This window comes from Castor canadensis, chromosome 7 (genome assembly GCF_047511655.1).
Source record: "Castor canadensis chromosome 7, mCasCan1.hap1v2, whole genome shotgun sequence".
NCBI classification, from domain to species: Eukaryota; Metazoa; Chordata; class Mammalia; order Rodentia; family Castoridae; genus Castor; species Castor canadensis.
This window is the reverse complement of record NC_133392.1, coordinates 27,436,745-27,505,479: the sequence shown is the minus strand read 5'-3', so window position 1 is coordinate 27,505,479 and position 68,735 is coordinate 27,436,745. Positions and strand designations below refer to the sequence as shown.

At 46.8% G+C, this 68,735-nt stretch overlaps 4 protein-coding genes and 1 non-coding gene across 15 annotated transcripts in view; 3 read left to right on the top strand and 2 right to left on the bottom strand.

Moving 5' to 3' along the window:
* Positions 1-5,731, top strand: part of Hps6 (HPS6 biogenesis of lysosomal organelles complex 2 subunit 3) — a 17,526-nt gene extending 11,795 nt beyond the window's left edge. The window contains exon 2 of the mRNA XM_074078453.1: positions 5,447-5,731. Coding sequence (XP_073934554.1) covers positions 5,447-5,598 — 152 coding nt within the window. The 3' untranslated portion in view covers positions 5,599-5,731. The remainder of the gene's footprint in view (positions 1-5,446) is intronic.
* A 63-nt stretch (positions 5,732-5,794) lies between these two features.
* Positions 5,795-5,902, bottom strand: LOC141425195 (U6 spliceosomal RNA). Its single transcript, XR_012450284.1, has one exon. It is a non-coding gene; the product is annotated as a U6 spliceosomal RNA (small nuclear RNA).
* Positions 5,903-11,377: 5,475 nt separating this feature from the next.
* Ldb1 (LIM domain binding 1) lies at positions 11,378-29,522 on the bottom strand. 4 transcript variants are annotated; one of them, XM_074078451.1, is made up of 11 exons: positions 29,091-29,522; positions 20,962-21,064; positions 20,794-20,838; positions 20,610-20,685; positions 20,404-20,506; positions 20,071-20,243; positions 19,455-19,577; positions 19,150-19,233; positions 18,934-19,057; positions 18,573-18,721; positions 11,378-15,288 (listed from the first exon to the last, which is right to left on the bottom strand). In XM_074078451.1, the coding sequence occupies exons 1-11, from the start codon at positions 29,113-29,115 to the stop codon at positions 15,229-15,231; spliced, it is 1,065 nt and encodes a 354-aa protein (XP_073934552.1). In that variant the 5' UTR covers positions 29,116-29,522; the 3' UTR covers positions 11,378-15,228. The 4 variants fall into 4 exon arrangements, with proteins under 4 accessions (XP_073934552.1, XP_020026817.2, XP_073934551.1 ...); XM_020171228.2 differs by lacking the exon at positions 11,378-15,288 and adding an exon at positions 16,136-17,868 and having other exon boundaries at positions 18,579-18,721; positions 29,091-29,521; XM_074078450.1 differs by lacking the exon at positions 11,378-15,288 and adding an exon at positions 16,136-17,868 and having other exon boundaries at positions 29,091-29,520.
* A 6,698-nt stretch (positions 29,523-36,220) lies between these two features.
* Positions 36,221-55,165, top strand: Pprc1 (PPARG related coactivator 1). 6 transcript variants are annotated; one of them, XM_020171223.2, is made up of 14 exons: positions 36,222-36,442; positions 41,621-41,809; positions 43,082-43,225; positions 43,333-43,434; positions 43,551-46,443; positions 46,831-46,884; positions 48,057-48,114; positions 48,889-48,956; positions 49,911-50,640; positions 51,898-52,038; positions 52,147-52,213; positions 52,330-52,451; positions 52,664-52,815; positions 53,099-55,165. In XM_020171223.2, exons 1-14 carry the CDS (start codon positions 36,293-36,295, stop codon positions 53,200-53,202), a joined length of 4,974 nt encoding a protein of 1,657 aa, XP_020026812.2. In that variant the 5' UTR covers positions 36,222-36,292; the 3' UTR covers positions 53,203-55,165. The 6 variants fall into 6 exon arrangements, with proteins under 6 accessions (XP_073934547.1, XP_020026812.2, XP_020026810.2 ...); XM_020171221.2 differs by having other exon boundaries at positions 48,886-48,956; XM_074078445.1 differs by lacking the exon at positions 36,222-36,442 and adding an exon at positions 38,864-41,109 and having other exon boundaries at positions 48,886-48,956.
* Positions 55,166-55,332: 167 nt separating this feature from the next.
* On the top strand, positions 55,333-65,951 carry Nolc1 (nucleolar and coiled-body phosphoprotein 1). 3 transcript variants are annotated; one of them, XM_020171264.2, is made up of 13 exons: positions 55,335-55,507; positions 58,445-58,500; positions 58,614-58,753; positions 58,861-58,988; positions 59,416-59,584; positions 61,117-61,256; positions 61,377-61,512; positions 61,900-62,028; positions 62,207-62,317; positions 62,431-63,060; positions 63,373-63,476; positions 63,635-63,727; positions 63,861-65,951. In XM_020171264.2, the coding sequence occupies exons 1-13, from the start codon at positions 55,388-55,390 to the stop codon at positions 64,017-64,019; spliced, it is 2,115 nt and encodes a 704-aa protein (XP_020026853.2). In that variant the 5' UTR covers positions 55,335-55,387; the 3' UTR covers positions 64,020-65,951. The 3 variants fall into 3 exon arrangements, with proteins under 3 accessions (XP_073934550.1, XP_020026853.2, XP_020026852.2); XM_020171263.2 differs by having other exon boundaries at positions 58,611-58,753; XM_074078449.1 differs by lacking the exon at positions 61,900-62,028 and having other exon boundaries at positions 55,333-55,507; positions 58,611-58,753.
* Positions 65,952-68,735: the final 2,784 nt, after the last annotated feature.

Sequence of the window (68,735 nt, the reverse complement as noted above, 5' to 3'; positions counted from 1 at the left end):
TTTTTGAGATAGGGTCTCAACTATTTGCCCTGGCTGGCTTTGAACCTCGATCCTCCTAATCTCGGCCTCCTGAGTAGCTAGAATTACAAGAGTGAGCCACAGTGTGTGGTATAGCCACAGGATTTTAACTTTGAACTTGAGGAAGGCAAGGCCAAAGGGCTAAGAGTATAGGAATTTATAAAGCAAAGAAGGCATATGTAAAAATGACATCATTCTGTTCTAAAAGTAGTATTCCTGGAGACTCACTGAATAAGAATTCTTGTTTAATTTTATTTTTTGGGAGGGGTGCTAGGGATTGAATCCAGGGCCTCATGCAAGTTAAGTATGTGCTCTACCACTGAGCTATATCTCAAAGCCCCAAAATTCATAAAATTGTAATCTCATCTTCACCACCTATTGGTTGTGTAACCTTGGGTATTTTTCTTAACCTCAGAGGTTTATTTCCTCAGCCATAAAAAAGGAGGGATAGCTGGGCACCAGTGACTCACATCTGTAATCCTAGCTACCCAGGAAGCAGAGATCAGGACGATTGTGTTTTGAGGGCAGCCCGGGCAAACAATTCTGGAGACCCTATCTCAAAAAAACCAACACACCTAAAAGGGCTTGGCTGGGTGCTGGTGGCTCACATCTGTAATCCTAGCTACTCAGGAGGCAGAGATCAGGAGGACTGAAGTTCGAAGCAAATAGTTCTAGAGACCCTATCTCAAAAATAACACAAAAAGGGCTGGTGGAGTGGCTCAAGTCGGAGAACATCTGTCTAGCATGTATGAGATGCTCAGTTCAAATTACAGTAGCAACAACAAAAAAAGACATAAGCTGGGCATGGCGGTATACACCTGTAATCCCAATACTTGGGAAACTGAGGCAGGAGGACTGAAAGTTCAAGGGGCAGTTGAGACTACATAGCAATACCCTGCCTCAAAAAAAACAAAACGACAACAAAAATCACAAAAGAAACAAAAACAAAACAACAAAAAAAGGAAAGACAATAGTATCTATCTTACAAGACAGTTTTTTTTTTTCAGCATTGGGGCTTGAACTCATGGCTCCACACTTGCTAGCAGCTGCTATTACCACTCAAGCCACTCCACCAGTCCTTTCTTGTGATGGTTTTTTTCCAGATAGGATCTCCTGAACTACTTGTTTAGAGCTGGCTTCAAACTGTGATCCTCCTAAACTCTGCCTCCTGAGTAGCTAGGATTTTACAGACATGAGCCATGAGCCACTGGCGTCCATCAACAAGACAGTTTTGAGGATAAAAAACAATACTGTGTAGAAAATTACTTGTAAGCTATAATTTTTTTTTTTTGTCTTTTTTCTTTTGGTCCTGGGATTGAACCCAGGGCCCTGAGTATGCTAGGCAAGCCCTCTACCACTGAGCTACATCCCAGCCCATAAGCTATACATTTTTTACATACTACTTGGCGGGTATCAATAGTTAGAAACTTTAGGGTTCTCTAAAGTCAGTTCTTGAACTGTGTCTTAAACAGGAAGAAACAGGCTTAAAGGTGGAATGACTATGGAAAGTCCACCAAAGGACAACAGAGATGATGTTAAGGCATAGATAAAAAGCTGAATATTGTCAAAATTTTTTAAATCGTCTACTTAAAATAGAGTGGACTTCTCAGTAAGTCCAACTCAGTTTTTCCTCCATTATTTGGACAAATGGCTGTTTCAATGTTTGAACACTAGGTTCAGAAGTTGATTTGCTTTTAGGACCCATTTGTGTGAATAAAATGCTTGAATCAGTAAACTCTCAATCAGTAAACTCAGTGTCCTTGAGATGCTCCCTCACCCCTGCAGGCTGTTTAGAATGGAATTTCTGATTGCTGAGTGCACATAGTGTACTGGCCCTAAGTTAAATGTGCCGACAATGCAGCTCTATTGTGGTTGAAGCAAAATACAAATCTAATAGCTGTGCCTCCTTCCCAAGCACTGGTTCTTCCAGTCAGAGGGTACTGACTGTTTCCATATGGGTCTTAAACTGGTTTTTACTGGGCCTGATTGGGATTGCCCACCCCAGCCACTCCTCAAACCCATTCTGGTAGAATTGTTTCCAGGTCCTCCCCTTCCACACCCTCCAATACTGAACCTTTTTTTTTTCTTTTGGTGGTACTGGAGTTTGAATTCAGGGCTTCATGCTTGCTAGGCGGGCACTCTTACTGCTTGAGCCACTCCACCAGTTCAGTACTGAACTCTTGATGATTACTAACACCCAATCACTTCACACAGGATCCTAGTATGGGCTTTTTTTGGAGGTACTGGAGTTTGAACTCAGGATGTCATGCTTGCTTGATCACTTGAGTCACTCAGCCAACCCTTTTTTTTGTGTGCATTAGGTATTTTTGTTTGTTTTTGGTTCTAGGGTTTGAACTCAGTGTTTGCTAGGCAGGTACTCTATCACTTCAGCCACTTGTGTGTTGGGTATTTTTGAGATAGGGTCTCACTTTTTGCCTGAGCTGGCCTCAAACCAGGATCTTGCAGATCTCTGCCTCCTGAGCAGATAGGATTACAGGTACAAGCTGGCCCCAGCATGAGCTTTTGATGTCTGTGAGGGACAATCCACATGCTGATCCCAAAGTCTGGAGGAGATAAAATGACAATTGACCACTAGAGAGCTTCACCCTCCCAGCCCCACTGCAGGCTATTTCTACCTTACTCAGCAGGTTGGATTGGATTTTTCTGATGGGCTCCCATCCATAGATAATGTATAAGAGGAGTAAGGGAAAGTCTGAGGGAAGGTTTCCTGCCCAGAAATGATCCCGAGGGAGAAGGGACAGAGAAATGAGATTGGGTAAACCCCAGTCTCATGTTTGTGATTGTGATGATGCTTGGAATCAAGACACTACCATGGGTGTGGCCCCAGGTGATCTGGCAGGGTGGGATTCTTAAGTTGATTAAGAACTGGGACTCACAGAGAAATTCCTAGGGTTGGAGGGACAGTTAAATCCTCTCTGTGCCTAGAATAGATTTAAAGAAAGAGTGAAGGCTGTACATGTTGTTCTTGAGGGAAGAGCTGCTGTAGGAAGTGGTCTAGACAGCTTCTCATTGCTTATGACATGTTCCAGCCCTTGGAGAGACTAGCTGGGGGTGGGAAGCTTAAGGTCATCAGACTGAAGAGAAAGGTAGAGTCAGGAAAGAAGAATGGAGTAGGAGACAGGTAGAGGTGTAAAAGGAGGGGATGGAGAGGTCACAGATGAGAGGAAAATGGAAGAGGGGTCAGGACCAGAGTTAGGAAGAGGCAAAGTGTGGGCAGGGGTTGGTTGAAGGAGTTGATGGTAATGAAAGGGGACAGTTCTAGAAAAGGTAGGCCAAAGATAGTTCAAGTGGGGAGCAAGTTGCACAAGGTATGGAGGGGTCCCAGGATATGGTGGGATCTGTCTAAGGAAACCAGAGGTGGCTCCTGAGGGATCAGAGATGGGGAGTGGGCACTGGGTAGGGTAAAGGCAACATACAAGAGACAGATGGGCTGGCATTGGTGGCTCATGCCTGTAATCCTAGCTACTTCATAGGCAGAGATTAGGAGAATCGTGGTGGTTCAAAGCCAGCACGGGCAAATAGTTCAAAAGACCCTATCTTGAAAATATCTTACACAAAAAAGGGCTAGTGGAGTGGCTTAAATGGTAGAGTGCCTGCCTAGCAAGCATGAGCTCCTGAGTTCAAACTCCAGTGCCACCAAAAACAAAAAAAGAAGATGGGATAGTCATGGCCAACAGGAGGAAGCAGGTGGGCAGATGGTGCTTGGAACTAGACTGATGGAACAAATAGCACCCAAAGAACCCACGTGGTGGCAGTTGAACAAGTTAAGACTGGACAGACTCACCAGACATGCTATGTAGCCAGCCTCATATTTCAATACCCTGGAGTGGGGCAAAGGGAATGTGGTGTTAGACTTCAGGTAAAGTTGGGTAGCTCCTCATATGTCCTACCTCTTGTATGTGCACGAGAGGGAAAGCAACTGGAGGCCAGACCCACAAACTTCTTATAGATAATCCATTGCTATCCTTATTTTTTTATACTATCAGCAAGTCTAGGGAAGAGGGAAGGCAGGATGAACTAATTAGCATCTACTGGGCAGAGTGGACAACTCCTCCCATTCCCCTGCCTCACATCAGTCAGAAAGCATCCTGATAAATTGAAATGGGACAGGAGAACTTTGATCAGGGTTCCTGGGTCTCTCTGCTTTACTGCTAGCCTGGTCTACTTAATTTGCAATTTTTTGCAAGTTAGATTCTTTTTTTTTTTTTCTTTTTTTGGAGGTAGTGGGGTTTGAACCCAGAGCCTCACACTTGTTAGACAAGAGATCTACCACTTGAGCCACTCCCCAGCCCTGCAAGTTAGTTTCTAACCCTACCTTATTCCCCAACTCCAATCCTCCCACACAACCCACCACAGGGTCCCATTCATTCCCACTCTTGTAGATTTCAACTCATCTGCTGGGACTTCCTCATGGATGGATGGCTGGGGGAAGGAGGCAGAGGAACTATTTTTGGTCTGACAAGTGACTAGGGACAGAGAAGTCCTAGCTTCTGATCTCATAAGGCTGCTGGATATATCACAATAGCTTGGGTGGTGTGGGGGGAAGAAGACTGGGATTTAAACTCAGGGTTTTGTGCTTCCAAAGCAGACACTCTATTGCTTGAGTCACAAACACCTCCAGTCCATTTTGCTCTGGTTATTTTGGAGATGGAGTCTCGAGAACTATTTGACTATCTGAGCTGGACTTAAACCTTGATCCTCCTGATCTCTGCCTCCTGAGTGTGAAGATTACAGGCATGAGCAACCAGAGTCCAGCCACAATAGCTAATTTTTACTGAAAGTTTATTCTGTGTCACTTTTTAAACTAACCCTATAAGATAAATGCTGTTATTATTCCCTATCATTAATGTTATTATTAGAGTTGAAGAAAGAGCTCAAAGAGGTTAATTTGCTCTTTTAGCCACCTACAGTAGTTGGGCCAGGATTCAAAACAGGGATGACTATTGAAGGAGCCCATACTCTGAATCACTGTGCTATGATTTCTCAGGAATACCCATTCAAGTTCATGTACTAAGGTCCTCACAGTTTCTTCAAACATCAGCATTGCTTTCTACCCTGCCCAACCACTTCCCACCCATAATTCAGTGACAACCATACTGCATCTAGTCTCTTCCTTCCCTCCCTAGTCTACCATAAATGCTCTAATTCAGGTCTTGTTACCTCTCAAAAGGATTCTTTCTCTTATTGTTAGTATTTGTTGTTTTGAGGAAATCTGAAACATGACAAGGAGGATAAACATCTACCTAGAGTCGAGTATCTTTTTTTTTTGACAGTGCTGGGGTTTGAACTCAGGGCCTTGCACTTCTAGGCAGAGAGTCTACCATTTGAGTCACATTCCCAGCCCTCAGCCCTTCTCAATTCTTTTAACCTCTTGGTAAGACTTTTCTGTCTTTCTCTCTCTCAATAGTGTTCTTTGTTTGTTTGTGGTGCGGGGATGGAACCCAGGACCTTACGCATGCCGGGCAAGTACTCTACCATTCATGCCTAACACAGATGAGTCTTAATCTAAATGACATTATGCTGACAGAGATCAAACACAAAAAGCCATGTATCGCATAGTTCCATTTCTTTATTTTCTTTTTTTAAAATATAGAATGCCAAAGGCAGCCCAGGCAAATAGTTCATGAAACCCAACCTTGAAAAACTCATCACAAAAAAAGGGCTGGTGGAGTGGCTCAAGGTGCAGGCCCTGAGTTTAAACACGAGTACCCCCAGCCCAAAATAAATAAATAAATAAACAAATAAATAAATAAATAAAAGCATGGAATGCTTCATGAACTTGCATGTCATTCTTGTGTAGGGGGCCATGCTACTTTTTTCTGTATTATTCCAATTTTAGTATATGTGCTGCCTAAGCAAGCACTTTTTTTTTTCAGTACTGGAACTTGAACTCAGAGCCTCGCACTTGCTAGGTAGGCACTCTACCACTTGAGCCACTCTGCCAGCCCATTTTTGTAATGGGTATTTTTGAGATAGGGTCTCATAAACTATTTACCTGTGTTGGCTTAAAAAACGTTGATCCTTCTGATCTCTGCCTCCTAAGCAGCTAAGATTACAGATATGAGCCACTGGCACCTGGCTCTGATTCCATTTCTATGAAATGTCTATAACAGGCAAACCCATAGAGACATAAAGAAGATTAGTGGCTACCTAGGGCTGAAAGAGCAGGTGACTGCTAATGAATAAAAGTTTTAGGGATGATGAAAATGTTTTAAAATCAATTGTGGTGATGGTTGTATGACATGATGAAGCCACTGAATTGGATTCCTTAAATGTATATTTATGTATGTATAGTATGTGAACTATATCTCATTTATATATATACATATGTACACACACACATATGTTTAAATCTACTAAGAAAAGATATTAGCCCAACACAGTGGCTCACACTTGTAATCCTAGCTACTCAGGAGGCAGAGATCAGAAGGATCACAGTTCGAAGCCAGCCTGAGCAAATAGTTTATACAAGACCCTATCTCAAAAAAAAAAATCATCACAAAAAAGGCCTGATGAAGTAAGTGGCTCAAGGTGTAGGCTCTGAGTTTAAGCCCCAGTAGTGCAAAATAAATAAAATTTAAAAATAATAAAAAATAAAATGCTGGGTGTGATGGTGTGCACCTATCATCCCAGTTAAGGGGAAAGCATAAATACAGGAGGACAATAGTCCAGGCCACTTGGGCATAAGTGTAAGAACTTATTTCTTTCTTTTTTGGCAGTGCTGGAGTTTTTGATCTCAGGGCCTCATGTCTGCTAAGCAGATATTCTACCACTTGAGCCATGCCCCTACTCCTTTTCATTTTAGTTATTTTAGGGATAAGGTCTCTCATTTTTTTGCCTGGGCTGGCCTCAGACTGTAATTCTCTTTATGTCTCTCACGTAGCTGGGGATGACAGGTGCTTGCTACGCTGCCCAACTTATTATTTGAGATGGGGTCTTGCTAACTTTTTGTCCGGGCATGGGCACCCTGGAATCTTGACTCTTCCATCCTCTGCTTCCCAAATAGCTGGGAGGTCACAAGAACGATTTGCCCAGGCTGGCTTCAAACCTTGATTCTCCCAATTTCAGCCTCCCAAATAGGATTATAGGTGGCAGCTACCAGAACTTCTTTTTTTTTTTAAATAAACTTACTTGGACAAATTGGTTATTTGAAAAGATTTTCATATTTGCTGCAGATATGTTCCCAGTGTTATATGCTTTAAATTTGTTTTGAAGTTTGATTTAGTTTTTATTCATATACACATAGACTCAAGTTGTAAATTTGTTTGTAATCAAATTGGTCATTATTTTCCTTTTTTATTTTGTTTTTTTGAGGCAGGGTCTCCCTGTGTAGCCCAGGCTGGTCTTGAACTCACTAAATAACTTAAGCTAACCTGGAACTCTCAGTCTTTCTGTCATTATTGGTGTGAGTCAGCTTTTTTTTGTTTTTTTGTTTTTTTTTTTTCTGTGTTTGAACTCAGGGCCTTGTGCTTGCTAGACAACTTGAGCCATACCTCCAGTACATTTTATTTATATGCATGTTATATATCCCTAGAAAAAGAAAACCAGGATTTTCCCCTTTGTAAGTTTTCGTTTTGCTTCTCCATGGCCCATGATGCCAGCTGAGGTTGAAAGTACACTGAAGCCACATTGACTGGAGAGGAGCAAATTGTTCTGCCATTTTTCAAGATTTTCAAGCTGCACATCAGATCTGGGGCTGATCACTCCACACTTTTTTTTTTTTTTTTTTTTTTTTGGTGGCACTGGGGTTCAAACTCAGGGCTTCACAAACTTTTACTGCTTGAGCCACTCCACCAGCCCCACTCCACACTTGTTTAACCTGCCTGTGAGGTTCACAAAAAATTTTCTCAGCTCTGTAATCAACAATGATTTCAAATTTGACAATGTAACCATGTTTCATCATCATAGTTAGAAACCAGACAATGGCTTTAGAGCATTGCCTAATAAGGACCTGGTGTTTAAAGAAAGGAAAGAAAAAAAGAAAAAAGAAAGGGACCTGGTGTTTGCCTCTCTTTTCAGCATTTTGATGCTCTTGAGAGAGTTAGTCAGGTCATTCATACATATCATTATGGCAGCATGGAAGACACTGGAGGGTCAGGGATGTAGCTCAGTGGCTAAGTGTTTGCCTAGCATGCATGAGGCCCTGAGTTCAATACCCAGTACTGCTAAAGAAAGAAAGGAAAGATGGCAGAAAGAGTTCTTTTTTAATTGAGATGAAATTATAAAACTTGCTGTTTACCTTTTTGATCTCTTCTTTGATATTTAAGTTTATAATTTTGTCATTCCCACACATACAAGTTTCATGAGTGATATTTAATTTTGTTTTCTTCTAATTTTATTTGCTGATTTTATTAATCCTTTAATTTTGTATTTGTTTTATTTTATGATAAAATAGGACATTTTGGTTTGGTTTGGTTTTCATTTTCTAAATTACTATTAGTTGGAAGCTGGTAGAGTTCTTGCCTTGTAAGAGCAAGGCCCTGGGGTTTATTCCCAGTATAAAAAAAAAAAAAAAAAACCCAGCAGTATGAGCCTCAGGACCTCCTAATTGGCCCCCATGACAAATCAATCTATGTGGTAAATCGTATCTGTCTAGCACTAGGGAGTCTTAGGCAGGAGGATAGAAAGTTTGAGGCAAGCCTAGGCTGCATAGTGAGATCTGTCTCAAAAACAAACACAACAAAAAAGCAAAATAAAAAAACATAACTAACTAGGTTGCATCTCTGTTCAAAAAAAAAATTTTTTTTTCCTTTTTTTTTTGTGGTACTGGGGCTTGAACTCAGGGTCTTCACCTTGAGCCACTGCACCAGCCCTTTTTGTGTTAAGTATTTTCGAGACAGAGTCTCTTGAACTATTTGCCCAGGCTGGCTTCAAACCTCGATCCTCCTGGTTTCTGCCTCCTAAGTAGCTAGAATTACAGGCATGAGCCACTGACTCCCAGCCAAAAAAAAATTTTTTTATGTGACTGGGGTTTGAACTCAGGACTTCACACTTGCAAAGCAGGCTCTTTACTGCTTGAGCCACACCTCCAGTCCCTGTTGGCCTGGTTATTTGGTGATGTGGATCTCTCAAACTATTTCCCCAGGCTGGTCTCAAACAACGATCCTCCTGACTTTAGCCTCTCAAGTAGCTAGGATTACCAGTGCCCAGCCTGCTGTTCCAAAACTTTTGGTGGCTTCCTACTCTCTGTGAACATTAAGTCTAAACTTCTTTTTTGTTTTTTAAATTTTTGTTTTATTCATATGTGCATACAATGTTTGGGTCATTTCTCCCCCCTTCCCCCCGCCCCCTCCCTTACCCCCCCCTTACCCCTCGCTACCCGGCAGAAACTATTTTGCCCTTATCTCTAATTTTGTTGAAGAGAGAGTATAAGCAATAATAGGAAGGAACAAGGGTTTTTGCTAGTTGAGATAAGGATAGCTATACAGGGAGTTGACTCGCATTGATTTCCTGCGTGTGTGTGTTACCTTCTAGGTTAATTCTTTTTGATCTAACCTTTTCTCTCGTTCCTGGTCCCCTTCTCCTATTGGCCTCAGTTGCTTTAAAGTATCTGCTTTAGTTTCTCTGCATTGAGGGCAACAAATGCTAGCTAATTTTTTAGGTGTCTTACCTATCCTCAAATCTCCCTTGTGTGCACTTGCTTTTATCTTGTGATCAAAGTTCAATCCCCTTGTTGTGTTTGCCCTTCATCTAATGTCTGCATATGAGGGAGAACATACAATTTTTGGTCTTTTGGGCCAGGCTAACCTCACTCAGAATGATGTTCTCCAATTCCATCAATTTATCTGCGAATGGTAACATTTCGTTCTTCTTCATAAGTGTAAACTTCTCTGGGTTACCATTCAAAACTTTCTACAATTTAGGAACCAACATTTTGCTGGTTCCTTCTCTCCCATCCAGCAAATTAACCCCCATTCTTGCCATCCCGGAGCCCCCATAGTGCACTCTTGGCTTCTGTAGAAGCCATTCTTTTTTTCATGTGCGTGTGTGTGTGTGTGTGTGTGTGTGTGTGTGTGTGTGTGTGTGTGGTCTTGAGTTTGAACTCAGGGTCTATACCTTGAACCACTCCACCAGCCCAATTTTTTGTGATAGGGTTTTTCAGGATAGTGTCTCACAAACTATTTGCCTCGACTGGCTTAGAACTGCAATCTTCCTGATCTTGACTCCTGAGTAGCTAGGATTACAGGAGTGAGCCACCAGTACCCGGCTTAGAGGCCACTATTATTTGTCTTTCTGGATCAGTATCTTCCTGAATGCCATCCCTCTGCTTAGAATGTAAATGGGTTCTTGGCCAAAATCACCTACCACAAGTTTGCCTTCAAAAGTCACAACCAGGCTAGGGGTGTAGTTCAGTGGTAGAGTGCTTGCCTAGCAGAAGCAAAGCCATGGTTTCCATCCCCAGCACCTACCACTCTCCCAAAAAACAATCTTAATCAATGTCACTGTCAGCAAATAGATTCCCTCCCAGATCCCTTTGGTCTCCTCTATTCCTATATTTCCATAGCACTTTCTAGGTTTCTAACCCCACTCCCTGAAGTGTTCTTGTCACTCAAACTATAGCCAGATCAGCCTTTTCCCCTGCTCTGGGGGTTTCTGGAAGGTAGAAACCAGGACTTTTCTTGCAGGATGGGGGCAGTACAGGGTTTGAACTCAGGACCTCATGTTTGCTAGGCAGGTGCTCTAGCACTTGAGCCACCCTCCCAGTTCTAGGAACCAGATCTTAATCATGACCTGACTTAGATCCTTCAGTGTCCATTACATTTGGATAAAATTAGAAATCCTTACTGGCTCTGTGTCTGTGAGCAAGTTGCTTGGGTTTTCTGATCCTAAGTTTCCTCCTGTGTAAATAAAGTGAGAGATGACAGTCCTATATTATAAGGTGAAAGAAAAAAATAGGTAATTTAGAAAAAAATGTTTTGAGAAAAATCAGTAAGCTTTTAGTGAGATAATTGACATAAGTCTTCTTAGTAACCTTGATCAGAATGAATGTTAACTGCTATCATCATTATAGCCATCAATACCATAGCATTGTCCCCAGTCTCCTCCTCCTGCCCCCCCATCACTTGCCCTTGTTCACTAGGCTTAGAATCCACTGCTTTTCTTCCAACATCCAAACCTGTTTTCTCCACCTGAAATTCTCTGCCTTGTACCTATCACCTGGCTAAGTCTTCCTTTTGGCTGAAACATCACTCCCTCAGCGAAACCTTCCTTAATTCATCAATTTAAATAAGGTCTCCTTATCATGTTTATTCCACACTACTCAGCTATATTATAAATTATAATTGCATATCTATATATATAACCATTTGTTTAACATGCTACCCTGCTCAACGGTATATGCCATGATGCCTTGTTCACTGTCCTATCTCTGGCTCTGGGTATGTTTAGATACTTACTAAATATGACTTGACTAGCTGAGTGAAAAAATGGACCACATACAGATTATATGACAGGTATTCAGTAAATGTTTGCACTTTAATTCAAGTTAACTCTAGATCTCCTAGCATAGTAAAAGTACTCATACTTGCACTTCAGAGGGAGAACATGAGTTTCAGAGACCACACTTAAAACAGTGTTCATAGAAGTGCTTTTCACAATAGCAGAAACCTAGAAATAACCCAAATGTCCAGTGACAGGAGAGTGAATAACAGTAATAGGGTTACAAGATGGAATATTATACAGTTCTCAAAATGAATACATTGTAAACATATGTAATAATGTAAATCTTAGTAATACAAAATTAAACAAAAATATCAAAAATAGCCACCAAAGTTATATATAGCAGTATTACCTTATAATAAGGTAAAAATTAGAATTTCAGCTGGGTGCCAGTGGCTCACACCTGTAATCCTAGCTACTCAGGAAGCAGAGATCAGGACGATTGTGGTTTGAAGCCAGCTGAGGCAAATAGTTCAAGAAACCCTATCTCTAAAAAACCCTTCACACACACAAAAAAATGTGGCTCAAGGTTTAGGCCCTAAGTTCAAACCCCAGTATCGAAAAGAAAAAGATAACTAGAATTTCAAAATTTTCATACCTTTTTAGAATACAGATAACTAGTGGGCTAGAAGTGTGGCTCAAGTGGTAGAGCACCTGCCTAGCAAGTGCGAGGCACTGAGTTCAAACCCCAGAACCACCAAAAAACAAAACAAACAAAAAAAACTGTTGGTGGCTCACACTTGTAATCCTAACTAATCAGGAGGTAGAAATCAGGAGGATCACTGTTTTGAAGTCAGCCCGTGCAAATGGTTCATAAGACCCTATCTCAAAAAAAAAAACCAAAAAACCAAAAAAACCTAAAGCAAGGGCTGGTGGAGTGGCTCAAGTGGTAGAGTATCTCCTTAGCAAGTGTGAGGCCCTGAGTTCAACCCCTCAAAAAGAACACAGATAGATAAATATATAAAAAGAAAACAAGAGAATTATGGCTAACTTGAAAGAGGGCTTGGAGGAGGATAACCACATAGCAAAAGTCCATATTGCCAAAGTCCTAGCTTTCATACTGATGAATTCTTATCACAGTGTTAAAAGTGAATAAATGTGCATTGTATGTGCACTTATGTACTGCAAAGATGAAAGTGTCATGACCAAGGTTATGATTAATCTAGTTCTGTGTACCTGATGTTCATTAAAAGGAGAGAAATTATGCCTACCTCCTCCATGCAATCTTACTTATTGGAGGTGATGAGGAAAAGATTCTTTTCTCCCACCCATTCTGAGACTTTTCATCAGGTACTCTCCTCCAGGAGAGCTGAGCTGGTGGCATAGAGCTGAGGCAATGGGGAGGGAAGTAATCCAAAAGTTTAGCTACTTTAGGAAAGGGGTCCTGGAATCTGGGGGAAAATTGCCCCATCCTGAGGCTAAATAATGATCTTGGAGGTGTGGGTCAGTTTCCATTCCCACTCAGCTTCCCCCAATTCCCATGCTAAGAACTGCAGGATCTATAATCTCCCACCCATTTCCTGTACAAGCTTCATCAAAGACCTCAGGGTGGAAGCAGGGTTGGGGAGGAGCTCCTGAGGTGGACCCTGAGAAAATGGTATTATGGTCACAGGGATGATAGTCAGCAGATAATCATAAACATTCTGGTTACTAGGAAGCCAGGGCCAGCAGGGACAAAACCATATCTTTGAAATCTGGCCTGGAACTGTATTATTATTTTTTATTTCTTTTTAATTTTTTTGGTGGTACTGGGGTTTGAACGCAAGGCTTCATGCTTGCTGGGCAGGCTTGAGCCACTCTGCCAGCTCTTTTTTATATTGGATATTTTCAAGATAAGGTTTCTTTTCCGGGTGCTGGTGGCTCATGCTATAATACTAGCTACTCAGGAGGCAGCCATCAGGATTGCAGTTCCAAGCCAGCCAGGGCAAATAGTTCCTGAGACCCTCATTCAAAAATGCCCATCACAAAAATGGGCTGGTGGAGTGGCTCAAGGTGTAGGCTCAGAGTTCAAATCCCAGTACCACAAAAAAAAAAAGGGTTTCTTCAACTATTTGCCAGGGCTGGCTTTGAACTGAGATCCTCCTGATCTCTACTTCATGAGTAGCTATGATTACAGTCATAAGCCACAAGTGCCCGACTTTTTGTTTTTTGAACCAGGTCTTCCTATGTAGCCCATGCTAACTGCAAATTCACGGTCCTCTCTTCTACCTCAGCCTTCCAAGTGCTGTCAGACTTATTTTTTACACTGCCTTTCCTTCAACCTGACCCAGAGCACACCTGAGCATCCTCAGCACCTCAGGCCCCTCATCTCCCTGGCTTCCTTGCCCTTCCCTTCTTCCAGGATATACTTCTGAACCAGTTACCTTTTCATCTACTTCTACCAATCCCAAGATAAGGCTCTACTTTGTGAAAGAGGATTGGGGAAGGGCTCTGGATATGGAAGAGCTGCTTAAGAGTTTTTGTCTTAGGAAGGGACTCATATTGAACGGGGCTAGAGTCCTCCCTTTGAAGAAAGGTTAGAAGTCAGGCTGGTCTGAGATCAGGTATCAAAGGGGCCAGAGGTTGCGCTAGATTAGAGGAAAGTCGTAGGAAAGGGGCTGAAGCTGAATCTGCCTAGACCAGGAAATGTGGGGAAGGAGCTGAGGAGAAGGATGAGCTGGAGATTCAGTGGAAAATACAGAGGTCTGGGATTGAGTTCAGAGCTCATGCCTCTGCTGGTTCAGGACCCCTGGCTGTGGTACACACAGCTGAGCTAAGACTGGGCCCACACCTACACCTGGAAATAGAGGGTATGAGGGTCTTGAAGGTGCTCTTCCTTCAGTTACCTCATAATTCTTCATCAGGAACTTTCCCCACAGGGGCTGCTGGGGGCTAATGGGGAGGAGCCAAGTCTGGGGCTTCAGAGGAAGTTGCCATGGCCACTGGGCAGCCACCATGTTTCCTGAATTCAAATACTGAGTTCCCCTGTCTCTCAGTTCTCTCCTTTCCCCCAAGCAGGGCAGGGTCTGAGCCTGGAGTTCTACCTCTTCCCCAACCTCCTCCTCAACACACACATATACAGGATGTGAACCTACAAATGCCCAATTCTGTCACACAACTGCCACAGCAACCAATAACCAAACACAATCACAATGACAAACTATACATTTAAACAACACATCCAAATTATATTGTGCTTAGAGCCTCCACTTGCACCTAGCTGACATGTTTTCTCTATCTTATCCAATACCATATCCTTAGCACCTAGATCAGGCCTGGCACCTGGAGAGGGCTCAGTGAATGCTAGCTGAATGAATTCACTAACAGACACCAGACACATACACATGTGTGCACACATACACACTAACAAGTTTACACTGCCTTGACATATACTTGCACATATCCAGGTCCTCTCCCAGCTCAGTGATCACATGCATACACACACTAGCATACACTCAAAGAGGCCCGAGTGCACCCAGTGCCAGACATGGACTTACTGCACATTACCTGGCATTCTCAGGATGAATTGGTGGTGGCAGCTGGCTGGTAAATATCCTTGTCGGGACAGGCCTACAGGAGTAGGGTGGTGGTGGTGCAAGTGTAGTCCTTGGGGTCCTGAGGCAGTGGGGCTATGAGGAGCTGGGATGGCAGCATGACAGGGCCAAGGTAACCTTGTGGATTGGAGAGGGGTGGGGTGGGCCAGGTAGTCCTTTCTTCTGGTGTCTTCCTGCCAGCTGGGGAGGTGAGGTAGAAGCGCAGGTCTTTCAGGCTTTACTTCAGATCCAAAGAGACCTCAGTGGGGAAATGGTCTGAGGCCTCAGCTTCCCCTGCCTGGGATGAAAATGAGGGACACTGGTAGGGGGGGTTATAGATGCTAAGACTCATCTCCAACCCACAGCAGGGTCTCCCTATCTTGGCAATGCTCTTTAATGATGGGGAAGAGGGACCTGGAGACAGAACTACTAGGAATCTGAGGGGGACCTATTCCTCCTTCCATATCCCTATGGAACATAGGGGTCTTCCTCCTTCAGTGCCCCCACCCCAAATCAGCAGGAGATAAACAATCTTGCTCCTCTCTTAACACCCCACCCAGGGACATCAGCACCTGGGGAGATCAGTTTAGATCTCAGCAGGGCTAGTAGTCTGGGTAGGGGTAAGAATCTCACAGATAAAAGGAAGCCTCCAAGGCACTCTGATCCAAGACCCTCCAACCCAAGGACCCTTCCTAGGCAAGGACCCCATCTGCCACCCCTCCCTCAACAATCTACTCCAGGACTCTGTGCAGGAACCCTGCCTCAGGAGAGCCACCTGTCAAGCCTCATAACAGCTAGGGGTGAGGAGCAACAACTGGGGGGGTTGGAGTAGGGAAAGCCAACTTCTGAGGGAGATGGAGCCAGGCTGGGACATCTGGGGACAAACTTTGGCATCTGAGGTGAAATGGGCATAATTCAGGGAAACAATTTCAGAAGAGTGAGGGGAAATCTGAGATGGGAGGGAAATCCATGAGCCTTAGGAACTATGAGGATGGGAAAAAAAGATTGCCTTGTCTTTATTGGCATCAATGACCAATGACACTCTTAAACCAAAAAGTCTCTTTATTGATCGGTACCATACATGACTCAAATGGCCCAAAAAAAAAAAAAAAAAAAAAAAAAAAAAAAGAAAAAAAGGCATTACAGTTGGGGTGGGGGTGGGGTCACCCACCTTCCTTACCCCTTCCCTCAGCTCCCTCCCAAAAGTGGTTGGAATGGAGGAAATAGGGTACAAGGGACCCCATAACCCAGAGGGAAGAATGGGGAGAGAGGTGGCACTGACACTTCCTGGGACTTGCCACAGGAAAAGGCAGAAAAGCCATGAGTCTGGGACCCTGAAAGGACCCCGCTCTTGGCCTCCTCCTGGCACTGAGCCTCCACACATTCAACTGTGAAATGAAGCTGAGATCCTGGCTGCCCCCCTTCCTTCTATGAGGGTAGGGAGGGGTTATTGGGAGATAAAGAACCTCCACCTCAGCTGGGGGTGGGAAACAGAGGCCTATTTCTCTCTGGTGGGCTTAGAGCTGGGATGTCCTCAGTGGTTCCTTCCCCTCTGTGGAGGGGGGTGGCTAGGACTAGACATGTAGTTTGAGGGATTGGGGGAAGAGGGTTTTGGATAAGAATGGATGAGGCCCTTTCCCATCTCATGCCTGTTGGACTGAGACAAAACAAAACAGTGACAAACAAGTATGCTCCTTTCCCTCCACCCTCCCTAGGGGAGGGAGCCTCTCCTCTCCCCATCAAAGACTAAAGAATATACACACCATGGGAGTGGAGAGTGGAGCTGGAACAGAGGGAGTCACAAGTACTAGTAGGACAGGCCAGAGTCCCAGAGGATGGGAAGACAGACAACAGCAGGGGTTGTCACAAAGACGTGGCTATCAGTAACCCCCTCACCCCTAGCCATGGCATGCCTTCCCCAACTCTAGTCACCCCAGAGGAAAAGGGAAAAGAGATGGCAAAGTGTCTCCTTGGTCTGAAGTTCTCAAACTGTATAAAATGGTATGCTTATCCCCGGCCCCCACTCTCACCCCACCTGGATCCTAGGCCCCCCATTTTCCAGGAGGGAGGTAGCTGGACTTTAACATGGGGAAGAGGGGGGACATGATGTTTTTTTAAAACTTACATTTTTAATAATATTATTTTTTTTAAAAAGTTAGAGCTGGGATAAGTGGCAGAAGGGAGGAGGAGCCCAGAGCTTTACCCCTCTATTACCAGCCACCTTTGGGGAGAGGCATTCAGCCAAGCCCCAAAACTTTAAGCCCCTAAGGACTATGGGTATAGACAACCCCAGGCTTGAAGAGGGAAATCAGGAGGTGTAAAACCCAGAACCTGGGGTGAGAATGGAGGCAAATGCCCTGGGGGGTGGAGGGGTCACGACATTTCTCAGGAGGCCCAGGGTCCATGTAGGCATCCACATGAGTACTCCCTTCCCCCAACCCCAAGACTCTGCAGGGACCAGGCCCAGCCCAGGGCCACTGGAGGGCAAATCTTGGCACCTGCCCCCAAAGAGTTCAGTTCCTCCCTGAAGTGGGTGGATGGAGGCTGCCCATTTTAGATGCTTAGTCTCTTCATTCTGTCTTCTGCTCCCTGGGGCTGCGAGGGTTGGGGCAGGCAGGCAGAGCGCTGGATAGCCGTGGCAGGGCCTTTACTGGGAGGCCTGTGACGTAGGGTTCTCCGATTTGCTTTCTTGGCTGGACGGAGGCTTGCTGTTCCAGGGGCTGTTGGCGCCCAGTGCAGGGGAGTTGTTAAAGCTGTCCTCGTCGTCAATGCCGTTGGCCGCGTCAAACTGGGTGTTCTCCAGTCGGGTGATGAGCCTCTCGTCCTCGTCCCCGAACTCCCCGCCCATCAGGGTGGGCTCCCCCACCACCATCACATCCTGAGAGTGGTGGAGGTCCCCAAACATAATCGGGGCAGGGGCTCGCCCGGCCCAGGGCAGTAGATATCCCCAGAACCCCCATACCCACCCTAGAAGATCAACACTCCCAACCCCCTCCTCACACACCCAAGTTCAAAACCCCAACTCCTCTGACACCCTCAGCTCCTGGAATCCTTCCCACTGAAGGGCACCAGAGCATCACAGCCCGTATCCGTTAGATTCTGGGAAGAAATACCAATCCACTCGCCTAGCTCCCTAATCCATCTCTCCCAGATTTTAGGGGGCTCCTAAACTTCTGTCCACGTGTAAGAGAGAAGGAGCAGATGAAAACAATGAGGGAGAGAAATGTGTACATGCATGTGTATTTCAGATATGCAAACACATTCAAGTCTGTGTGTCTATTAGCGTGGGTGTGTGTATTTCACATGGCATGTGCCTGAGGCTGTCTGTCCTGAACGTCCGTATGTTCTCATAGCTGTCTGTCCTTTTATGCTCTATGTGTCTATGGCTGAGTCTATGTGATTACCATCATGTATGTGCCTGCGAAGGATTCTCTCATCAATGAAAGGAGTCAGCTCATGCTGGCAGAGTACATTGGGAAAACTGTCTTTGCTTCTATGCCTGCTTGTGTGCTCAGGCTTAGACATGGGTCAGGGGCGAGTGGTGGGGCAGCCCAGAAGAGAGAAGAAAGCCGAGATGCTTACAGGTACCTGGCTGGAGAGGGCGAAGGTGCTGGCTGGGCTCTTCTTCTTGCTGTTGCTGTTGTTGGTGTTGCCGCCCCCTGAGCTCATGGTGCTGCCCCCTGACATCTTCCGTTTCCGCCGTTTGCTGGGCTGCTGCCGTGCAGGCTCCGCTGTGCCAGGGAAAGGAAACTCCAGTGGGAAAGGGCCCTGGGCCCACTGTTCTACATTCTGGCTCCTCAGGAGCCCAAGCCCACCCTGTCTTCAGTCTTGTACACCCAGGAGCAAGGAAGGAGCAGAGGGAATTTCATAAGAAAACAAAGATACAGCCTTGGGGAACTGGGTCAGGTCCTGATAAGGGTAAGGGTGAGGGTAAGGCACTCACCAGGAGGTGCTACCATGCGCTGCCACTTCTGGAAAAGGCAGGTCTTGAGGCAGTCGCGGGGGCTGAGGCTATAGGTTTTGTGGCGGGACATAAGCTCCTGCATGGGCTCGAGTATCACACAGAGCTGGGGGCAGACCATAGGAGGTGGCTCGTCAGGGGAGATACACGCAGCTGAGATCAACAGGATGGGGCAGAAACAGTGATTAGGAGACTCACTCGGAGGTAGTTGAGAGTGGAATTGGATAGTCCACACCGGGTGATGTTTTTGGAGAGCTGATCCAACATCTGGGGGTCCTGGGCCTAGAGTGGAAGACAAGAACACTGGCATCTGGACTGCCTTTGCTCACCGGCCCTAGCATCTGAACATTGTGACACTCCTCAAAGAAAAAGGGCTTAACACTAGCCCATTTTTCAGATGATGAAACCCTCCTCTTCTAAGGTCATAATCAGGAAATAGCAGACCTGGTTTCATCCTCCCACTGCTTGCCTTCCCTGTGTCTTGTGTCCTACCCAAAACTCACGTGCATGGCCAGGATGCTCCGGGGGATGAGCTCTCGGTGCTGCCGGATGCTGAAGTGCCACGTCTTTATCCGCATCATATCATCAAACATGAACTCCAGGTACAACCGGCCCTCCACACACACCTGGGGGACAGGCTTGTCACAACACTGTCCCCTATCCACATACACGAAAATGTGCCTGTTACAGTTCTCCCCTTTGCTTACATCTTTCCCAATGCATACACTTCTGCTACCTACGCATAAATTTGAGTACATACTGTCATGGCACACACCCCCTCCCCCAACCTCCCATATACTTGTCACATCTGGTCCTTACATGCATACACACATAAATCGCAAAGCTTAACAGATTCTTGTCCTTCCCCAAGAGGCCAAGGATACACTCATCTGCTATAAGCTCTATGAGGGCAGGCTCTTATTTACCCTGGGGCCCAGAAAACTGACACCCACAAACCAAATAAATGTCTGCTGAAAGCTTGCTACAGCATGCCGGCCCTCCCTTCTTATTTGGCAACTTCTCATTATGCTTCTTTGAGGAACAGCCTTGAGTACATGTAGGGAGATAGGAAATAAAATTCAGGTGCCCTGTTATTCCACATCCTGTTGGGTTGCTGACCTGGGTGAACATGGGTTTGCCGTGCTGGGTCACCATGCTGCCCTGGTCGCAGTCGAGGGATACGAAGTTGCTGTGGAATGCCTCCTTGGGGTGCTTAAGTACATAATATAGCTCCGTAGCACCCCCCTCAAAAATGCTGCGGAAGTAGCGTGGGATCAAGGTCCGGCCAATGGCTGTAAAGATGGGAAAAACTCATCAGGACTGAGGGAACACAAAGGGGGCCAGGCAGATATCTTCCTTGCCAAGATTGACCTCTTTGCACTTTCAAACCCACTTCCAGACCTTAGAATGAAGGTATACACCCCCACAGAAGAACCCTCAGAGGCCACTCACTATATCTCTTTGGTCCATCCTCCAGGCAGAAAGTGATGGTCAACATGGCATCGTCCTCAAAGAATTCAGTCGTGAAAGCATCCCACCAGAGATTGTCACACTCCTAGTAAGTAAAGAGAGAGGTGTGTGTATAGGTTTCATAAGACATCCCACATGGGTGCCCAGATGGACCTCCCTCTCTCCCAATCTCTTTCCCTTGGCCAAACCTCTGTCCAGTTCTGAAGCCGTTTGTTAAGCTCGAATATTCTATAGTCAGTTTGGTTGCCATATGGTGTATGCCTCCTAGAGAGTGAAGGAGGAAGTCAGTAGGAGTACCGTCTTCCCATCATGCTCCCTTGTGCCTTTACCCATGTAATGGAAAGCACCTCCCTCCTGCTGAACTCCACTTACCCAATCCCAGGCTCCAGGTATGTAGGCGGGTACATGGGAGTTGGGCTGTGTAAGGGAAGAGGCTATGAGAATGAGGGTGGAAGACAGGAATTATGGGGGGGGGGTCATTTCCTCCCCTTTCTAGGCAGGCTCCAACGTGAAAGACTGGGAAGTAGGCAAGGGACTCACCCCACATCCCTATCCAGCATGGTGCCGGGATGAAAGGGGGGGAAGGCGTTGCCGTTTGGGGGCTCCTTCGGAGAGTACAGCTTGAACGACTTTGAGGAACAACCTAAAAGAGAAAAAGGAACAAAGAGTCCCCTGAGCTTTTGGGAGCTCTCCTGGAAACCTGCTAGACTATGTGGATACAGACTGGTCTTTTGGAGCCCACTGGCCTGGTTAAGAGAGTGGTGAACTGGGGAAGGGGACTACTCCAGGGAGTACCTATTGCTCCTTCTAAATCTGGCTCCAGCCTTTTTTAATTAAGGAGGTATTCAGCCCTAATCCCAGCCCAGACTTGAATCTGTCAAGACCCCATTTGTTTGGCTGAGCCCTGGATGACAGAAGAACTAAAGGTGGAAAGCAATGTCAATATCATAGAATAAATAAATATCTGAACATAAGAATTTAATTCTGACACACACCCCTTTTTATCTGCAAGTTTCAATCATCACAACAACCTTGTGTGGTAGCAAGATTCATGTTAGCATTCTCACTTTATAGATGAGGCAACTGAGAGCTCAAAGATCATAAAGGGCTAAGATCATACATAACTGGCAGAGATAGGATTCAAGCCCAGATATTCCAATTCCCACATCTTATACTATTTCTACCATATGACCCCTTTACTGCCCTCTAGTTTCCAAGGTGGGGCGGAGAAAGGGGGATCTGGAAAACTCTCTGCTCCTCCTCCACTCCCCATGGTCTCAGGAGAGCAGGGGATAGAAAGATAAAGGGGGATGGATGCCTGTTGGGTGCCTCCCACCTGATAACCATTTGACCCTTCTGCCTCCTCCACCAACCGCCATTACCTTATCAGTCCAGCCCCACACCCACACCCACCATGGGTTGAGTATTGTCTCCAAACCAGAAACCCAAAGCCTCAACTCTTTTTGAGACTTGCATTGGGGGAAGGAGACAGATGATCCAGCAGTGGATCCCATTCTACTTACAAATGGAACAGAAGAGGCTTGGGAAAGAGTCTAGGTTCCTAGGGGGCTCAGGTTAGAAGGCAAGTGGTAACTATACAAGGGTCACAAGCAGAGTGGCTTAAGTGATAGAGTGCCTGCCTGGCAAGCATGAGGCCCTCAGTTCAAACCCCAGTACCATCACCAAAAAAAAAAAAAAAAAAAAAAGAAAGCGCGAACACAAGGGTCTCTATTGTATATCTGGGCAGGTACGGGTGTAGACTCTCTTCCACATCATCTAGCAGCATATACACTACTTCCTTACTGAAACAGTTAAATTCATAGTTGGGTAGGAGCCAGGTACCCATGCAACTCTATTCTTCCCCTCCCCACCAGAAAGGAAGAGGAACCAAGGCATGGTCTCAAAGGTTTTAGCTCCAGTCATATTTGCTTTCTTAGGCTCCTCAAATTGGATTGCATTTGGAAGAGTAGCTGTACTGATTGGATCTGAGCCCCCTCCCCAATTTTGTTTCTGGGGGGAAGAGACAAAGGAAGACCCTGTGCCAACATGTGTCATTTAATTCTCTCTCGAGGCCTCTCCTCACAATGTGGGCAAAAGGAAGGTTCCAAAGGGGCCCATACTACACAGTCCCTGAAGGTGCCAAGAGTCAGAGCTTGTGTGTGCCTGCACATGTGTGTGCCTCATCCTGCCTAGCAGGCTTCCACCCTTGGCTCGCCCCAACATGCCTATGAAGGGCTGGAACCCAGCAGCCCCAGGCAGGATCAGGGTGCCCACAAAAGGCACTCACCCCATGCAAGAGCTCTCACAGGCCACGTCCACATGCTCCAAGCACAGAATACACTGCCTACACATGCCAGTCTTGGACTGAGCCTGTGTCTCAGGAAAGAGTCAGTTCACCCAGTGCCCAGACTTCCCACTACATAGACAGGTACACTAAAACCATAAAGGAAGCCCACTAGGGGCCAGGCCTGGGCAATGAACCCAAGAATATAAATTTGTAGGTTTAGCCCTCATCTCCTAACTAGGTCATCCTTCCTCAAAAACAGAACTACCACTGTTCCCTTAGTTTTAGGACCACTTGAAGAAATGTGTCATCTCAAGAACCTGAAGAGAAGGAAAGCAGGACAACTGAGTTCATCTCCAATTCTGAAAATCTCAAAGCTTTAGTTTCTTTCCCTGGAGAAAAGACAGGCATTGTTTAGGGTTGGGGGCCTCTATTTACACCTCCAGTGAATGGACACAACAAGCTCACCATCTCTCCAGAGCCATAGCAACTCCCAGTAGCTCCAGCACAAGGGGCTGGGAGAAGGGGAGGGACATCACCCAGACCATCTGTCCCTGTCTCCAGCAGCAGGAGCAGAGGGAGCAAGGTGGGGGTGGGAGAGAAGGGGATGTGACATCTAGCCCTAAAGTCATACACACTCCTTCCCAGTAATCTGGGAGCCTTTAAGAAAGGGGAGAGAAGAAAAGCCCAGAATTAGCAAAGTTTTCTCAGGTTGGAACCTGCATCCTGGGGCTGAGGGAGTACCTCCAGCTGGACATTCCCATGGTAACCAGACTGACCTGAGGGCAGGTCCTCTTTTTGGGGGCTGATCGCAGGACACTAGGCCTGTAGCCCTGTCTCTACGAGGGGTCACCTCTCCACTTGCCAGCATATGAGGCCTGGGCCAGGCAGAAGGCCTTCTACCCACCCCCAACAAGCTTGCAAGATACCCAGACTTACCTGGGAGAACTGAAGGGGCCAGGAGAGGTGCAGGAAGCTCCTAGAAGCCCAGAGGGGCCCTGACAGCGGTGAGGACTGAGGTGGGGCCAACTTCAGTCGCTCATGTCCCGAGTGGGACAGGCCGGCCTGGCTGAAAGCTCCACTCCACCAGCCGCACAAAGACTCGCACGCACAGCCTCGGCCCGCCCCGCAGCAGCCACAGCCCCGGGGGAAAGTTACAATGGCCACTGGGCCGGGGGCTAGAGGCCAGGGGGCCGGCCTGGGGGGCGGGGGGCCGCGGGGAGTCCGGAGCCTTCTTTGTTTGCAAGGTTTCCCTCAACAATGGCTGCTCCGCTCTTTCCTCTCTCCTCCTCCTCCTCCTCGGCTCTCCCTGCCGCCGCCGCTAGCTGACTCTGCCTCCGAGCAGCCCGCCCGCCCTCCCCAAGCCACTGGGCCCCTCTGCTGGGGTAGCGTGAGAGGCAGGGCCTGGCACTCACACTCACTCACTCACTCACTCACTCACACTCACACACTCACACGCAGCGCCCGCCAGGATCCTTCTTTCTCCCTTTCTCTCCCTCCTCCCTCCCTCTCCCCGCTCGCTCTACGAGCCACTCTCCGAATGAGGCCCCAAGGCGGGCGGAGGGTGGAGCTGCTCTGCCGGCCCCGCCCCCTCCCCGCGATCTGGGAGGAAGAGCGGAGGGAGGGAGAGAAGGAGGGAGGGAGGGAGGGAGGGAGGGAGGGAGGAGGGACTACTGAGAAAAACAAAAGAGACCAAGACCAGAGACCCGGAGTGATCGGATTGGGCCGGGGGAGAGCTGGATGGACAGGCCTGGGGGGACCAGCAGCGAAGCGCACCCCTTTAGCCCCAGGCGTGGTGCTCAGGAGTGAGCTAGGGAGCCAAAGTCACAGGCAAGGGTGGAAGAGGATGCTAGCCTCTGCAGACTCTCAATATCTTCAACCCACCTGCCAAAGCTCCCACAAATCTCTCTTCCTAGCCCCTGTGATCTCTGCTTGAAGGCTGTTTGGGCTGCCACCCTGGGATCCAGTGGTGAAATCCCAGAGCAGCTGGGGGGAGGCTCTGGGGGTTATTTTTGACAGAGACACATTCTGACTTCAGCCTCCAAGTAAACACTGATTGGAGGAAGGGGGACACTCCAGGCTTCTCTGCCCCCAACTCAGCTAAATTCCAATTCTTGGCTTATATCCACTTAGCAAGAAGCCTCCTTCCCCACCACCACCCCTGAAGCCATGTGGATGCCAGGGAAAAGAGGTGCTGTCAGAGGAAGAGAAGGCAAACTTGTTCATCCAAGGGTCGCCAGAATGGCCTCAGAAGGGACTGCTGGAGCCTCCTCACCACATCAGATTTTAAAAAATTGTATGTGGTTAGTGGGATAGGGCCAGTTTTATTTGACAGGAGGGGATGGGAAGCAAGGAGATACTTCTGAAACTTGGGTAGTGAGCCGCAGGAAGGGAAAATACACACACTGGGTGGAGGAGGAGGCTCCTACTTTCATTCTTTGCAATTTGAGTGTCTCTAGTCCTTACCTTCCACCGACAATATTCACACATAATCCCAAGGACAAGATTTCTCATGACACACACACTGCTTGTGCAATAATATTGTACCTTGCTCTATGAACATCCTCCATACATTTAAATAACGCTTCTCTCTTTCACATAAATCACTGTAAGTACACTTACACCTGTGATATGCTTCAAACCCTAAATAAACCAAAGCTTTGGACATACACATGCAGGCCGACACACACATACAGAGTCTGCATGAGATCCTAACTTCCATACACTCTGGAAGCTGGGACACATATCCACCCATTCAATACACACATCCAAACTGTTTTATCCCCTAAACCAGTGGCAGATTATCACATACATACCCTGATCATTTCTTATACAGGGACTCACTCCACAAATCTCCCACCCTCCTGAAACCTATTCACTATTCCCTATCACAGCCTGGTCAGCTTATGAACATCGAAATCTATGGTATTTATGTGCTGGAAGCATGGTTCAAGTGACAGAGTACCTGCCTAGGAAGACTGAGACCCTGAAGCAAGCCCAAGGCCCTGAGTTCAAACCCCAGTACTGCTCCCCTTTCTCACCCCACCCTCACCCAGCAAAAAGAAAAAAGCCTATGACATTTGGCCAGGTCCTGCAACATACAGCATAACACCAGGAAACAGACATTTCTACTGCCTTGAAAATTGACAACCAACTCTGGAATACCCATACTTTTCCTCCACTGACAATTCCTATTATTTGTTTCCTGACTTTAAACTTTACAAAGTGTGTTGACAGGCAGTATCTTAAGTGTTCGGAGACAGACAGATACACACACAGAGTCATATATCCTAACTTGGAAGAGGTCACAGTGAACATGGAGAGCTTGAGGTTAGAATCCTAGATTTTTAACCCTACTACATACAAGCCCAGCCCTGGAAACTGCAGCCATTCCCACTCCCTTCCCCCTCCAAGCCTCAGATGACTGTCAACATGGGGATTGGGGAGGAGTATGTGCTCTGGCTTCTGCCCCCAGCCCAGAACCCCCACCCAGCATGTCTAGTCACACAGGAGCTACAAGGGACCATCTCTCTCACTGTGAGAATGGCCCCTAAACTCCAAGATGTATCAAAGCTCTGGTCTATCATTCAAAACAGGCTCTCCTAGTTCCCTTTCTGTAGTTCCTGCTCTGACCCAATTCCCCCAGTGCACAGAGCAGGGAAGATCCAGCTAAAGGGAGCAAGTCTGAGTTAGAAGGCACTAAAATTGGTGATGGTGGGAACAGCAGAGAATGACAAAAGTGATGAGTGAGAGAAGGCACCAGGAGAGTAGTCCTACTGGTGGTGGAGACTCAAAGGACAGCAGTCAGCCCTAGGCCATGAGATGAGGTACTAGCACTGCCCCCTGCCAGGGCCCCTGACCCAGGCCTCCAGTGTGCCTGCTCCCCTTCCTTTGTCTGTGCCCGGGCCTCCCGTTGGCCTGGCGCTCTGCCATCCTCCACTCCTGGCTCCCAGCCGCCACCACTGCCGCCTCCTCCCCTCCCCCTACTCCTCCCTGCCTTAACCCTTCTGATCCACATGCTGCCCCAGACAGGCCCTAGCCCCTCAGCATCCTGCCCAAGGAGATGCCCCTTGGCTTGCTTGTTCCTGCTTCTGGTCATTTCACCCCAGGAGCTGTTAATGGGTCCACCTTAGGAGCACTAAGAGAGCTGGTATGTACATATGCATCTCATGGTCTGTCTGTGTGTGTATGTGTATGGGTCTGCGTGTGCTCTGGCTTCCCTCAGTCACATGTGTGGGGCATGTGCTGCCTCTGCCGGGCTGGGGGAGGAGGAGCTGGGAGACAGCAGAGCACAAAGGAGAGACTCAGGCAGGCAGGCAGGCAGGCAGGCTGCAGGCGGCTTGCCAGGGTGCCTGGGCCCTCACCCCAGGGCTGCTTAAGGTGGAGGGGGCAGTCTTTGGGCCTGGACTGCTACATGCTGACATGATGCCCTTGTGTTTAAGCATGTGATCTTACCCACCCAAGCAAGCCTAGTCTTCTCTCACCCCAAATGCTACCATTCCCCACCTTCAGGCCACTCTCAAGCCCCTCCTCATGTGGTTCTCCTTGAAGTCTAACCTCTATCCATCCTCAGTGACATCAGCCCCTCAGACTTCTTAGTAGTCAGGAAAAAGACTCTCTACTCTTATCCATCTTTTGCCCCATCTCCTTCAGTCAGACCACCACACACGAAAGAAACATGACTTTTGGGGACACTGACTTAAGTTGTCCCCACCCACATACATACAGCCCCATGTTCAGAGACTGAGGGGGAACTTTCTCCTCCTCCTATTGGACCAACTCCAGGGCCAACTTCTCATCCACCTCCACTCTGACATCCACTCCATAAACATCCCTACCCACTATTTGAAGGAACTAAGAACCAAGCCTTCTAGCTTGTTTAGAGCCTTTGTTTCTCCTCTCCTTAAGTGTGGTGATGAACAGACAGGACCTTGGAGCGGGCTCTGAGCATGGATGGATCTGAACTGGGGTACCCAGCACGGGTGAATTACAAAGGAGAAAACACACAGGCAAACATGCACATCAAACTGGTAGGAGGGATGATGGGGCCAGGCAGTATTCCAACTTGGCAAGCTCTTCCCTCTCCTCCTCTCCCCCCAACCTCTGCTGCAGGAGCCAGGGGTTCCCACACCCAGATATTCCAGGATTGTCAGGCCTTCATAGTCCTCCCTCTGGGGCCCCATGCCCCTTAAAGTCAGCCTCAGCAGGCACTTGAAGTGTGTGCCTAGCCCAGACCAGTTTGGTTTTCAAGGAAGCAGCTCCAATGGCAGTTTTCCTTGGGGATCTTATGTATGTGTGTTTTGAATGGGGAAGAGGGGGGTCCAGTTGTGGAGTATGGGCCTCCAAAAGAGTATAGCATCTGAAAGGGCAAAGGGTCCAAAAGAGGCTAAATTCAGGGACACTGACTTCCTAGAGAAAGCTGACTGTAGCCTGGGACAAAACTGTCAATTCGAGGACCCAAAGTCCTCAAATTGAAAAGACAGTGTTCTGAGACCCTCTGTAGACTACTTCTCCAGTCACATGGTTCTTCTCTTTGCTCCTGACAGTTGAGGCAGAGCTTACCAACCTCCCCCCCAAAAAACATTCACATACAGGCTGTCCCCTGGTGAGAGCTGACATGTGTCTTGGGGAGGTAGTGATCCATGCCCAGGTCCTCTCTAAAGTTCTCACTTTGGGGGTCAAGCATTGCTTCCCCTAACTCAACTCTGAACATCACTCTATTTCCTAGCCTGCCTGTGCCTGCCACATTTCCCCTCCCACTAAGGCACAGATACTGGACCCAAGGGTCCAATTATCTGGCACCCCCTAGGAGTACCTTCTGTCCCTCAGGAGGGTTAACCTTCCCTGGCAACAGGAGGAAAAGTTGGAGGGGGGCATGATGGGCCCCAATCAATCCCTCCTCCCAAACAGTGCCCTCAGTAACAGCCTGAGGTGGGGGTGGGGGGGGTCACAGGATAAGTAAGAGGCAATAGGCAGCAAGGAAGGGGGGGGCAGCCCAAATCAGCCAATCACAACTCTATGATGACCTGAGGTGAGGGGGGGGGTCAAAAGTCCAGAGTCACTTCTGATTGGCTAACACCCTGGAATTCTGGGAATTTCAGCCCCCCCCATCCTTCCCCATTTAGCCTCCCCCTCTAAAAAAAAAAACAACAAAAAAAACCATACAAGCTATCCTCAGCGCCCCCTCCCCGTGCCTCTGAGCTGCTGCGCATTTACACAATTGAGACAACCCTCCCCCTACAGAGGCCCTGCTTACCCCTTACAGCCCCGACCCCCCCACACACACCTTCGACGCCCCCCACATAAGTTCTCGCCAAACAAGGGGTGAGGGGCCCACAGGGAGGGCAAAGGAGGGAGGGGCTAGGCGGCCGCGCGCCCCACTTACCAGGACAGGCACAGCCCACTGACATCTTCACATCGCCCGCCGCTGGGGGCCCAGCCGAGTCACGGTGCCCGCCCCTCGCAGGGACAGGCCGGGCATGAGCCGCTGCCGCCACCCGCGGCCCCCGCTGCCCTAGCCGCCGGCTTTCCCCGGCCTCAGTCCGGTGCGGGCGGCCCCTGGCTGCAACGAGGGGCCTGTCAGGCGCGGAGCAGACAGGAAGGAAGCCAGGCAGGAAGGCGAGCTGCCTCTGCGTGTGTGCGCGCGGGTGTGCGTCCCCGGAGTGGTGTGTCCGTGTGTGCGCGTGTGCGTGTGCGTGTCTGTGCGCTCCCGCCGCCCTCCCCGCCGCCGCCGCTCGCCCCCCTGGCCCTCGCGCCGGAGCTCGCGCTCGAGCTCCCCGCTCTCTTCCTCGCGGGCGCCGGCTCTCCTGCCCCAACCGGGCTGGGCCGGGCTTTATTAATATGCTAATTGTCCTGCTAGTGGGAGGGGAGAGCCGTGTCAAAGTGACCCGGGAGAGCGCGCAGCCAGCGACGACGTGCGTGCGCCGCGCGGCGGGCGGGCGGCTGTGGGGCCGGGAGCGTTCAGGGGAACTGCACGCACGTGACGCAGCTTTTAAAAAAGGAGACCGAGGCTGAGACCCCAGAAAGGGAGGGCGAGGGGGAGCGTTAGGAGGCGATGCGTCGCTCTCGGAGTCCGTCCTCCGGGTGCGCGGGTTAGGAGCGTAGCGGTGCGGGAGCGGGGACTGGGAAAGGCGGAGCCAGGATGGGCATTGAGGTATAGCTCTCTCTCCATTCTAGGCCGCGCTCCAGGAGGGGAAAGGGACTGGTGACCTCTGCCCGTGGTTTCTGCTGAGACCCCAGTCTGATTCTAGACACCCCTTGTTGCGCGCGCCCCACCCGAAGCTGAGTGGGAAAAGAAACATTTTAATTCTCATAGTAACCCCTAAACTCACCCCCTTCCAAAATTAACCAGTTACTCCTTGCCTGCTAAACCTGTTGGGACTGGAGCTAAAAGGGTTAATTAAGTGGGGTCCCCTCCCCCGTCTAAGGGCCTGGATCCGCGTTTTGCTGGGGGTGGGGGGAAGAGGGCTGCGAAATGACCACTAGATTGGACTAGGGAGGGAGAATACACTCTTCTCTTCCCCCTTTTTCCCTTTCCAACCCTGGCGCCTCTGTCACCCAGGCCCCCAACCCCTGCTTGAAAGCTGCTGTTTGAGGGTTTCTGAGGTGGGAGAACAGGAAACAGATTCCTTCATGTGCCCTCTACCTGCAGGGCCAGAGGCCATAAGGTGGGGGGGTGGGGAATGGTCACTGTGAAAAACACTTCTCCAGGGAAAAGCCTCCCAACCTTCAGGCAGTCTTTAAGGACTCCCCTACCCAGTCCTAGGAGGGAAGGCCCATCTCCATCCCTTCCCAAAAGCCCTGCCCTGGCTGCCTCATAAACAGGAAATACCTATTAGCTGGGAGGAGAGAGAGGAGGGAAGAGCCTGTAGGAGAGAGTTCATGGGGTCCCCAGCTGCTAGCTTTTCCTCAAGCTTCTGGGTGGGCTGGGGGGGGGTGGACGCTGGGGAGCTAGGCTAAGGTCCCCTCCATAGGGGTTGTGGCCCAAATTAAGTAGGGAGGGGGTCCTCCCCTTTGTTACTTAGAGGGGATTGGTTGAGAAGGCTGTTTGGTTTCCTTACTCTGGCTCAGAGTCTGCACAGCTGGCTTGACTGGCTTGGGGGAGGGTTACAGATGAGCAGGCCACAGTGTTTATGGGACCCCCTTCTCTCCACCTTGTATTTTTGCTGAGGAGCACGAAATGATGGAAGGATGCAGAGCCTGGAGAATGAAAAGAGGGCCTCTCAAGGATTGGGGACATCCCCTCCAGTGTGTTTAGGATGGGGGAGCTCCACATTGTGGATTACTCAACCTCTAGTTTTCCCACCCCCACCCCCACCAGGGGTACCAAGGGAGGAAGCTATAGCTATACCCGTGCACACACACACACACACACACACACACACACACGTGCACACAAGTATTTGGTTGGCAGCATCCCCTGCCACAGTACATCTCCTTCCCACTTTCTCCCAGACAGAGCTTAGCACTACAGGGAGTAGGAGGAACCTAAAGCAACAGAACTGGCCTGAAGTTCTGGTACCTAGATTTGAATCTCAGTTTTACCCTTTACTGACAGAATGACCTGGACAACTGACTGCCCCACTCTGAACTTCAGCTTCACCCTCTATAATTGATACCTGCAGCTTGATGAGCAGGCAGTATATACCCAGTCACCTAGCTCAGTGTCCCCATGTAGTCAGTACCCATTAGATGTTAGCACCTTTCTGCTTCTTTTGAGGTTGTTATTCGAAAAGTGCCAGGAGGGAGCTGAATGTGAGGTGCTGTAGAGAAAGGAAAATACCTGCCTTGACCCCCTTCTTTCTCTACTGTACATGAATTTGCCTCATCTCAATCCTGTCACCACTTATCCCTAAGGCCACTCATTCCATACAACTAGCTTGGCCAGATTCCTTGATGATTGTGATTACTTGGGTGGACAAGGAGGATTACAACCTACCCTACGGAGGTCTTTGGGTCCTCTGAATCTGAGGTTCCCTTCTAGGTGGGAGAAGGTGGATGAAGGCAAGGAATGAAGAAAAAAACCCACATTATTTATCATGCACTGTGTGTTTAGCTCTGTGCTAAGCATTTCACAGCTATGGTCTCATTCATATGCTTCTCGTTCATGGAAGGTGCTGTTTATTACTTGCATTGAGCAAGCAAGCAAACAGGTCCAGGGCTGGGTGTAGCCCAGTGGTACAGCGCTTGCTTAGCACGTGTAAGACCCTGGGTTCCATTCCCACCACCACAACGCTATGGTTCAGAGAGATTTTTTTTTTTTCTTTTTCAGTACTGGGGTTTGAAATCAGGGCCTTGAGTTTGCTAGACAGGCACTCTACCTCTTGAACTGTGCCCCTAGCCCTTGTTTTCATTTTTCTGTGGTGCTGGGAATCCAACCTAGGGCCTTCTGCCTGCTAAGTAAGTGCTCTACCACTGAGCAAGATCTCCTTAGTCCAAGAAGTTAATAAATTTGAACTTCCTTACTCTTCTCCCTCTTCTTTGTCCCAGAAGTTAATGCTTCTGGGAGGATTGCCCCTCCCACACCCACTTTCATTCTCACCCTGGCAGATCTATTGGCCCATTTTTCTTTAAGGAAATATCATCTCAGTAGTGTGGAACCAGTGACTAAGGTAAATGGTTTTGGCTCCTAGAGGAACCAGGCTTAGAAAACATAGGTAACTTTTTAATTTGCTCAAGATCACAGCTAACAAGCAATTGACCCAGTGCTCTGTTCCTTTACTTCTAGTATGGATCAGACATGGAGAGGGAAGAACATCTTTGGATCTTTGGAGCAGCTCCGGGAATTGTGGTGCAGGCAGAAATGGAAAGAGAGGTCACTGATGCCTTGCAGATAGACTTGGGATATGGAATGGAGGGAGTGAAACCTATAACTTAATGACAGCCTATAATCTGTGGGATGGGATACTTTGTGAAGTGAAATTCATACTATTAACCATTTTATTTTTATTTATTTATTTACTGCAGTGCTGGGGTTTGAACTCAGGTCCTTACCCTTGTGCTGGCACTCTACCACTTGAACCACTCAGCCAGCCCTATTTTGTGTTGGGTATTTTAGAGATAGGATCTCTTGAACTATTTGCCCAGGCTGCCTTCGAACTACGATTCTCCTAATCTCAGTCTCCTGAGTAGCAAGGATTACAGGTGAGCAGGTGAGCCACCAGCACCCAGCTTTAATTTTTAATTTTATTTCATTGGTTTGTTTTTTTGTTTGTTTTGTTTTGTTTTTTTGGGCAATACTATGGTTTGAACTCGGGCCTCACCCTTGCTAGCCAACATTCATTACTTGAACCATGCCTTCAACCCTTTTTTGCTTCTATTATTTTTTGGATAGGGCCTCAAGATTTTTGCCCTGGGCAGACCTCTTATTTCCTACCTATACTCTACTACTTGGTCATTCCCCGAGCCCTGTTTTGTGCTGGGTATTTTTGAGCTAGGATCTTGGGAATTATTTGCCCAGGCTGGCCTTGAATCTCAAGCCTCCCGATTGCTGCCAGATTATTTCTTCAGATGCTGAATAAAGCAAAATTTGGCAAAATGTTCTGCTTTTACACTAGTCTTCTTTCCAAAGTCTAATCACCACAATCAATGTCTCAAACAAACAACATTTACAGACCACTTTTTTTTCATTTTTTGAGACAGGACCTCGGTATGTTAAAGGCTGGCCTCAATCTCCTTGGCTAAAGCAATCCTCCCACTTCAGTGTCTGAGTAGCTGGGATACAGGTGCTTACTACTGCCCAACAATAGCATCTTTTAGAGGATGTTTCTTCCACAGAGGAAAAACTTGTGCATCTTGTATTTTTCTTACTAGCTTTTCATAAGCAGTTTTATTTCCAAGTTTATTGGAAATAAACTTTATTATTGCCCCTCATATGACTGTAGAGAAAATTGTGAATAACATTCCATTTCTGATCTTGTGGCTTTGAAAGCCTACTTAGGAAGATAAAACAAACTCAACTTGGAAGATTAATAGACAACTAAAAGGAAGACCTCTCTTCACATGAATTTTTTTTGAGAATGTATGTTGATGCAACCTTTCCAAAGGGCACTTTGGCATTATGTACTGAATTTCAAGTTCATCCATCTTTTTTTTTATGGTACTGGGACTTGAACTCAAGGTCTACACCTTGAGCCACTCCACCAGCCCTGTTTTGTGATGGTTTTTTTTGAGATAGGGTTGCTCAAACTATTTGCCCAGGCTGGCTTAGAACCGTGTTCCTCCTTATCTCTGCCTCCTGAATAGCTAGGATTACAGGGTGTCACTACATAGCCCAGGTTGACCTCAAACTCAAGATCCTTACCCTCCTGAGTGCTGGGAATCCAGGCATGTGTCACCACATCTGGCTCAAGTTCATATATCTTTGAACTCACTGATCAAATTTCAAGGAACCTATTCTATAGAAAGATTTCATAAAAATGCAAAGATAACTAGATGTGTGGGGCACACTATAATCCCAGCATTCCTGAGGCAGGAGAATTAAGGGTTCAAGGCCAGTCTGGGCTACATAGTGAGACCCTGTCTCAAATCCCCTCACCCAAAAAAAGCAAACATACATGTATACAACACATACGATGATGCTCAAAATAACAATATGTGATAGTGGAAAACAAAACAAATATCTAAATAATGATATTCTCATGTAATGAAGGGCTGGGGATGTGCCTCAGCAGTAGAGCACTTGATGAGCATGCCTGAGGCCCTAGTTTCCATCCCCAGCATGGCAACACCACCACCCAAACAAAAAAAAACATGGTAGATCATATAATGGAACCAGTTCTTACTAAGAGCTCGGGCAAAGTTTGACTAGTAAATGAATTAACATATCCTTAGTGGAAAAAAAAAAAACAAGCTGTAGAACCACACAAATTGATCTTCAAGAACAAAAGATCAATTTGTGTTTCTATACTTCGTATATGCAAGAAAAAAGTGTGGATGAATATATAGTAAAGGGTTAATAGGATTAAATTTGGGAAGCACAATTCAGATTTCCTACTCCAGTATATTTTCTAACTCTATATAGGTTTTTAGTATTTGTTTGTTTGTTTCCACTGCTGGAGGTACTGGGAATCAACCTAGGGTCTGTCACATGCTAGGCAAACACTCTACTACTTATTTATACCCCCAGCACAGAGTTTTGAGTGAAGTTTTCTCTTTTGTGTGTGTGTGTGGTACTGGGATCCAACACAGAGTTTTGTACTATTTGAAATAATGTTTAAGCTTTTGTAATTTAAAAAACAGTACAGTGGCCAAATGCTTGTGGCTCACGCCTGTAATCCTAGCTACTCAGAAGGCAGAGATCAGGAGGATTGGGATTGGGTTCGAAGCCACCCTGGACAAATAGGGTTCACAAGATTGTATCTCAAAAAAAACTCACTGCAAAAAAGAGGGATCGTGGAGTGGCTCAAGGTGTAGGCAGTAAAGTCAAACCCCAGTTCCACAGGAAAAAAAAAAAAAAGTAAAAAGGAAAGAGCCAGGCACTGGTGGCTAGCTACTTGGGAGGCTGAGATTAGGAGGATAGAGATTAGAGGCCAGCCCAGGCAAATAGTCTTGAGATCCCCCATCTCCAAAAAAAAAAAAAACAGAGCAAAATGGACTGAAAGTGTGGCTCAAGCAGTAGAGAGCCTGCTTTGCAAGTACAAAGCCCTGAGTTCAAACCCCAGTCCCATAAAAGGAAAAACAAAAAAAAGGAAAACAGTATGAAGTAGCTCCTAAGTGGTAAATGGAGGAACAGTAGAGACAGTGATGGGCTGTAAGGGCTGACAGGGAGTGATCAGGATTGGTCGGGATAGTCAGAAAGGCTTCTGTAGATTAAATAGGGTATGAAAGATGTTTCCAAGTTCAAGTATTTAATGCAGAAAAATAAAGTTAGGGGAGCACTGTTTTTGAAGGACTGCAAGAAAGTACTTGAAAGACCAGTACTTGGTAATGTGAACCCAACACAGGTTTTCTGAGTGTAACAGCTGAGGAGTGGAGAACCCAGTATTTTATGAGTAAATTTGCAAGACGAGCATAGTAGTTCACATCTGTAATCCTAGCGTTTGGGAGGCTGAAGCAGGAGGGTTGCAAATTAGAGACTAGCCTGGTTTAGCCCTCCCAAAAAAAAAAAAAAAAAAAAAAGTAAATTTGCAGTAGTGCCACTATGGGATTAGACCCCGTGTCCACTAGGGGATGTTGTTTCAAAACAGAGGCCCACTCGAACTTAAGTGAAAGGAATGTAGCGCAGGTGGAACGTCAAAGAGGGCGTTCCAACAGTTAGACAAATTAGCAAAAATAAAACGATGTGCAAATGTTAACTACCTTCCTTGTTACTGTGCGCTTTCCAATTTGGTTTACCCGCGTAACACAAACTAAGCATTACAATACGCCTAGAGCGCGTGTCACCCAGCCTTCGTGGAGAGACTGCTATTCCCAGAAACCTTCGCGCGAGATCAGGGTTCTCTTCCGGAGTGCAAGTGGGCCTCACCGCACGTCTTTCTGGGATTTGTAGTCTTGCAGTGTCCTTTGGGAATTGTAGTTCCCTTCCCACAATCGGCTGGGCGAGGCGGCGCCGGTGATCAGAGCAGCGCTGGGTGTTCAGGGGCCAAGATGGCGGCGCGCCGGGGACGGAGAGACGGAGTCGTGCCGCCCCCGACTGGAGGCCCCGGCCCTGACCCGGGCGGTGGAGTCCGCGGGAGCGGTTGGGGGAGTTGGAGCCAAGCGTCTTATGGAACCGTGGGCGCCGTGAGCGGCGGGGAGGTGAGAGGCTGGCGGGTGGCTCACGGCTGGTAGCAGAGCGGCGTGTGCCGGGCGGTGACACGTGGACGCCACAGGAAAGGGAGGAAGCACTTGGGAATCGATATCTGGTGGCCGCGGGAGTCGAGTCGGGTTGAGTGGACCTAAGCCTGTTGTTGGGGATACGCCGGCAGGGGCGAGAGCTCTACAGCTCTTCTGGGAAAGCTGGAGGGACAGAGCCGGGTGTCGGAAACATGGCCCTCAGTGGGGGTTGGGGGTCAGGGATTCAGAATTGGAGTCGAAGGCCAAGACCTCTTTCTAAGGATGCCGAGGAGGACTGCAACAACCCGGCGCCGCAGTTCCTTTTTCGGAGCACGTGGGGTGAGGGGAGCAATTTTCCCGGGAGAACTTGTCTGCCTCCCTTCCCCCTTTAGGCAGCTCGGGCACCCACGTGGGTTGGGTTCAGGGTGGAGGGGGGGGCGCGGGTCCACGTGGGGGCGGGGGCGGGATGTCCACGTGGCTCCCGTGGCCCAGGCTGGCGGGCATCTAGTATCCGTGCTGGAGCCACACTGCCGGGAACTGGGTGTGTCTCAGCCGGTCCCGCCATCTCTGGCCTGGGCTGGGGGCCCCAGGCCAGGAAGGAAGGTAGGGGCTGCTAGAGTCGACTTTGCCCAGAGCCTTGAAGTTTTTCCGTCTTGCTTGGGTTTGCAGTGCTTTTCGACAGTGGATGGTGGACTTAACAGATGTTTGAGAAGTCTCTCTGTAGATGGCAGGGTGTGATGGGAGGGTAGAAGATTGTGGCTGAAGGGCTGTGGAGGAGTGAGCTTGTGGAGGCTTCTGTCTGACCGGCTTGGGATGAGTTGTGAGTCACTGGCATTGGCGTTTTGGTTGCCTGCCGTTTTGCCTCATGTGTAATTCAGGGACATGGGGAGTGTCAAAGTATACCTGGGACAAGTTTTAGTAAAGGAGAGGGAATCCTCTCTCCTTCAATTTTTCCTCTTGCATCTCTTTGGAGGAGGCAGCTATGACCTGCTCCTGTGCACTGACACAGAATCTGGTCTGTATTTAAGGCTCTCTGGAATTTTTGCTGAGGATGGGAAAGCTTGGAGGTGGTTTGAGGATTATTGAACTTCAGTTCAATATTTATTGGATGAGAGCCGTATACTTTTAGTCACATTTTTTCTCCACCTTCAGTTCTGTATACTTCTAAAGTGTTACTGTTCCGCTCTTCAGTGGATGGCTTCAAAAAATTCCCACCCAGGTTGGCAGTGGGCAGGAATTAGTTTAAACTGTTACCTCTTTTAAGCAATTGAGTCCTTTTTTTTTTTGTTTTTTTTTTTTTTTGTCTATACTGGGGGGTTGAACTCAGGCCTCTGCTTGCTAGGCAGAACACTACCACTTGAGCCACTATGGTCTTTAATAAGTAAGAAATAATTTATTATAATTTATAACAATGCTGTAAGAAAACACTAATACCAAAACTGAGAAAGAAAACATACATAAATGAGGATTCTAGAGAGAATTTTTTTTTTTCCCTGTACTGGGGGTTGAACTCAGCACCTTGAGCTTGCTAGACAGGCACTCTACCATTTGAGTCATGCCCCTGTTCCTAGAGAGGATTTTTAAATTGTGAGAGTTCTTTTAAGTTGGATCCTAAGTTAATAAAATATGGTTGATAAGATAAAAATAATCTAGTAAGATCTGAAGTGGTCCTGTAATAACATTGTAAGATGATATTACTTAGTTTACCTTTTATGTTGGCCTAATCAAGAATAGATTTTCTTTTTTTCTCAATGTTAAGTATTAACGTTGAGTTCCATATAATTTCAGAAATATAAAATATACCTTTTTGGCCCTAAATTAATGTATATTTTTATCTTTATTCTACTATCTCATAATTGGGTGCTAAATTTCAGGGCAATTTTCATACTAAAGATAAACCACTACCTCCCAGAAGTTTTTCTAATGAGGAGGAAAATAAGTGTTTTAATTGTGAAGACTTCACTCAAGTTGAGTCCTTGACAGCATTTTTTTTTTCTAGGTGGGGGGTTGGGCTGTAGGCTGCCTGGTGGTCCAGCAGACCATTCTAGGCCTTTGTCCAGGGAAGAATGGCTTCTAGGGTATGAATATGGGATCAATGTACCCTTTCTCACACTTATTTTTTTAAAGGTCTCATATTTTTTTGGAGAGGGGGGTACTGGGGTTTGAATTTAGTGCTTTGCACTTGTCAAGCAGGCACCCTACCACCTGAGCAATGTCTCCAGCTTTTGTGGCTGGTGCTGCTTACTCTCTGGGTCAGGCAGGAAGGATCAAAGATCCGGGTGTAACATAAGTTAGGTGGTCATTTGGGGTTGGACAAGGTCTTTGTCTCTAACAAATGTGTAAGGTAGTCAACCAACCAACTAGTTATTGAAATGGCATTATGTTTAGGTGCAGAGAATACACTGGTAAATCACACAAGCATGAATGATCCTTGTCCTCAGAATCTTAAGTTTTTGTTTTTTGTTCTGTGGGACTGGCATTTGAACTCTGTTTTGTGCTTGCAAAGCCAGTGCTCTACCGCTTGAACCACATCTTCAGTCCATTTTGCTTTTGTTATTTTGCAATGGGGTCTCTCAAACTATTTCCCTGGGCTGGCCTCAAATTGAGATCCTCCTAATCTTGGCTTCCCAGTAACTAAGATTATAGGCAGGAACCACCAGTGCCTGGCTCAGGATCTTATGTTTTAATCAGGGTAGACAGATAATACTTGATGATGAGTGGGACAAAAGGAAATTTTGGATATTTGGGATTATAAAATCAGTAGTAGTAAAGTACTTTGCAGGATCTGGGAGGAACATTTTAAGATGAGACCCCAAGACTGAATGAATGTGAAAAACTTCCATCAGAGGAAATAGTGTGAAGGGTGAAAACATAGCTTATTGGAGGAACCGAGAGACCATAGCAAACAAGTGGAAGAGGACAAGGTAGATAGAAGAGTCTTAGTGGAGAAAACCAGAACCCCTGTAGGCCATATTAAGGAGTTTAAACCTAGTGTTAAGGGTAGTAAATTGCTACTAAAGATGTTTACCAGGATCTCAGGAACTGAGACATTTAAAGAAGTTTCTGGCTGATTTATTTATTTATGACCATTTATTTATGAACTCAGGGCCTTGGGCTTGCTAGGCAAGTGCTCTACCGTTCAAGCCACACCTCCAGCCCATGGTAGGTTTTGAACTCTGGAGGAATAAGATGGGGAGTTTTTGAAGTTACCGGGGCCAGAAGTTGGCTTTCTTTTAGCCTAGGCTTAATTCTTGGATGATCTTGGTCCTCTGGGAACTGTGCTGTTTGGGGATGAAGGAATGGGTGAAATCTTAAAAGGGAAGTTGTCTTTGCCTGGGGTTCTAGTTCCTCTCTGATGGAGATGAAGATGAATGGTTTGTAGAGCTGGGTATTGTCTTGAGATTTTGGCCTAGTGGCTGGGGCTCTGGTAGGGAGGAGGCAGGGCAAGTAGAGATGCAAGCTCCTTGCTCACCTATGTCTGCTTGCTGAGCCAGGTGCTATTCAGCTTCTGGTTGTAATTACAGGATTGTTGAAGACCTGGGAGGGGTTAGTGCCTAAAACTTGCTGCCTTTCACTTGATCTCTGAGCCTATCTCCTAAAGTGTCTCTAACCAGCCTTACCTCTTCCTGGGGCCTGAAACTCAACTTTTTCAAGAGGGGAAGAGGGAATAGTCACACTCTTTGTTTTTTTCTTTTGGAGAAGGTGAAGTGTTGAGTTTCCTTTTGCTGCAGACGGGAAGTCTGGTTTTTCAATGTTTGATTCTGTTCTTAGGCTTTTGCACCATTTTCCCAATAGTAGAAGTTAGAGCCCTGGTCTCACCAGTCCCATTTTTGGCCATGCACATGCCCACACTCTTGACAGGTCTGGGCGGGCCCTGTTGTGACAGGGTTGAAGCTATTACTGTCAGAGGAAGGTGTGTGGGGTGGGGCCTCTCCATGTATAAAAGAATCAAGCTTTCTTTTCTTTGGCTTTTTTTGGAGGGGGCACAGTACTGAGGTTTGAACTCAGGGCTTCATGCTTGCTAGGCAGGTGCTGTACCTCTTGAGCCATGCTTCCAGCCCCTTTTCTTTGGCTTTTAACTGGTAGGAATGGGGATGGAACCCTTCCCTTGGAACTACTACAGAGAGGTTGGATTGCACATGGTTGGGGGTGTGATTCATTGATAGAGTGTGTGCTTATAGTGCACAATCCCTAATGGGGTTGGGGCGCTAAAAAGAGAAATGTGAATGTGAATATTAGTTATTTATAAGACATTGCTAGACATGGGGAGTATAAAAACATTTAAATTTTTCTGGAAGCCCAGAAGAATATAAACTAATAGAATCCAAAGGGTTATTTACCCCAAAGAAACTTGAAATCCAGTTTTAAAAGAGATGAAGGAATGTCATAGGGTTAGTGGGATCAGAAGTGATTGTCAGAAGAGCAAACAATACAGAAAAATGTGGGTTGGTATGAGAAGATAGTAGTGTGTGATGGGGAAGCCTGAGGTTTCTTTTTTGTTTGTTTTGGGTTTTTTTTTCTTTCTTGGCATTTGAACTCAGAGCCTCCTGCTTGCTAGTCTGGCACTCTACCACTTGATCCCTGAAGTGTCTTCTTGAAGAAGGTAGATTTGACCTCAGTAGACAGCAGAGGCCTAAGTGGGATTTGAGGTAGGTTGTTGTAGCTGAATTGTCTCATGGCTGACTTCTTCCTTTGATAAACCCTTAAATCTAGTGTCCTCCACACTGCAAGCAGAAAGCTTCTGAACAATCTTGATTTTTCTTTGAGACAAGGTCTTGCTATGTAATCCAGGCTGGCCTTGAACTCACAGTTCTCTTTATTAGCCTCCTAGGTGCTGGAATTACAGCATGTATCTCTATGCCTGGGCTAATCTTGATCTTTTTGATGTTTTTACTTCTGAATTTAATAATCTCTTTTGGCTCCAGCTGTTTGTGAGTGGCATCCAAACTCTTCCTCCCAATACACTGCCATTCTGGATAGGACTTTGGTCTATGGATTATACTTCTTTCTACCTAACTAGCCCAGAGATTTGGCACTGGTGGGGCAATTCCTGAGTTTGGGTCCACTGGTGAGGGGACTGGATACCTGGTTTATCAAGCATATCAGTTAGCTGCCCCCAGTGGGCCCATGCCCATTTAATTCTGCCCCATTTTGTCCCAGGTGCTGCTGCATGAAGAGGGGGATGATTCTGGCTTTGTCAATCTGTCTCGGCTGGGCCCATCTCTGAGGGAGAAAGACCTGGAAATGGAGGAGCTGATACTGCAGGATGAGACACTGCTGGGGACCATGCAGAGCTACATGGATGCCTCCCTCATCTCCCTCATTGAGGATTTTGGGAGCCTTGGAGAGGTGAGCTGGGGCTAGATTTGGAGATTTTATTTATTTATTTATTTACTTATTTATTTATTTTATGGTACTAGGGTTTGAACTCAAGGCCTACACCTTAAGTCATTCCACTAGCTCTTTTTTGTGATGGGTTTTTGCAAGATAGGGTCTCTCAGACTTTCTCTGGGTTTCAAACTGAGATCCTCCTGATCTTTGCCTCCTGAGTAGCTAGGACTACAGATGTGAGCCATCAGTGTCAGGCATGGAGGTCTTTAGACAGAAGCTTTGCATAGGAAGCTGTACCTCAAATCTTTGAAGTCATTTTAGGCATGACTCTGCTCTCCCTGGTCTTTGGCTACTAGGTACCTAAGTTGAGTTCCTTTTTTTTTTTTTTCTTTTGGCAGTACTGGGGTTTGAACTCAGGGCCTCAGGCTTGCTAGGCAGGCACTCTTACCACTCAAGTCATTCCACCAGCTCTTTTTTGTGATGGGTTTTTTTGAGCTAGAGTCTCTCAAACTATTTGCCAGGGCTAACCAAACTGTGATCTCCTGAGTAGCTAGGATTACAGGCATGAGTCACTGGCACCTTGCTCTAACCTGAGTTCTTAAAGCATGTGTTTTTGTTTTTAGGTGGGAGATAGGCTTCAGGCTATCAGATTATGGTCCATGTAAGAATGCCCAGGCTAGCTTAGACTGTAGTGCAAGGCCTTTCCTCCCTATATGAGCCCTTGACTTGCATGTCCAGAGGGTGCTTATCTATTTTTGAGCCCAGTTCCAACCTAGTCAAGAGTTGTTTGCTGAACATCCTGCATCTTACCTGAAGGTGGGGGAGTGTGCAAAATCCAAGTTTAAGACTCAAGTCTAGTGGGTGCTGGTGGCTCATGCCTATAATCCTAGCTACTTGGGAGGCTGAGATGGTGAGAATCATGGTTCAAAGCTAGCCCAGGCAAATAGTTTGCAAGACTTCATCTCCAAAATAACCAGAACAAAATGGACTGGAGATGTGGCTCCACTGTTAGCGCTGCTGCTTTGCAAGCCCTGAGATCAAACTCCAGTCCCACCAAAACAAAAAAATGGCTCAAGTCTAGCAGGTTTCTGTTGGTCCTGAAGAGTTGGTGAATGGTAAATGGATTGAAACCCATACCTGCTGGTACTCAAATTCCTCTTGCTAGCAAATTGAGCTGAGCTGAGCTGAACCGAGCTTGGGAGACTGATTCTCTTGGCATCCAGTCTTTCTTAGTGGCCCCATAGGTTATTTGGATGTCGTTGGGACCTCCCTGTTGTCTTTCTGGAGCAGAGCAGGTTATCTCTGGAGGACCAGAATGAAATGTCGCTGCTCACAGCTCTGACGGAGATTTTGGACAATGCAGATTCTGAGAACCTATCTCCATTTGACAGCATTCCTGACTCGGAGCTACTTGTGTCACCTCGAGAAGGCTCTGTGAGTGTGGAACCAGGGAGGGAGTACAAAAGTTATAACCATATCTTTAGGCCTGTTCATATAGCTCTGAAGCACAAACTGATTTCAGGTCTTTTTATCCCTCTTAGTTGCACAAGCTGCTCACACTCTCTCGGACACCCCCAGAACGTGACCTCATCACCCCAATTGACCCACTGGGACCCAGCACAGGCAGTACTAGAGTGAATGGGGTAGGCCTGACCTGGGGACCCTCAGGAACTCACAGGTGGGGGGAGTATGTGAGGACAGGTCTGGAAAGTGCTTTCCTGAAGAAAACTCCTCCTGAGTCTTTTCTTCTCTCCTGCAGGTTGAGATGTCTCTTTCAGATCCCCCTTGGGACTTCTCCCCACCTTCCTTCTTAGATACCTCTTCCCCCAAGCTGCCTAGTTGGAGACCCCCAAGATCAAGACCACGCTGGGGCCAATCTCCTCCTCCCCAACAGCGTAGTGATGGAGAAGAGGAGGAGGACATGGCCAGCTTCAATGGTCAGGTGCTTGCTGCGGAGCTTGACAACTCTGTGAGCAGTATCCCAGACTTCCCCATGCACCTGGCCTGCCCCGAGGAGGAAGACAAGTCGACAGTAGGAAAGGTAGCAGTGTCCATACCTGGCGATGAGAGCATCTCTTCCCTGAGTGAGTTGGTACGGGCCATGCATCCATACTGCCTGCCCAACCTCACCCACCTGGCATCACTTGAGAATGAGCTTCAGGAGCAGCCAGATGATTTGACACTGTCTGAGGGTTGTGTGGTGCTGGAAATTGTGGGCCAGGCAGCTACAGCTGGTGATGACCTGGAGATCCCAGTTGTGGTTCGGCAGATCCCTAATGGACCCCAGTCTGTGCTCCTGGATGACTCACTAGAGGTCAGTTCTGCCTTGCAGTTTCTCATGCCCACACTGGAGTCAGAAGCAGAGGCTTCTGTGCCCAAGGTAGTCCCCTGCCCTGAGGAAGAGGGGTTGTCTCTGGACTCAGTCTGCTTATTGGAACCCAGGAAGGTCATAGAGCCAGTGGAACCCAAAGGGCCTCAGAACCCACCTGCTAATGCAGTACTGGGTTCCCAGAGAGTTTCCAGAAAAGGCAGGAGGAAGAAGAGCAAGGAGCAACCAACATCCTGTGTGGAAGGCTATGCCAGAAGGCTGAGGTCATCCTCTCGTGGGCAGTCTACGATGGCTACAGAAGTGACCTCTCAGGCAGGCAGTTTGCAGAAACAGTCTCAGGAGGAACTTCAAAGAGAAGCTGGGCCTCCCCAGGGTAGGGGAAAGCCACAGGCTTGGGCACGGGCCTGGGCAGCTGCTTTGGAGAAACCTGGCTCTGAGAACTTGGATAGAAGTGCTGGACAAAGTAGTCCTTCTAAAGAAGATCCTCCAGACCTCTACCCCAAACTGGTTGATACTATCCAAGCCAACCCTGTTCAAACCCATGTCTCATTGGTTGATTCTGCTCAGAGTGACCCCATGCCAGTTGACTCTGTTGGAGTTGATCCTACTGCAGGTGCCCCTGCTGTAGCTGATCCTGCACCGGTTGACTCAACTTCAGCCAGTACGGAGCTGGTTGACCCTCTCCCAGCTGACACAGTGTTGACTACCCCAGTTCTATCTGACTCGACAGTAATTGACCCTGCAGTGGTTGTTCCCATCCCAGATAACTTGTCAGCAATTGATGCTGTCCTGACTGACCCAGTGCCAATTGACCCTATTCCCAGTGACCTGCCTCCAGTTGACCCTATGCTAGTTAAGTCCAGACCAACTGACCCCAGACGTGCTGCATCATCAGTTCAGGGGAATTCAGTTTCTCATCTCCTTGACTCAGAGTCTTTGGATCCTCCAAAGAGGACCAACCCTGAAGTCAAAGAGGTTGTAGGTCCTCTGAAGGTGGAAAGTGGTTCCAGTGCCACAACTCAGGAAGCTAGACCTCGGCCTCTTAGCTTATCTGAGTACCGTCGTCGAAGGCAGCAACGGCAAGCAGAGGCAGAAGAGAGGAGTTCCCAGCCCCCAGCTGGGAAATGGCCCAGCCTCCCAGAGACTCCCACAGGGCTGGCAGACATCCCTTGTCTTGTCCTCCCACCAGCCCCAGCCAAGAGGACAGCTCCGCAGAAAAGTCCTGAAGCTCCCCAAGAGGCTTGTTTTGTGCCTGTGGGTCCCAGCCCTGCTTCTCCTAGTCCTGAACCAACTGCAAGCAAACCCATGGTCTCAACTCCCACTGAACAGGTGCCATCCCAAGAGATGCCACTGTCAGCAAGACCTGTCCCTCCTACTGTTCAGCCCATATCTCCTGTTGGGCCCATGCCTCCCACAGTGCCCACTCCTTTGCCTTTCCTCCCAGGTGGACTGGGTATACCTCCCATGCTGCCCCTTCCTGCAAATGGGCAAGGAGTTCCCAGTCTTCCCCCACCTCCCTTGCAGTCTCCTGGTCTTCCAGTGTCTATGAGACCAGTGCCACCTGATCCCTATACTCACTATGCCCCTGTGCCACCCTGGCCTTGTTATCCCCCTGTATCCCTTTCTGGCTATCCTTGCCTAACCCCCCCACCAACGGTGCCCCTAGTATCTGGTACTCCTGGCACCTATGCTGTGCCCCCCACTTGCAGTGTGCCTTGGGTACCCCCTCCTGCACCAGTCTCACCTTACAGCTCCAACTGTACCTATAGGCCCATGGGATGGGGTCCAGGACTACAGCAACCTCCATTCTGGTCTGCTGTTCCCCCACCTCCTTTGCCTCCAGCCTCTGTTGGGAGAGCTGTTCCACCCAAAGTGGAGCCCAGTGGCATTCCAGCTGTCCCTCCTGAAAATGTACTTCCTGTGCCAGTGACTCCTTCCCTCAGTCTTGGGCCAGTCAGCCCTATAGCTCCACAGATAGAGCCCGCCAAGGTGGAGGTCAAGCCAGTGCTTGCATCTCCCCATCTGAAACAACAGGTGTCCTCCCTGGTGCAGAGCCCCCAGATCAAGGCTCCATCATGTCTGTCTGTTGAGGGTGTGGCTGTTGAGGAGCCTGAATCAGAAAGGCTAAAGCCTGAGACCCAGGAGTCCAGGCCCAGGGAGAAGCCCCTCTCTCCTGCTATCAAGGCTGCTCCCATGCTAAGGCAGAGCACTGTTCCCAAACTGCCTGCTGTCCACCCAGCCCGTCTAAGGAAGCTGTCCTTCTTGCCCACCCCACGTACTCAGGGTCCTGAGGATGTGGTACAGGCTTTCATCAGTGAGATTGGTGAGTAGCACATTAGTGTAGTTGGTGTGAGGATACCAGAGTTGGTTGGGAGTGTTTGTAGAACAGAATGAACACCCTCCATGAGGCTGCCCTTTGGATTTCTTTGGAGTGTGTTCGCCAGGCAGAGCCCTGGCTTTGTTTGAATGGGTTTTTTGGTTTTTGTGGTCCTAGGGGTTGAAACTCAGGGCTTTGCACTTGCTAGGCAGGAGCTCTACCACTTGAGTGACACCACCAGTACTGTTTGAAACCTTGCTTTGTGTTGCTGCCTTGTATAGTGGGTAGGGAGGCATGTAAAGGGAGAAGTGAGGTGATTTGGGGGCTTTCCTGGGATCTGTGTACTCAGTTGATAGGAACTGTTTTTTAATCCTATGTTGTGTACCTCCACAGGAATTGAAGCATCAGATCTGTCCAGTCTGCTGGAACAGTTTGAGAAATCAGAAGGTGAGGGAACCTGGGTAGTTCTGTTCCTTTTTTTTTTTTTTTGCACAATGCTGGTAATTGAACCCAGGGCCTTGTGCATGCTAGATGAGCTTGGCTCCACCACTTGAGCCATGCCCCTCACACTTTTGTATCTTGTTTTTGAGATAGGATCTTGGTAACTTTGCCCAGGCTGGCTATGAACTATAGATCCTCCTACCTCTACTTCCTGAGTAGCTGGGATTACAGGGAGTTTTAGGGTTTTTTGTTTGTTTGTTTGTTTCTGTGGTACTAGGGTAAATCCACAGCTATACGACTTGCTATGCCCTCAGCTCTCCAACCCTTTTTTGTTGATACTTCCCTTTTGGCTCAGCCTTTTAGTTGCTTTACGTGGAGTAAAGGGGACAGACAGTGGCAGCCTGTAGAGCAGCCCCCTAATTGTCATGAGGAGACAAGATTCATCTGAGGTAATAATCTAAGCTTGGGACAGTGAAAGTACAGCATAACAAGTACTGTAAAAGAATAGGTGAGGAGTTCCAGTTAAGTTGGGAATGCTTGGGGACATTTTTCTAGCGGAAGGTAACTTTCTTGGTGAGCCTTGAATAAAGATATGAGGCATAGGAAGAATTTCCATATAGTGCATTTGGAAAACAAATGAGTAGCTTGGCTTTCTCAAAACAAGGTATGGCTCTGGGTGTTGTGGAGGCTACTGTGCCTTGTTATTAGGAGCTTATGCCCTAACGGTGGAAAACAATCTGCAGAAATGGCTTCTGAGTTAATACCAGGTATCTGTAGTACAAGGCAGAATAAAAAACATGACACAGTAGTAGGCTGTGGACTAAGGATGTAGTTCAGTGATATATGCTTAGTATGTGTAAAGCCCAGTACCTCAACAAATGAATAGTAGGCTCTGAGGCTAGGAAGTTAATTAAACAGGTCTTGTAGAACCTTGAATACTAGGCTTATGAATCTGGACTCTTACCTCATATTCATTGGGGACCAAGGTATTTCTGAGCAGAGTCATAATTAAACATAGTACCTGGTCACCCACAGGATCAGTCTGGGAATGTCTGGGAAAGCCCAACAGGGAATGTGTAGGCAAAGTGAACTTTCTTCATGTCTCAAAACAAGCCCGTCTGTACTACCTCAGTCTGGAACATCAGGTTGGGCTTTTAACTAGTATGGTTTCTTTGCAGCTAAAAAGGAGTGTCCTCTCCCGGCTCCTGCTGATAGCTTGGCTGTAGGAAACTCAGGGTAAGTATGGAGACGTGAGCGAGTTACCCTACAGCTGTTGGTCAGCAGCCAGCCGGCGCTCCAGGACCATCGACTGGATGCCTCTCTTACAGAGATGTTCAGTTGACTCTAGAGTTTTATCCCATTTCCTGCTCTGCCCATCACTACCAGGCACTGGCCTGGGTGATGAGGGTGGGAGGGTGTGTACTGCCCTCCAGCTGATTCCAGTCAGATTCCAAATGCCCTGGAGGTGCCTTTTATCTTCTCTTGTCAAGTCATGCTTTTGGGATTTCTTTCCTTCTTTTAGCAGACTTTAAGCTTGCTCAACACTGGTGATAACCAACTTAAAGTGGGGGAAGATATTAATGGCTAGGACTTCCCTGACTCTTTGGAGGACACAAGCACCCATGGGCCTCCTTTGCTCCCTAGCCTTCAAGCAGTGAGAGGCCTTTTTCATTTTTCATGTTCATGGTATACCATCCTATTTTTCCCAAGTGTATTCCTCTCTATATTGGTTTCAGGTTGTTTTGAGCTGGGTAGGCAAGGCTCCTGATTTGAACGAGGTGGGTGGTATTAAAGGTCATAGCCAGCCTGCCTCATGGAATTGAGCTAAGTTGAGACCCAATCTACAGTTCAGTCACTAAGGCCCTTTTGTGTTAGAGGACCATGATAAGGGCAGTTTGGGCCTCCCATTCTTCTCTGCACGCACCCCTTTTCCATTGCTTTGTGAAGAAAGCAGATGTATAAGATACTGAGGCAATGAACCAGGCTTTCCCTTTTCCCCCCCACCAGCAGCATTGACACTCCCCAGGAGAAGAGGCCCCTAGACCGGTTACAAGCCCCAGAACTGGCCAACGTGGCAGGTGGGTTCAGGTTGGGAAACTCTGGTTATTAGTTTGTACAGTAGGTGTACCATGTCTGCTGTGCATCAAGTATGTGTAGGCATTGAGGATACAGAGATCTGATCTCCATTCTTAAGGTTCTCACAGTCTAGGGGGCAGATGTGTAAACAAATAAGCATATTGAGTATCAAGAGGTGATGTGTAAAGAAGCACCTGTGATTTTTAGTGAGATCTGAAGGGGGGAGCCAGGGAAGGGCTATATAGGTTATCCCCTGAGCTGAGGCTTGAGAAAAATAACTGATCAGTCATGGTAGATTTAGGGGACACGAAATTCTAAGCAAAAGGAATAGCTTGAGTGAACTGAAGAAACAGCCAGCCTGCTGTGTTTAGGGGCATTGTGAGTAGGTTGGTTTGACTGGAATGTAGTAGTTTATTAGGGTGGTGGACAGAGTGAAATGAGATGAAGCCTAAGTGGTAAACAAAAGATCTAATTATGGGAACTTTGAATGCCATTTTAAGCTGTTTGAACTTTCTCCTGTATATTGAAGAAGCAATTGGAAAAGCTTTATCAGATTGGTTTTTGGATGGTTGGTTCAGCAGAAATATAGAAGATAGGTGGACAGGTGTGAAGCTGTAAGTAGAGAGACAATTTTATTGCACAAGTCTAGGTTAAGACACAACCTGTAGTCAGATTGGATGGAGGGGCGGGTCTTAGAATGGAGAGAGGTAGATCAGATAGGACCTGATCACTGGGTTTGAATAATTGAGAGGATGGCGGTTTCAGGAGGACTGTAGCTAGCTGGTCCTCAAGATGGGGACCGTGGGGGAAGGAACAATTGAAATGGAAGAAGTTGGGCTGTTGACTAAGCCTGGTATACTTTGTAAGAAGTGGGATCTCTTGAGCCTAGATACACAGTATTTAGAAGTGTATAATTGGCTCTCACCCTGCTATCTCCATCCTCCCTCCCCACACAGGGCTCACCCCTCCAGCAACCCCTCCCCACCAGTTATGGAAGCCCCTGGCTGCTGTTTCACTGCTGGCCAAAGCCAAATCTCCTAAGTCCATCGCCCAGGAGGGAACCCTGAAGCCTGAAGGAGTTACAGAGGCCAAACATCCAGCTGCAGCCTGCCTCCAAGAAGGGGTCCATGGCCCTAGTCCTGTCCATGTGGGCTCTGGGGACCATGACTATTGTGTCCGGAGTAGGACACCCCCCCAAAAAATGCCTGCCCTAGTCATACCAGAGCTGGGCTCCCGATGGAATGTCAAACGCCATCAGGATATCACTATCAAACCTGTTTTGTCCCTGGGCTCAGCGACTCCCCTACTCTCATGCACAACTGCCTCCCAGGAGCCACTTGATCACAGGACTAGTAATGAGCAGGCAGATCCTTCAGCACCTTGCCTTGCCCCATCTGCCTTGTTGTCTCCTGAGGCCTCACCCTGCCGGAATGACATGAACACTAGGACTCCCCCTGAGCCCTCAGCCAAGCAGAGGTCAATGCGCTGTTACCGAAAAGCCTGCAGGTCAGCCAGCCCCCCAAGCCGGGGCTGGCAGGGCCGTCGTGGCCGCAGCAGCCGTTCTGTCAGCTCTGGGTCCAACCGGACCAGTGAAGCATCTTCCTCTTCATCCTCATCGACGTCTTCCTCATCCCGATCCCGGTCCAGGTCCAGGTCCCTCTCCCCTCCCCACAAGAGGTGGCGAAGGTGAGCTTTGTTGGCCTGTTAGATCCTCTCCATTTAGGAAGTTCATGTACTCTCTTCTGCACCTTACTTTAAAAGCTTTAGCATACACACACACAAAAAAAAGCTTTCACATACATTGACTTGGGTAGTTTGTTAATAAGTCTTTTATTTCTGTCTTTGACTTTCATCTTCTGTCCTCTTATGGATTGTTGAAGGAGTTCAGGATATTGCTGAGATCTGGTTTCTTGAGATGAGCCTTGGGGAGATTGTGAGAGTTTGATTTTGATTGTGTTGATTTCTTCACATGCTGTCTACATGTGATATTTTCTTGGTGGTATGTGGCATAGTAGGCTAATTGTTAATGGGAAGCAGTTTTTCCCTTAATAATCTTTTAAGGAAAGTGTCTGAGGCAATTCTGTAGGATGTTACTATAGCCTTATCTATTTCCTGATAGATTTTTTTTCTCGGAAACAGAGAAATTTAACAGAATTTTTGGGTTTCAGCAGTGATACATATCTCCAGAAATGGCTCCGACTCTAGGTCTAACACAATTACCTTCCTTTATGCCCTTTTGAGACATAGTAGGAAAGCAGTTGTAACCAGAGACCCTGGTACCTAACTGCGGCACCACAGATAGAGTTGGTTGTGAGAACTAGGGTCCAACCCTTTATCTTCCTGAGTTGCCATTTATTTTTATTTCTCTTTCTGATTTGTTAAATGTGTTTTTCAATTTTCTTCCCTTTTTCTTTTTCTTTTTTTTTTTTTATTTGCGGTGTTGGGGCTTGAACTTGGGGCCTATACCTTGAGCCACTCCACCAGCCCTTTTGTGATGGGTTTTTTTCGAGATAGGATCTCGCAGACTATTTGCCTGGGCTGGCTTCAAACCAATTCTCCTGATCTCTGCCTCCTGAATAACAAAGATTATAGCTGTGAGCCACTGGCCTCCGGCTGTTCTTTCTTTTTTTGAAAGAAAGTCTCAGGCTGGCCTGAAACTCTTAATCTTCGTGCCTCAGCCTTGGGATTATAAGCGAATGCCACCACACGTGGCTGTGTTTTAATTTTCAGTGGCATCATTGAAAATAAAAATGAAGTCTGCTAAAACATTTGAGATCTATCTAAAGTTACAAGTTCTATGAACTTCAGATTCTAGATTTCTTTTGCTCTGCTTTATCTTTGGTTCTGAGCTTCCTGACAAGGCAGCAGGGCTGGGCCTGGGTGAGGTAAATGGAGCATGTCTGCACTATTCCCAGCATTCCTGCATGCTCTTTAATTCTCTAGGTCCAGCTGCAGTTCCTCTGGACGTTCCAGAAGATGCTCTTCCTCTTCCTCTTCATCCTCATCTTCCTCATCTTCATCATCCAGTTCCCGAAGCCGTTCTCGTTCCCCATCCCCTCGCCGGAGAAGTGACAGGAGGCGGTGGTGAGCATAAGCATGTGTATCAAAAGTCAATGAAATTGGGGTACAGGTGCCTAGAACTGTGAGTCTTGTTTTATGTCTGGGAGGGGCTGATGAGACTTCTCTTACTAGGTACAGCTCTTACCGTTCACATGACCATTACCAAAGGCAGAAAGTACTGCAGAAGGAGCGTGCAATAGTGAGTAGGGGAGCAGGTCATGGAAGGAGGGCCTTACTCTGAGCCATGAGCTCAGAACGTCACCTGTAGCTGCAACTCTGGCTCAGAGTATCGCTTTTCCTTGATACCCAACGTAGGAAGAGAGAAGGGTGGTCTTCATTGGGAAGATACCTGGCCGCATGACTCGGTCAGAGCTGAAACAGAGGTTCTCTGTTTTTGGAGAGATTGAGGAGTGTACCATCCACTTTCGAGTCCAAGGGTAAGCTTGGATCCCAAGGTCAAGATGTCCTTTGTGTCCTATTCTCCTACCTTGATGTTTCTTTGTCTTCCATTCTTGCTCTGGGTGCTGGGCAGTGTGGGGCACCTTCATTTCTACAATCAGAGGGTTGGGCATTGGGATAAGAATCATCTTTGTACCTTGGGGTGCTGTGCCTTCATGACATGTGCCCAAATGGCTCACCTCTCTACCAGTGACAACTATGGCTTCGTCACTTACCGCTATGCTGAGGAGGCATTTGCAGCCATTGAGAGTGGCCACAAGTTGCGTCAGGCAGATGAGCAACCCTTTGATCTCTGCTTTGGGGGCCGCAGGCAGTTCTGCAAGAGGAGTTATTCTGATCTTGGTGAGTGGAGGGGAGGGCCTGAGGCTTTGGCATACTTCATCCCTTCCTCAGAAGGGTTCCTAAACTTTTGAGAGTGGAGCTGGGCTGACTTACTACCTGACATACAAAGCTCCTAAGGGGGTGGGAAGACTGGAGAAGTGTACTCTTCCATATCTCAAACTTAAAATTGGGTCAGTTTTAGCCAGCTATTCATCCACTATTTGGGAGTTGGTTGGGCATTTGAGAACACTGTTTGGGAAGTGTGGTAAGAGACCTTCATGTTTGTACCTCTCTACCTTTGTAGACTCAAACCGGGAAGACTTTGACCCTGCTCCTGTAAAGAGCAAATTTGATTCTCTTGACTTTGACACATTGTTGAAACAGGCCCAGAAGAATCTGCGGAGGTAACCCTGGGCCCTCCCCCCCATCCCTTTTTCTTTGGAGGTGCCCAACCTCCTCCATCCCCCTCCCCCACTCTAGGGGAGAGAGCTGCTAGTGAGGAGATGACTGTTTTATAAGAAATGGAAAAACGTGAAATAAAAAAATGTGTTAAATCAGATTTTTTTAAATGGGTATTTGTTTTTTATAACAGGTGTTGAAAACAAGTTAACTTGCATTCCTATGTAAGATGGTTGGGGCTGAGGGCTTTCTCCAGCGTTTGGAACATTTAAGTCACTATGCAGACTAATAAATATGAATTAGAGAGCATTCTTGTGTTATTGTGCTGCTTCTGTGGTGCTAGTGCCACATGTATTCCCTTTTTCATTGACATGCTTACCTCCATTTAGATCTCTGGTCAGGTGCAAAATTCCACTGGATTTTAAACTTGGCTCCTTTGGTGTATTGTTTGTGAAATAAGTCAGGGAGGGAAGTGCTTCTCAAACTTGAATGGACATTTGCAGGGTTGGAATTTTTTTGTTTTTCTTGCAGTACTAGGGATTGAACTCAGGGTCTAAGGTCTGATAGGCAACATCCCTAGCCCTTTCTTACTTTATTTTAAGACAGGGTTGCTGCTAAGTTGCCCAGGCAGGTCTCCTGATCTTCTTGCCTCATAACTCAGCCTTCTGAGTAGCTGGGATGCAGATTCAGACTTCTGAGTGGTGCGTCTGCATTTTAAACAATGGGAGATGGTACTACTCCAGGAAGAGATTTCCATAGCAAGGACCTAGAGGAATCTCTTATTTGTTGCAAATAAAGGTGTTCTAAACTGGGGCTTGTGTCAGTTCACTATTTTAGTTTGAGCATAATACATTTCATGCAGCATGTGCTTCAGTGTTTTACAGAATGCAAGCACAGAGATTGAATTTATCTCTGGGGGATATGAAGATATTAGAGTTTTCAGAGAGGAGAGTTCTTGGTTGAGAAAGACTGAGAAGGGCATCTCAAGAAAGTGAACCATAGTCAGCTCCAGTGGATCACAGCTATAATTCTAGCTAACTTGAGAGGCTGAGATGGGGAGGATCACTGGTCGAGGCCAACCAGGAAAAATAGTTCAAGAAACACCCCCATTTCCAAAATAACCAGAGCAGGTATGGTGGAGTAGCTCAAATGGTACAGCAACTACCTACCAAGTGTGAGGCCCTGAGTTCAAACCCCAGAACTGCCAAAAAGAAGAAACGAACTGGAGGTATGGCTCAGTGGTACAGCACCTGATTTGCAAGAGTCCCTGAGTAAGACCTCAGTCTCACACACACACACACAAAAGTGGGTTCTTATCCTTCCTGAAGAGCATTAATGGGAATTATTGAAGGGATCGCTGGCTGATAGTGGGCACTGATACTGGAGTTAGTCATGAGAAAGAGTGAACTGTAGTCTGGAAAAAAAAAAAAAAGGGTTATTTTCAGTACTGTGGATTTAAGGAATTAACTGCTGTGCGATTCAATTTTGGTCACGATCACTTTTCCCTTCATGGACTTGAACTAAGGTTGAGTGAAGGAGGGAGGGCTTTCTTGTACAAGGCATGACTGAGGGAGGGTAGCTTAGGGAATCAATACCTCTGCCACCACCAGTTCAAAGATCTGCAGTAGAGGTGGGAATCTGGAGGTTTAGGTATCTGATAAGGCCTCCCTGCGTGTTGGAATGAAAATGGGAAGGAAAACATCAGCACGAATGGAGTGGTTGGGGGACGTCATGACCAGACGTCTGAGGTCTGATAGGCATCTTTAAAGAGGCGAAAGATGGTTGGAGCCTGCCAGTCCATTCATTATTCTGAACTCTGAGTCACATCTGGGGAATGGGAACTTGCAGCCATGCGAAAAGGTGCTTCCAGCAGAAACGCGCGGGAAGTCGCGACTTTTCCCGCCACGGCCGGGGGCGTGACCCTGACGTCAGAGCCCCGCCCTTACAAAGTGGCTGCCGGTGGGCTCCGCCCTTATCAAGATGGCGACCCACGTGAGACCGGAAAGAATTTGTCGATTTCTCCTTGACCCTGCCTCCGAGGCGGAGAGAGGACTATCTTATGGAGCTCCGCCCCTTCCGCTACTCGTTCGCGCGGCGCGATGACGGCACAGGGCCCGCCCCCAGCCCTGGTCGAGTTCCTGTATTCCTGAGTCGTTCTGCGTCCGCGACGGTAGTGACGCATATTGCCAGAAGGATGGCGGACGCCGGGTTGCGCCGCGTGGTGCCCAGCGACCTTTATCCCCTCATACTCGGTTTTCTGCGTGATAACCAACTCTCGGAGGTGGCCACTAAGTTCGCTAAAGCGACAGGCGCTGTGAGTCTTGGGCTTGGTACTCGGGCCGGGGTGGGATGATCACAAGGCTCCAGGCTTAGGTTTCTGCTGGGAAAGGTCTTTGGGGTCCGCCACTCCAATGTCTACGAGGCTTTTGTAATGACCTGTTGGGTGACCGGAGAAAACCTGGGGCCTCGGCGCCTCGTATTCCATTGGTTCGGACTAGATGGTGCTGAGCTTTGTTGCTTTTTCCTGGTGAACAATTCAGCGGCGGCAGCGTGGGATCCGCGTGGCCCAGGTCACGTGGCCGGCCGAGTGCGGTAAGGACCAAGTGCCGAGTCCCAACGAGGGTATTGGCTGTTCTTGGTTCCTTAAGGGGACGTTTTGTTAGCAGAGGCAACGTGTGATCTTCCTTTACTCATTTACCTGGGTCACCAACATAAACTCCATAGAAGTGAAGGCTAGAGTTTTTGTTACTATGGAAGACAATGAATGAGAGCAGGGACAGGTTCTGCTTTCAGTTATACTGAAGCAGAAGGATTAAGCATTTTCTCCTACCAAGCCAGCATAGCAATGGGCTTGGATCATTGGCTGATGGGATCATAAAAACCTAGATTTGGGACCTCTCTGCTACTTTTTAGATGTATGAGTCTGGCAGCTTGGTTAGCCTCCCCTAGCCTGTTTCTTTTCTACAAGAACATTATTATCCACTTTGTAAGATTTTTGTGTCAGAGAAAATGTAGAAAGTACCCATCTCAATGCTGATACACAGGATGCATCAGATTAAGGTAACTGTTACCTTAGTTAGGGCAATTTAGGATTGTCCAAACACCTGTAAAAGCAAGGCGATCAGCAGTGTGAAAGAATTGGAATCTACATATTAAGAAAAGCAGTCACAGCCCGGTGCCAGTGGCTCATCTTGAAAAAACCCATCACAGAAAAGGACTGGTGGAGTGGCTCAAGTGGTAGAGTGCTTGTCTGGCAAGCATGAGGCCCTGAGTTCAAACCTCAATGCCACCCAAAAAACAGTAGCAGTCATGCTTGGGTAGGAACACTACCTTGAAGTAGAGTAGTAGGTAGTCTTTGTCAGGGGTGATAACTTGACTAAAACAAGGCAGGCTAGTTCTTTGTAACAGAATCAGGCTGCAAAAGGAGGGGATCAGATGAGTTTCATAAATGACTTCCTTAAGCTGGGACAGCCTGATGTTACTGCTTTCTTTTCTGAGACAGGGTGTATGTGGATAATGTAGATGCTCCTTCCTGAGCCTTTCTAGTGCTGGGATTGGGAGGGGGAGTGAAGTGCATCATGGCTCACAGCTGTAACTGCTTCCTTAATGGATCTGTTTGAGTTAACTGGTTAGGGAGACTGCAAGAAATTGAGTATTTCAGAGGTGGGATTCTTTGGTTTTATGTGACAAAAGCTAATCTTTGTGAAGGGATTACTAAGTGCCAGGTGCTGTTCCCAGATGCTGATCTCTTTCCGTGCATTATCTCCTCTACTCAATAGTTTAATAAGATGTGTCGTATTTTGCCCAGGGTCATCATAATAACTGATGGAGGTGAGTCCACATCTGTACTTACCCAGCCTGGTGGCACATGCCTGTGATCCCAGTGCTTGGGAGGCTAAGTCAAGAAGATTTTATTTATTTACTTATGATGGTGCTGGGGATCGAACCCAGGACCTTACTTACACGTGTTAAGTGTACACTGTACACTCTACCACTGAGCTATTCCTCTAGCCTATAAGCCTGTGTTCTTGTGTGTACTGTAATGCCTTGCCAGTTTTTGTTTGTATCAACTAATACTTTATCAGTGTGGTTAATAAATAGCTGAATGTAATTCTTTGTTTTTTGTTTTTTGAGACAATGCCCTCTTGCTTTATAATCCAAGCTGGCCTCAAACTCATGAGCCTCCTGCCTCAGCCTCCCAGGTGCTGGGATTACAGATGTGCATGACCACTCCTGGCTTCAGTTTTTTGTTTGTTTGTTTGTTTTTGGTGGTATGTGGATTGAACTCAGGGCCTACACCTTGAATCACTCTGCCAGCCCTGTTTTGTGATGGGCTTTTACGAGATAGGTCTTGAAAACTATTTGCCCTGGCTAGCTTTGAACCGTAATCCTCCTGATCTCTGCCTTCTGAGTAGCTAGGATTACAGGCATGAGCCATCAGTGCCCGGCAAATTCATATTAGGTATATTTCATCACTTTTGGAGCAGTGTTTAGGTTTGAACTTGGAACCTCTCACTTGGTAGGCAGGTGCTCCACCACTTGAGCCACTCCACCAGCCAGTTTTTGTTTTGTTTTAGGATATTGCCCAGGCTGGTCTCAAACTTTTCTCTTTTTCTCAACCTCTCAAATAGCTAGGATTACAGGTCTGTACCACTGCATCTGGCTCCTGAACGCAGTTCTTTCCTGTGTGCATAACAATCTTCTCTTGGAGACTTGTTTCCAGTGATTTGGTATGAAAATTCATATTGCAGCAAACACTACCTTGTGTTAGTGTTTGTGCCCTTGTTTCAGTATAAGATTTTTTTTTTCTTCCAGTACTAGGGCTTGAACTCAGGGCCTACACCTTGAGCCACCAGCCCTTTTTTTTTTGTTTTAGGTATTTTCCAAGATAGGTTCTCTCAAACTATTTGTCCAGGCTGGCTTTGAACCACAGTCCACCTGATCTCTCCCTCCCAAGTAGCAGGGATTACAGGCGTGAGCCACCAGTACCCAGTAAGATTAAATTCTTAGATAATATATTGCTAGAGTAAAGGTGTGTTGGTAGGCAGTGGAACAGCGTCACAAACTATAAGAATAGCCCAAGTTTTTGGTGCCCAAATACATTCTACATGTAGAATACATTTCTCCTAGTTTATGCAAGTAGGAAAAGTCTCAGGAAGATGTAATATTCACTCCAAATTTAGTTGGTATATAGCAGGTCACATTTAATAAAAGAATAACATTTCCTTACCCATCCTTTTCTCTTCTACAGACACAGCAGGATGCCAACGCCTCTTCTCTCTTGGACATTTATAGCTTCTGGCTCAAGTAAGCCTTCCCTGTTCCACTTGGGCTGTTTTCTCCCCTAATGTGGGCTGGGATGTTCCTTGGTTTGAAAAGGTCTTGATCCCCCCAGAAGTTAGCTTTATCTACATCAGCAGGTCCTCCAAGGCCCCAAAGCGGAAGTTACAGACAAACGGGCCAGTGGCTAAGAAGGCAAAGAAGACCTCGTCCAGTGACAGCAGTGAGGATAGCAGTGAGGAGGAAGAGAAAACTCAGGAGCCTCCAGCTAAGAAAGCTGGTAAGAAAGGGCAAGGAGATTGGTCATGGTGGCTCCACGATGAGGCATGTGTGCCACCTACCTGGGGAACATGGCTAATTCTAACTGGGACCTGTGGTTTTGTTCAGCTGTACCTGCCAAGGGGACCAGTCTGCCTCAGCATCCTGGAAAATCTGTAGCCAAAGCTCCAGAGGGCAGCAGCAGTGAAGAATCCAGTGATGATGAGGACGACAACAAAAAGAAAAAACCCATCCAGGTTTGCAGCTTTGGAAGGAGAGGTGGTCACTTAAGGGTTGGAAAAAGAAGAACCTAAAATTGGCCTCTAGCTTGTGATCACGGGGTGGTGGGTGATAGCTGTTTAGTAGGTAACTACGGGGAATAAAACCCAGGGATTTTCAGGGTGGCGTTAGTTTGAGGTCTGGAACAGAAGCTGAAGTTGGGCTCCAAATCTAGAGAAAATTCAGCCCCTCTGTTTGAAGACGTTGGGTTCTTCTGGAATACTATTTAAGGCTCCAAGAATTTGTTTGAAGCAGCTGAACTTTTTGTGTCTTATTAAGATTATTTTATGCTTGCTACATTCTGTCACGCTAATGCTCCATTAGGCCCCTGAGAAATAAAATCCTAGCACACCTCTTGGGTACCTGAAACTTTTCCTGATTTCCCCCTTGTATGTTTTTTAATAGAAGGCAGTTAAGCCCCAGGCCAAGGCAGCCAGAACTCCCCCTAAGAAGGCTCAGAGCTCTGAGTCTGATTCTGACTCAAGCTCAGAGGATGAGGCACCAAAGAACCAGAAGCCAAAGACAACAACGCCTGTCGCAGCTAAAGCTCAGCCAAAAGCTGCAACCAAACCAGGTATTGTTTATGTTCCCCAGAGGATCAGCTGGGACTACAGTGCTGTGGAGATTGCAGCTTAAATTGCTCATTAGGCCCTGGGGTGAAATGATACTGGTTGTTGGGCTAGATGGTTTTTGTTTGTTTGTTTGTTTGTTTTTAAGGAAAATTTAATAAATGGCAAGACTTCCTAGTAAGAGGCTAGTACATAAGAGAAACAATGATTATAGCAAGGAAGGAAAAAAAAATAGACTGATTATTGCTGTGTAGCCCAAGCCTGCTTTAAACTTAAAATCCTCCTACCTCAGCCTACAGAGCCTATGTGTGGATCACACGTGTGCAACACCAAGTTCATTGTAAAAATACTTTTTAAAATAGGCTTTTGTTATGACTGGCGCCGGTGGCTCATGCCTGTAATCCTAGCTACTTAGGAGGCAGAGGTCTGGATGACTGCAGTTCAAATCCAGTCCAGGCAAATAGTTAATGAGACCCTATCTTGAAAAAACCCATCACAGAAATAGGGCTGGTAGAGTGGCTCAAGGTGTAGGCCCTGAGTTCAAGCCCCAGTACTGCAAATTAAATAGGCTTTTAATTATCTTTTTCAGTTGTATTTCATAGACATCTTTTTTTTATGGTACTAGGGGATTAAATCTGAGGGCCTCACTTGTGAGGCAGGTGCTCTGCTATTTGAGCCATGTCCCCAGCTAATAGACATCTTGGAAGTTTTTTGGTTTTGTGGGTTGCTTTTTGCTTTTGTGCTGGTGTTTGAACTCAGGGCCTCACACTTGCTATTCAGATGCCACTGGAGCCACTTCGCCAGCCTTACATCTAAGACATTTTCTATACCCATCTGTGACCACTTAGACTTTTTTTTTTTTTTTTTTTTTTGTTGGTGCTAGGGATCAAACTTGGAGCTTTACACATACTAAGTACTGCTTTACCTCTGAGCCACACCCCTAGCCTATACACCTATTCTTTTTTTTTTCCCCCCAGTACTTGAGATTGAACCCAGAGTTTTGTGCATGCTAGGCGAGTACTCTTAAGCCATAGTCACACCCTCAGCCCTTTTGTTTTGTATCCTGTTTGCCCAGACTGGCCTTAAACCTGCTATCTTCTTGTCTCTACCTTCCAAGTAGCTGGGATTATAGATGTGTATTCATCTGTTCTTTTTTGCTACTTTTTTACCATTTCCCTGCAGCAAATACCACCTTACACCTTGCACTGACCTACACCTTCATTCCATAGGACAACTGAGGGTTTTTTTCCCTCCTCAGCTTTTCTTGTGGTGAAAGCTAGGCTATGATTTATTAGAGCTCCTGTGAATAAAGGTTGAAGAGAAAGACTACAGAGGGCCTATTAAAATTATTTGTGTTGTGTTGTCTTTTTTTAGGCATTGGACAAGAAAATTATCCTGATAAACCATGGTATTCTGCATGGTTGCCCTAAAGTTAAAACTGGTAGACTCTTAAGTTCTGTGGTAATAGGAAGGAAATTTTTTGTGGTTCCCTGACTTAACCTTAATGCTTCTTACTCTGTTTCTTTTTCCTTCTTAGGTACACCAGCTCGAGCAGCACCCAATGTAGCCAATGGCAAAGCAGCTGACAGCAGTAGCAGCAGCAGCAGCAGCAGCAGCAGCAGCAGCAGCAGTAGTGATGACTCAGAGGAGGAGAAGTCAGCAACAATCTCAAAGAAGGTCTGGGCCATAACTTCTACCAGGGAAGAAGTGACAGGAATGTGAGTTATATGTGTACCTCCATTCCCTGCAGGATTGTTTGGGTCAATATTTTCCTCTGGTAATTTCTCTCTGATACAGACTGTACCTAAAAAGCAAATTGTGGTCAAAGCCCCAGTGAAAGCAGCTGTCACCCCTACCCAGAAGAGTTCCAGCAGTGAAGACTCCTCCAGTGAGGATGAGGAGGAGCAGACAAAACCCATGAAGAAAAAACCAGGTGATTGGACATGGAGGGTTGAGCTGCACAGCCTCTCCATAGAGTTGCTAGCATGTCCTCATTGGCACAACAGCTGGTTCCCTAGCTTAGAACTTAGGGATCCAAAAAAGCAGGGAGTAACCAGCAGTGAATGCTTCATGTAATCTATATTCAGACATGACATTCTGTTCATTATTGAGTCACTAATTCAGCCCACACTAAGCTCTGTTTCTAGAAAGAAGTAGTATCAAAGAATTTGAGTACATTTGTGTGTAGTGGGGGATTGGCGGGGCAACCTGAGTATTGAACCCAGGGCTTTGTGAATGCTAGGCAAGTGTTGTACCACTAAGCCAATCTCAGCCCTTATGTACATGTTTTAAAGCCACCAGACTTTCCCTTTTTAAACAGGTCCCTATAGTTCAGTCCCCCCGCCTTCTGCTCCCCCGTTGAAGAAGTCCTTGGGAACCCAGCCTCCCAAGAAAGCTGCAGAGCAGAAACAGCCTGTGGAAAGCAATGAACATAGCAGTGATGAGTCTGGTGAGTCAGAGGGGTGTGCTGTCTACCCCTGAAAGTGGTGGAAAGGGGTGAGAAGAAAAATCCTATGTCCCTACTTTTGGCAGAAGTAGGATAGGTCTAAGGCATTGTGTGTGTCTTTGCATTCTTTCTGTTGTGGGGTTGGGAATCTGGACCCAGAATAATGGCAGAATCTCTCCAGATTCAAGTTCTGAGGAAGAGAAGAAACCCTCAGCTAAGGCAGTCATCTCCAAAGCAACCACTAAACCAGTTCTAGCAAAGAAGGCAGCAGAGAGCTCTACAGACAGTTCAGGTAAGGCATAAAGAGATTCTCAGGGCAGTGGGGTATTTTCGCCCTTCCTTAGTTGCTACAGAACTCCCCTCAATCTGATATGGGGAGCTGTTCATTCTGTCCCTTCTGTCTAGACTCTGACAGCTCTGAGGATGAAGCTCCTGCCAAGCCAGCCAGTACCACCAAAAATTCCTTAAGTAAATCAGCTGTCACTCCCAAGCTGAATGTAGCTAAGCCAGCTGCATCTCCTAAACAACCTGTAGGCAGTGGCCAGAAACCTCTTACCAGAAAAGCTGATAGCAGCTCCAGTGAGGAGGAGAGCAGTTCCAGTGAGGAAGAGACAACAAAGAAGACTGTGGCCACCCCTAAGACCAAGGTGACTCCCAAAGCAGTACCATCTCTGCCTGCCAAACAGGTTTCTCAGAGTGGTGGGGACAGCAGCTCGGATTCTGACAGCTCCACCAGTGGTGAAGAGGAGACACCTAAAACTCCAGTTAAAAAAAGGGCAGCAGGAGGTGGAGCCTCTTCCAAACCAGCCTCTGCGAAGAAAGTAATGGCTGCTGAGAGCAGCAGCAGCTCTTCATCTGATGATTCTAGTGAGGAGGAGGAGGAAGAGAAGCCCAAGGGCAAGGGCACTCCAAAACCACAAGCTTCCAAAACCAATGGCACCCCAACACTAACTTCCCAGAATGGAAAAGCAGGCAAGCACAACAAGGCAGAGGAGGAAGAGAAGAAAAAGGCAGCAGTATCAGTTTCTAAGCCAGGTCTGTATCCAGAGAACCTGCCCTCCTCATTTGGTCCCCTAAGTCTGCATAGAATGTACTCTTGGGGAGTGAGGCTGACAAAGGAGGCATATCACTAGGCTTCCCATTGTGGACCCTCTGGGAACCCAGAGGTTCTGGAGGACTAGGAACCTGGTCTTCCAAGTCTGGCTTGGTTTTGCATCTTGAGAGACAGGGTCACTTTGTATCCCAGACTGGCCTTAACCTTAATCCTCTTGCCTTGGCCTCCTGATTGCTGGGATTGTGGTATGTACTACTATGCTGGCCTTCTGAGTCTGGCTTTTTGCTTTGTAGGTTCAGGAAAGAAGCGGAAGCATAATGAGGCAACCAAGGAGGCAGAGACTCCTCAAGCCAAAATAAAGCTTCAGACTCCCAACACATTTCCAAAAAGGAAGAAAGTATGTTTAATTTTCTTCTCGAGAGATAGTCCTTTAAAACTAGAAAGAAAAATCTAGTATCATTTTGACAGCTCGGCTTAGTCTGGTACTATAGGCACATCGTTTGGGAGAACTATTATATAATCACTCCATCTTTAATTCTCTACTTCATTCTCCAGGGAGAAAAAAGGGCATCTTCCCCATTCCGAAGAGTCAGGGAGGAAGAAATTGAGGTGGATTCACGAATGGCAGACAACTCTTTTGATGCCAAGGTAAGAGAAGCAGAAGATGTTTACCATTCAGAGGTTGGGTGGTGGTTCAGGTTGCATTGATCAGGGAGTAGAAAGAGAAGGAGACAAGATTCTGGCATTGTCCTTGTGTGTCAACCACATCTGTCTTTACCAGCGAGGTGCAGCTGGAGACTGGGGGGAGCGAGCCAATCAGGTTCTGAAGTTCACCAAAGGCAAATCCTTCCGGCATGAGAAAACTAAGAAGAAGCGGGGTAGCTACCGGGGAGGCTCCATCTCTGTCCAAGTCAATTCTGTCAAGTTTGACAGCGAGTGACCTGGTGTCACCCACCTTTGGCAAAGTAAGGATGATGATGGGAGGCCGTTCACCTCTGGAGGACCCAGGAACTCAGCTCTGTAAGGGGGGAAGGTTTTTGGTAAGGACAAAAGATAAGAGTAGGTCCTGAAACTGCAATATAACATTCTCTCTGGTCCTTTTGTGTGTTCCTTGTTTTGAACAGATTGGGTTTTGAGTGTTGAGTATCAGAGACAAAGTAAGAAGAATATTGTTTTTCAGAAAAGCTGGTTTAGTTGTCATTCCCTTCTTCCTGTTCTATGGAAGTCCTCATACTGGGAAATTTGTATATTTTATATTAAATCATTTCTTATTGATTTTTGTTGTGATTTTCAGAGGTGGGTTACCACAGATAAAATCTTAGCTATTGCTCAAGACATAGTAGAGCAATTGGTGAATTGCGCCCATGGTGAGTGCACATGTCCACATTTTATCCCTCCTCAAAGCCCTGGTGGGGGGCAGTTAAAGAATGTTTAATGGGTGGGCACAAGTGGTTCATGCCTGTAATCCTAGCTACTCAGGAGGCAGAGATCAAGAGGATTGCAGTTCAAAGCCAGCCTGGGCGAATAGTGAGATCCTATCTTGAAAATACTCTTCACAAAAAAGGGCTGGTGGAGTGGCTCAAGGTAGGCCCTGAGTTCAAGCCCCAGTACCTCAAAAAAAAAAAAAAAAAAAAAAACAATGTTTACTATATGTGTATATATATATATGTCTGTTAAGCATGCACTATGAAGTTCATCCTCATTAGGTCTTTGACCAAAGCTCTGAACCAACATGGACCTATACCAACTTTTGGGGATAAGAATTAACTTTTTTTCAATATAACATTTTATAAAATTCTAGTGTGTGAATGCCATGGGCCAGTCTGAATGTTTTGTTTTCTGTAATTTTGTCACTATTACATAATGTTTGCAGTACATTTTTGTTTTTAATTTGAAAGCAAACTTTTCTACTGTTGACAGGCAATTTTCCACCCTTACTGGTGTTGTACTAAGTTGAGGACTACATCTTCTGTTTTTAAATCACTGAGAACAAAATAGCATTTTATGTGAGAAGTACGTTTCTCTTGGTAGCAGTGGTGACACGGATTTATTAATTCCTACATGGTTGGGGATCACTGATCAAGAAAGTGGAGGAAAGGGGCTGGGGGCACAGCTCAAGTGGTAGAACACCTGGCTGGGAAGCATGAGGCCCTGAGTCAAACCTCATTCCCACAAAACAAAAAAAGAAAGTGCAGGAAAAAAAACAATTAAAATGCTCAGTCTTCAGTAGGAAGTAGGTTACATTAAGTGAATTCCTAGGTAACCTCTGTATGCGCTAATAGAGGTGGAAAGAACCTTTCCAAAGCAGGTGATCCATAAAACTTCACAAGAGTGGGATTCAGAGAGCATCCCAACAGGATTATTACTGTGTCTCGAAGTTGGTACATGGGACTAATTGATGTTCCCCTTTCAGAACCTTAATTAAAAGTGAGGTTAATAAAAAAGTAGGGCTGGGGTGTAGCTCAATGGTCTGGTCGTGTGCTTGCAGAGCATTTGTGAGGCACTGAGTTTGACCCATAAAACAAAAGCCAAAAAACAGCCACTAGTTAGCAGCAGAGAGACATAATGACTAGGCCAAGGATGCTGATGTGCTCACTCAGAGCAAAGGGGAGGGAAAAGTCTGAGCTTTCCAGAGCCTGGGCTGTTCGTGTGCTGGAAAAATGTATTGCAGGCTTCATGGATAGAACATAGGTCTTAAGAGTAGCTTCCCCTTGTTTGGATTCCACACCAACTAAATAACTTGATAAAACCTAGTGTTCTGTGTAACTGCTTCAAGGAAGGAAATGCATTGTTCATGCTGATGGAGGTATTTTAGTCTGCATGGTAAAGGTTCTGCATCTTACTACAAAACAATAAACTGATTTATAATGTGTCTTGGGAATTTTATTATTGTTAGTCTAAACCCCTCCCACCTCCTACCCACACTGGAACAACCGGTGCCAAATAGAGGGCAAGGGTCCAGACCTACCTGTGAGTTCCCTAGGCAGTAGTTTGCTGGCTCTTGGTCGTACCTCCTGTCATACTACCTTTTCCAAGCTTTATTCCAGCTAGTAAGTAGTCTAAATTGGGAGCTGGAAAAATGTCCTATGCCACATCTTGCCAGTGGTTTATTTTTATATTACCTACAGGCTGAGTGGTTTTTACGTTTTTAAAGGTCTTTAAAAAAAAAATTGTGACAGAGACTTTGTGAAGGACTCACAAAGTAAGAAATATGTTTTCTACCAGCTAAATATTAGAATTATCTGTGGGACTTAACTGATACCCAGGGGCCAATCCTAAGGCCTGTTGAGTCAGACCCTGATCCTGAATGTGTGAATACATGAGGGTACTAGAAGCTTGTAAAGATCCCTCCCTGGTGGGTTTAATGAGCAACCACAGTTGAAAACTGCTTATGCAGGTATTTGAAAGGTAGTAATTGGAACGTTGGCACAGTAGCTCAGTGGTAAGAGCACTTGCCAAGCATGTGGCCTTAAGTTCAATTCTCAGCACCCTCCCACCCCCAGAAGGGTATTCCCCTTCTCCCATGCTCCCATTTTCAAATATAATTGTATCCTTATTAAATCTAATGATGTAAAAATGAAAGGTCCCATTTCCTGGAATGGAACTGTTTGTGTACATTCATCCTTTGGTATGTGGGAGATGGGTTCCAAGACCTGCATTTACCAAAATCTGTAGTGGTCAAGTCCCATGCATACAACAGCTCAGTGTTTTCATAACCCGTGTAACACTTTGTATACTTAGTCATCTTTAGATTATAATACCTAGCTGGGCACCAGTGACTCACACCTATAATCCTAGCTGTTTAGGAGGCAGAGATCAGGATTGAGGTTCGAAGCCAGCCCCCAGCAAATAGTCTGCAAGATCCTATCAAAAAAAAGGGCTGATGGTGTGGCTCAAGGTGTAGGCCCTGAGTTCAAGCCCCAGTACTAAAAAAAAAAAAAAAAAAAAAAAGCCCTGCTGTTTCAAGGGATATGTGCACTTAAACTTTTTTTGTTGTTTATTTTTCTTACGCTGGGCATCAAACCGAGGCCCTACAGCATTCTAGCAAGTGTTCTACCATTGAGCCATCCCAGTCCCACCCTTAACGTCCATTGCCCTCTAAAGCTGTTGTATTAACTTGTAGTTTCAGCAACAATTTATAAAAGGACCTCTTTGCTTGCTCTCTGGCCAACACTATTAAATTGATCTCTGCTATTTGGATAAATGAAACTGTTATCTCACTTTTGCTTGTCTTATTGTGGTAAGAACATTGTTTACCACATTAGCTTTTTTTTTTTTTTTTTGATTCATATGTGCATACAAGGCTTGGGTCATTTCTCCCTCCTGCCCCCACCCCCTTTTTTTTTTTTTAAGACAGTCTTTCTATGCAGCTCAACCCTGCTGTGTAGTTCAGTATGGCATGAAACTCAGATCCTCCTGTTTCAGCTTTCCTAGTGCTGAGATTACTGGCATGTACCACCATGCCTGGCTGGCAATGACATTTTGTTTCAGGAGTTAGTACATTATTCTGTTCACCTGACTATATTAGAAGACTTAGAGTCCGGTATAATGCTTTTTTTTTTTTTTTTGGAGACAGTATTGCTAGGTAGCCCAGACTGCCCTCGAGCTTGCTATCCTGCCTCTATCTCCAGAAGGCTAGGATTACAGGTGTGTGTCACTATGCCTGGCTCTAGTGTAATACTCTTGGTTCTAATTCAGCTGTCAGGAAAACAATTTCTTAACTGTCAACTAATTCTTCAAATCTTGGAGAGGCTGCTTAAGCTATCTGCAGTTACTGAGGAAGCCAGTAGGTGGGGCTCTTGCCTACTGCAGAGGAAACTAGATCAAGTTGAAGCTTGAGTCATTGTTAACACCAGTTCCCTTCAACTAACTCCAGAAACTCTTGGTAGGAGCACCTGCTTCTAGGTGTTCCCTGGACTCTTTGCAAGGGAGGAGGACCTGCTGTGAGCTTTTAGAGACAGGGATAAATAAGATGCAACTCCTTATTTGAGGGCTCTTGCTCTGGAGGGCAGTGAAGGGAGATCTTTAGTCTGTACTGTTCATCCATGGAGGGTCGATCACCTGTTAACTTGAAAGCCAGCTGTAGGCAGCACAGCTTATAGGAGCCATCATGTTCATGGAACTGCCCCGCCTGTACACACACACACACTCCCAGGGTGAATATAAGAAAGAAAAGGAAGTGATTATCATAAAAGTGAGAATGCTGGCTGCCTTTAGGGAGGGAGAGAACTATGATTAGGAAGTGGCATAAGAAGCTTTCAGGGTACCAGCAATGTAGTTATTATGTTTTGAATCTAGTAGTTCATTAAGCTACTTTTTTATGCTTGTTTTTCACAAAAATATTTTCTTTTAAAAGAGGTGCTGTGTTTCCTTAGAACAGATGAGATGAGAAAAATCTAGAAGGAGAAAAGTGAGGGGATGGAACAAAGGTTTTTTCCTTCTGGGAATATAAACAAAGAGGAGAGGTGATTGTGGAGCCATGGATCTTAAGAAGGTGTTCCCAAGGCAGAGTGCACAGTGAGGCCATATCTACAAGCCAAAGGGAGAACTTCAAGCTTCTGGAAGGATCTCCAGAGAGCAGGCCTGGGAAGGCAGCAATGGGAGCAATGTGAGCCTGTGAATGCCAGAACAACTTCAGGACAACAGCAAAGGGCTT

Bases quoted from the DNA above. Each gene is read 5' to 3' on its own strand.
- Ldb1 (XM_074078450.1), bottom strand. From the start codon at position 29,115: ATGTCAGTGGGCTGTGCCTGTCCTG. The intron at 18,722-18,933 runs GTGAGTGCCTTA...TCCCTGGCACAG, and splicing joins GCGCATGGTAGCACCTCCTG to CGGAGCCTGCACGGCAGCAG. The intron at 17,869-18,572 runs GTAAGCATCTCG...CACCACTCTCAG, and splicing joins CCCTCTCCAGCCAGGTACCT to GATGTGATGGTGGTGGGGGA.
- Pprc1 (XM_020171221.2), top strand. From the start codon at position 36,293: ATGGCGGCGCGCCGGGGACGGAGAGACGGAGTCGTGCCGCCCCCGACT. The intron at 46,444-46,830 runs GTGAGTAGCACA...GTACCTCCACAG, and splicing joins GGCTTTCATCAGTGAGATTG to GAATTGAAGCATCAGATCTG. The intron at 52,816-53,098 runs GTGAGTGGAGGG...CTACCTTTGTAG, and splicing joins GAGGAGTTATTCTGATCTTG to ACTCAAACCGGGAAGACTTT.
- Nolc1 (XM_020171263.2), top strand. From the start codon at position 55,388: ATGGCGGACGCCGGGTTGCGCCGCGTGGTGCCCAGCGACCTTTATCCC. The intron at 58,754-58,860 runs GTAAGAAAGGGC...GGTTTTGTTCAG, and splicing joins GCCTCCAGCTAAGAAAGCTG to CTGTACCTGCCAAGGGGACC. The intron at 63,061-63,372 runs GTCTGTATCCAG...TTTGCTTTGTAG, and splicing joins AGTATCAGTTTCTAAGCCAG to GTTCAGGAAAGAAGCGGAAG.